Genomic DNA, 58,855 nt, shown 5'->3' with positions numbered 1-58,855 from the left:
AAGGGAGGTTTAAGTAAATTTTCCATCAAGGCTGCATATTTAGTGTTTGTTTGGGCATCGATGTCGTTGTTCTAAAAAATGGTGACACATCAGTGCCACATTGGAAAAAACGGTTCTTTAGGAAATGTCTGTTTGTTTGGAACCGTTTTTCATGCAAAATAGTGTTCTAAGCCACACCTTGGAAATTAGGAAGGTGTGGCTTGGAGCAACGCCAAATTTGGCGTTTCCTGGAGTTGCAACTCATTGTTGCCAACAAGGACATGACGGAGCATCAGGAAATGTTTCTTAGAGCATTGGTACCAAATAGAAAACGTTGTTGTTGCTCCAAGAAACATCTTACCTGGCTGTAACGTTTCCAAACAAAAAAAGATGTCGTTTTCTAAAAAAATGGTGCTTCCAACCCACACATCAGCAGCAAATGATGTTGTATCTACAGCATTGATGTCAAACATATACTTATTTGAATGTTCTTTCAATCTTTTGAAAGAAAAATATGAAGATTAACAATTAGGTTGTATCACATTTGTCGTAGGCTATAAACCAGTATATACAATCCATCATTGAGCCTTATATATGGTGCGAACACAATTGTCTGAATCTGGTTGTGACTAATCACAAGTGAATATACTAATATTTATACACATAGACCCACATCAGATCCCATGCACACATGGGACCCACATCATTAAGGATAGCAATTTTTTCTGTTTTCCTGATATCCATGGGGATCCGCCCCGAATGGAGTGGGGATGGGGATGATTTTCCCCCAAGGATGGGGAAATTTTCATTCCTATTAGTGGGGATGGGGAGAGCACTCCTCGCCCTGCCGGGACCTCGATCCCTGCCCCATGGGATCCCCACTAATATATATATATATATATATATATATATATATATATATATACATACATCTATATATTAAATTTTTTAAAAATATGGTTAAATATGTTTAAGTAATAAGATTGTAAACTTTAATTATTTCATTTTTATTTTTTTAAATAAAATAAAAAAATAAAAATAAAATGATTAACATTATAAAAAACTACGGAGAATGGGGATTTCCACAAGGATGAAAATCCCCGTGGGAACGGGAATAGGGATTTTCACAGGGACGGGGTGTTCACTTGTGTACGGGGAGCCCGCCCCGCCCCTTGCCATTCCTGCACATCACATTTCAGACATGTGTACAGAATACTTGGGTGTTCACTTGTGATTGGTCACCTAACCAGGTTCCCACACTCCGTGTTCACAACAGACTACGTGCACAACAAGATACCAACCTCGCTGTTAACTCATGAATAAAATATGGGTTAGCTTAATTAAATAAGAGCCTATAGCATAGATAACGAGGGATTCGACTATGCTGTCGAAAACATATGATATTGGAAAAACTTCAACCAATCAACCATAGAAGTCAATCATGTGGGCTTTTACCAAAGTTTACGAGGATTGTAATGTCAAAGTCTTTCTGATATCATGTCTTTCCCACAGCATATATTTTACCTCCTTGTCTTATTATCATCCCCAGCTTATACTTTGTTAACTTTTTCTTTGAATAATTCCCATCATGTTATTTTTTTCCAGATAGAAGACGATTTGAAAAAGCAGAGGAAGCACTTTCTCACATATTTCGATCTTCCCATCCATCTTTTAAAGGTATGAACTCCTATATATTGTTTATTTCAAAACTCAGGACTCAGGAGGACTTGGAAAAGACTAGTATGTAAGTTGTAACCATCAAACCTATTTCCTGTAGGCATTTTCAATTACATGTTTTGGCGAGTGGGGTGACAAGAGTCAGGTAGGCAATAGAACAGAGAACTCCATGCACCTAACTATATCATGTTGATCACAACTAGACTTGATTTATGACTATTTTCAAGTTTATACCGACTTGTTGCTTTTCAGATAGCTACAATTGGTTTGGCTGCAGATGAAAACCCTTTGGGTGTGGTCCTTGGTGGAATCATGTATGCTTTGACCATCTCTTACTCTATGTGTTTATGTACTGATTGATGTATCGCCATGGTAGCATGCATGTCTGTGCATGTGTTTTTATTTTGTATGCATATCAATTATATTCCACCCTATTCAGTATTCATGGATCAATCATTCTTTGTATTGACCGACTTTCAAGGATTCACTCACTTTTTTTTTTTTGACTGATTATGTTGGTCCTAGGGCCTAGGCATCCCGACCACTGCATTGCAAGTTAGGCTGTAGAGCTAGACAGTTATTTAGAACCTGTCTAATGCAAGAACTCAAAATTGTACCCATCTATTGATGCAGGTTGAATTCTCAGGTGGAGTTCTTTTTTGTAGTGTTTTGTATCCAATCTTTCTCATCAACAGTTGAATTATATGATATCTGATGCTTGCTAATTGTGCGTGCTTGCACTATACTTCTTTTATTCACAATTCATCATCATCATAATAAATAAATAATTTTTGTTGTTCTTACTTCTTACTCTTGTTGTTGCAGACACTGTTGAAGCTAGAGCATTGTTAAGTGAGGTGGGAATTAATATTGTTGTCTTCAGTATTATGATCACTAAAGCTGAAGAGCCGATAACAGTAACTTCATCAGGAAAAAGGAAATATTTCAAAGTTTTCTTGAAACTCTTGCATACTTTTTCAACTCTAGTCTAGTGGGCATCATGTGAAAGATGCAGAGCAATTTAAGAGAGTATTTGGCATTACTTATTTTAAAGAACCTATCTCCTTTTTTGCAGTTAAAGGAAATAAGGAATGCCAAAGGCAGCAGAAAATGCCATTACCCAATGTATCTGGATTCTGGCATCTTGGGAAGGATGGATCTTTGCCCAAAGTGGAGGCTGTCCTCGTATTCCTATATTCTCTTGCTTTTTCTCATGGTCGTGGGTGATTTGTTGCCTTTTATGTTGAAAAATTAGGAGTTTTTTTGGATGGATAATATATCTGATATCTGTTGCCGTGGGATGTCTCACTGTCAACATGAGTAAGTAACGTCCCAAAGCTTTGAATCCGCCAAGGAGGAGCCAGGGAAGGGTCCAACAGGAACGTCGAAACCTTCGGTGCATCACCTTCGATAATGAATCTATCAATCTCAGATCAATTGCTTAGACTGACCCGTAAAGCACCCACACACCCACCATCGCTGACGACAATACCAATCCCAAGCAGTTGAGACCCAGTACCGTGTCCACATTTACCTTAAAACCATCCCTCCTCAGAAAGTCAGAATGCTGAACGGTTGAAGATGGAACACCCACGATTCTCTAATTTTCAAGACAAGGATTCATTCATTACTTACATCTTTAATCCATTCAGTTTATCAAATCTCAAAAGCAAGTCCAAAGTCCAAACTAACACTATACAAACAAAGTGTCCTCAATGTCGTATTGTCCACCTCCCTTGCCTTAGCACCTGATGATATGACATCAGGGTTCATATAACATGGATGTTTTCAGGTTATGTACACACAAGCAGATTTATAATACTTAAAAGAAGATGGAGGTAAGCAGCAGCAGAGACATAATTCTCCACAATGAGAACAGTCCTTCAAGTCTTCAACACCCCCCACTTGCAGGTTCTATTGAACTTAGGAGACCATTGCCCCTCAGCTGCATGCAATGTTCTTCAGCATCTACTTGAGCACAGATAATCACCACTGCCAGGCCATTATAGTGTGCCTCTTGCATGATATTGACCGCGTTGTCAAGGGTCATTGCAGGAATAACCTTCATGAGAACTTGAACAACATATTCTCGCTTGTTGTAGTTGTCATTATGCAATATTACACGATAAGGAGGAGCTGTTTTCCTTGATTTCCTGAAAATCAGGTTTCAATAGTCAGTTGTTAGATCCTTTGTTTTTTCTTATGCTCTGTTCTTCACTACAACAATTCTGCATCAAAGATGGAACAAATGCAACAATAACATTTAATATCCACGAATCTGCGGAGATGTCTTAGGAGAATGGTACCCATTAGGGCATCAGATCTTTCAACAAGGATAGGATACCTAATATCAACATGAGATGGATATTTGATACTATATGTATCTTAAAGAAGGGATTCTTGAGGTAAAAATCATTGCTATATACCACTATGTTTTTACCAGTACTAGAATAATATAGAGTGTTTCACATCAGAAATATGTAGATAAATGTACATAGTGCTTCATAAATCCTACTCCTATCAACCAAACCCAACAGAACTGCATATAATACTATCAGCAGTCTAATCAAGGTGGCTAGGCAAAGCATCGGCTATTTTGGTGAGTTCGGCAGATTTCTGTGTTTCCTATTTGTTTATGTATCTGATGCTATCATCATAATGGCTCCATTTGTTTCATAGTAGCAAGGGTGGAGATTTTCTAGTCTGAAATATTTCTGTTACCTCCCTACTCTTTTACATCATAAACTTTGTTTCCCACCCCTTTTACATGGAAGCAAATGCACATAGATTTCTTCATTTGCCCAGTTCTCATATCCTGATCTTTGTTTAATTATTATTGCTCTGAAAATCCAAGTTAGTGTTCCCTGATCTAGTGTCCAATGTAAAGTTGGGTTTTCAGTGAATTTAAACAAATAGAATGCCCTAACTGGAACTGATAGCATACAGGTCAATCTATAATGCATAATCATTATTTATGATTGAAATGTATCTCGCCAAGATTCGGAACATAAGATATTTTAATATTGTATAGTTAAACAAACAAAAAAATCAAGGTGGTTGACCTAAAGATTCATATCTATACCTCAAGTCAAACTCAGATTCACGGCCAGGTGTAGCCTTCTCTATAGTTGGTCTCTCCAACAAACCACCACCTTTGCCCTGACACATAGCTGACATTGACATGACAATGCCTCGATTTGTACATGGTCCCTTATAGAGGGAGTGTTTATCCCCTAAATCATGCATAACAGGTACCAGTGAGAAACAGTTATGAATATATTCATTGAAGGTCATCTACGGAGGGGAAGCCAATTGATGCCATAAAACTACAAATAAGCATCAGGTTTTCATGTAGTAGAAAACGTATTTTGTAAATTTCCCCCTTATATTTTTTTTATCAATAATTTCCCCCTTATATTTCCACACCAAAGAAAAAGAAAAAATGAAAAAAAAAAACAACATTGCGGAAGATGTTAAAGCATGGTTACGATTTTCCTGTCTTTTTTCCTTTTACCTTTTCTGATAAGGAACATTTGAAGATTTCTTTAAAAAACATAGAACAGCATTGGCAAATGAATATATGCAGTAGCATTGATATGGGCATATCAAAGGAAACATTCAGGGTCTATATATTTCCACTATCACCCACCATTTTTTGCAATTTTCCATGGCCTTCAGGAGAAAAAGCCCAAGGAATAGCATACACTATATCCCCCCCCCCTAATTTTGATTGTTAACTTGGATAAAATTTTAACACTGACTTGCAAATTCATCTGCAGAAAATTGAACCTGCATAAGATATATTCATCCCTTTAAATATACTCAGAGATATTTCCTTCTAGGATAATCTAGTTAAGTCAGATCTGTTTAACATTGCATACATTAAAGACTAAGGATCATTACCCAATGCTAGTCCCAGCTATACAGACTCTTTGGAGGGGTGGATTAGTACAGACCTTAAACTCTAGCTCTTTCTTTCTTTTTTTTTTTTTTGGCATGAAGAGGCTAGGACTTGAAAACACATACATTTTATCCTTCTGATTATGTTTTAAGACTTAAAGGCAAGGAAGTGGATTGGTGGAGAACTTGAGCCTAGTGGATTATACTATCTTGATGGTGGCCTGGAGAGTACAACCTTGCAGTTATCATCTTTATTTTCACTTTTTCAGCTACATTGACACCTTAGGTATCTGGTATAAAGCATATGAATATGGTTTCCATCTCTTCGGTCACAGGCCTCCCTTGATTGTAAAGAATGCCAGTTTAGTTAATATCATAAAGTCTCTTTTCCCTCTAGAGTTATGAACTGTGTATCATGTCTATTTCTGTTGGTATATTCAAATGTCTGGGATCCATGTCCTACTCCCATAGAAAGCTTGTTATCTCCATGCAAAAGATGTATCACTATAGAAATACACAAGATCAAGGATGTTTTCAGTTTAATGTGCAAGAGGTGCCATTGAACACTTAAATATCAGCAAGCATTCCTATTCAATTGAGCTAAAACCATCAATCCAACAAAGTAAGCAAATTGCATGGAAAGCACATAGACGAACAACAGACATCTGTTGCATAGTTTTTTTTTCTTTTTCTGAAATGTAAAGAACTATTATTAAATATATGAGACAATAAAGGCCATAAAAGCCATGAACAAACTACACAGAGAACATATGGATATTTATGTAAAACTCCACCTTACTCATGTACAAAATGAGACTGAAGTCAAAAGTTCTCTAATCTTGTTTGTTATTCAACAATACAAATTGACATCACTGTGAAGTAAACACTATTTCTAAGTAGCACATATTCTCTAATATAGTTTCTACTTGATAATCCAAAATCTTATCCAAAAAGAAAGTAAACAACCATTTTTGTCAAAATAAAATTTTTGTATCACTTAATCAAATGCTAAATGAATATCTAATCACAAAGAAAGAGTTAATACACAATTATATAAACAAATTTTAGCATTTTTTACAAAGGGGATAATTACTGTCAATTTCAGTTTCTTTCTGAAAACACATGTTTCATTTTCTTTTAGATGTAAAATTTTTTTTCTAAAGGGGGAAAGGTGTTGTGCTAATATATTTTCACTGCTAAATAAGATATGTTTTTGTTCTTTGTGCTAAATCTTCTTCTTGGTAAGAGAAGATAGCCTGACAAATGGTATGTTAGATGTATTAATATATACATAATAGTATAATACAAGATTCAGCAATTCTTAATAAAGCTTTCTAACAGGACAAGGATCTAGAAAATATTTCAAATTTACATATAAACAAAATAAAAATATTCAGTACATACGGTAATCAAATAATCATGTCTTAACAAAAGTTGCATAACCAAATCCAGGAATTATTATCAGTAATGCTATTTTTGACCTTAGAATGAATGGTGTTTTCAATTGTTACAAGCAAATAGGATGTATACGAGGTGCTCCAGCCAACAAGAGTGAAAATAAAAATCATAACCACCAATAAGAAATCTCTGCACAATATTTTGCATTGTCAGTCAAAAACAGTGTTCTAAAAGGTGTGCATAGAACCTTTCTAATAACATAATGTTCTAACCAGTTGAGCTAATAAGCTTTTTGAAATATTTTATTTTTCCAGAACTTAGATTTGCAAATTATTATATAATAAATTTGTATAACTTCTTTTATTTCCTTTTCAAAAGTGGTGCCTAACTTCAATCAGGCATGTACCTTGCCTTGTGCCTCATACCTCAGGACTTCTCGCTTTTAAAATAGTGATAAACAATTAACCAAACAAATTCAAACAGTTCCAAATCTATGCAAGTATGTTGTCTTCACATGAAACTGCAAAATCTTTTACTGACAGAATGAAATACCGATATCAACCTGTCTGTGCCCCCCCCCCCCAACCCAAAAATGAAAGTTTAAAAAAAATCATTTTATCCATTTTATTCTCAACTTCTCCCTGATATCACTAATTTTATCACATTCATTTTCCTTGATATTTTCCAAAGAACACTTTTTTTTAACATTTCTGTGCTCAAATTTCACTCCGAGAATCCCACAAGCATAGTATGCATTTCCTTTTTTTTTTTTGATAAGTATAAACTGAGTTTTTATGTTAAAATCCATTTAATTTTCCAACAGATTTTCAAGATCAGACTCAGGTTACTGGATTTAGTCCAACTGTCCTCATTTCACAACCAGATACCTATGTTTTGGAATAAAGTATTGTAAGCCATTTCATAATGATACATCAACCGCAAATAAGAATTTTACAGCAAATAAACTCCATAGGGGCCATTGCTTGGTTAGGTTCGTATTCAGTCCACTTCTCCCAAGACCCCAGATAGCTGGGACCAATAGTCTTTAATGGATTTTACATCAAGTAAACTCGAGAGAAAATTTTTCCCTCTGGAGTTAAGATCATAATACAACTGCATTTAGAACTCATGGAAATTACAAATTGCATGACGAAAGTTAACAAATATCAATATTGTTATCTAATTTTAGATTATTACACCAAACCAAGCCTAATGATGCTACCAAAAATTAATTCAGGCTCTTATTATCCTTGATTTCCAGTCCGTTCAGCGTCCCCCTCCAGAAATCACTCTCTTCAGTTTGTCAAATAGTCGCTATTAACAATAAAAGCCGCTACAATTTGAAGCTTATATCTTATACGAAAACAATCGAGTTAGATGCACTTTGGCTTGCAAAAATATAAAATCACAGAAGTTCTATAAATAAGTGTCAACTACACTCAATACAAACAGTAAATTCAATAAACCTATTTTTTTTTATCAAAACCAGCTTGACAAAATTTAAGGATTAAATGACGTATAAAAAAATTAAAAAACTAACTAGAGGTCTGAATACAGAATGGGGGAAAAAATAGGTAATGGCAGGACGTACAGATGCTCAAGAGAAAAAGATGGCATTGAATTGCGAAACAAATTGAAGATAAGATCAAAGTAATGACTCAATCAACATTCCTAAACATCGAAATTTTCTCTCAGTATAAATGAACCAGAAATAAATGAAATTTCTAATTGAACAAGTGAAGGAAGGAAGAAGAATAGATGGGGGGAGCTAGAAACCTGGTTTAGTAGAGCTAAAGACGTGATTAGGAGAAAGAGCGATTCTCCCAGAAATGGCGGTCTCCATGGCCACTCTCTGTCTCTCTCACCCAACCTTCGGTGTCTGATCTCTGAACCAACAATCCTCTTCTCCGATGAAACGAAAAATATCAACCAGAACTGGTGTTTGTTTGCTTCTGAACACCAAGAGGTGGTGGCGAGTGGCAAGTGGCTGCATCGCTTCCCTCATTCCCTCGAGTCCTGGTCCCTGTTCGTTTTTTTGCCCAGCGGAACTGGAGAATACTGGGCCAATCACAATACACCACGTAATTCCAAGATGTGGGAGCCACGCTTCTAGATGACATGTGGTGTACTATGATTGGTCCAGAATTACGAGTAGAAACTTTTCTTTTGACTTCATGAAACTACAGGAGCTTCAGATTCTGGACCGTTCAATTGGTATTGTTAGAATCGAATCTGAACGCTGATATAGTAAACTTACCGGTACATGCTTGGATTTGGGCCACAATTTTGCTGGTAGCATTGAATGGACCGGGCCCGTAGCTTGCTTTACGCTTTGGTTATATTTGGGCTTCACTGTCCAGTCCAATGGGTCCAAGAAATCACTTTGAAGCTTTTTTTTGGTAGAAATGATAATTCATTCAAAACAGGAAAGCAGCCAACAGAAAAGCAGATATAAAACAACAAGGAACCTGAACAACAACAAGAGCAAAAACAAACAAGAACAGAACAAAAAGGAAAAAAAAAAAAACAAAGAAAAAAAACAAATTCAAGCATTAAACCTCCCTACTAAGAGAGTCACAACAGAGCACATCTGACTCAGGTAGTTAGATTGTGGGCCACCTCATTTGCAGTACGAGGCACCCAACCAAATGAGAAGGAAATCACTTTGTAGCTGAGTCCCCATAAAATTTCTTCAGGCTTAGTTTGGAATGAGTACAAATACAAATATATAGAGTGCAAAACCTTGTATTTTGTATTATTTTATATATATTTGTATTTGTACTCCTTCCATACTGAGCTTCTCATTCATTCAGATCGTGTTTGGGAGTGTTTCTTCAACAGACACAGTCAAAAGCTGTCTAAAAAATCGTTTTGTCAAAAAGGTTCGACTATGATACTAGAAAGACATATAATATCCCAAAAAGTTGTGATCTATCAACGGGTATTATAAATGTATTAATCAATCAGATGGAATTTATCAAAATTCTTTCGATATCATGTCTTTTTGCATCATAAATTTTCCTATTAAAAAAGCTCAAAATGGTCTTGTTGTATAAAAACATTTGAAAAAAAAAAACAGAAGAAACTTATTTAATTTTTTATGTTCATAAGAAACTATATATACTAAGGTTCAAAATATTGATACGCCCAATATGAATCGATACTTTTTTTGCTTTTTTTTATTTTTTTCTAAAACCGGTTAAGGGGGCAGTTTAGGGCTCCTCCACCGCCTGAACCGATCAAACCCCCAATACACCCACTATAGGGGCGTATTTGAGGGGTCCCGGAATGATACGTATCGGCCGATACATGTCGATACTTTGAACCTTGATCTATACTATTATAAATGTACGAATGAGGGTGTGGAATGTTTCTTGACTAAAATGCCCACATTTGTTATTTAGTCCAACTCTAATTATGAAGGTTGAAAATGTAATTTCAATTAGTATTTTTTACCTTATTTAATCATCTCCCATCAACTCTTGTATTTAAGGTATTGACTCTCATTCTCTCTTATTAAATTCCATATTTATTTAAGTTAATTTTTCACTAATAAATGCTACTAATTAGATATATGTCCATTACTTTTATAACCCATACATTTTAAAACTTACTCAAAACAAAACCATTATTTATCCAAGTATTAACTAAGCAATTCAACTATCTAAATCAAATTGGCCAACCCATGAAGTCATGATTAGATAATAAAATTTTGGGTAAATTTCTTAAACTACCCTTATGGTTTAGTTAATTGACTAAGTGTATCCTTACTGTTTGAAAATTGACTAGCACTACCCTTATTGTTTCTGACAATTGACTAACTCTACCCTTGTTGTTAGCATCCGTTAATGCTCCGTCACAATCTATGCACATGTGATCGCATGTGACCAATACAACTTTTTTAAAATCTAATATTACCCTTGTACCCTAAGCTCCCCACTCTCTCTCCTAAGACCTCTCCCTCCACCTTTGTCTCTCTTTCCATTCTCAAACCTCCCCCTCTGCCTCTCATCTCTCTCCCCTTCTCTCTTCTTCTATTTCTCTCTTTATCTCATTGTATGCTTGCATACTAATCAACTCAGATTAATACTCCAACTAGTAAACAACTGGCATCTCTTCTGCAAGCCTAAACTCAATGACTAGAAATGGGCTGAGGTAGTCATTCGCTTTGAGCTCAGCGTTGATGGCAATTGCTTGCCCGCACATTGACCGCTGGTTCACGACGAGTCTTCCCCTTCTCATCATAGAAGTTCTACCATAAATCATAAACAGAGCAAATTTTCGCTACCTGTTTCTTCGTTGACAAACTCAACATTTGAAAAAGCTTATAGTATGACAAATAGACAAAAAAATAGAAGAAATTTCAAAAGAAAACAATCAAACAGAGTAACCAAAGATCCACTCTTTTTTAATTTCTTACCTCAAAAACCTCGATTGCTATGGAGTATGGAGATGAGGGAGAGGGAGAAGAAGATTAAGGAGTATGTTCGAATCTGTGCGCGCATCTCTTTGTGGCTCTGGACGAAAAAGGCAGAGATCATGCCACCAATGGTTATGGCATAAACGGGTTGGACTGCACCGAAGATAATCGCAGAGAGGCTTCCCATGACACTATTCTTCCATTCAAGAGAATTCAACAGCAGAAGCTGAGTGAAAGATGGAGGAGGATAAGACACAGGTAACGGATTCTTGACAAGAAACGGTGACAAAAATGAAGCGGGGCTCTTGTTTATACTCAACCGGCCAGCACTACTTCTTGCAACCGATGAAGACATACGGCGTAATTTGGATGTTTGTTCAATATCATCACAGCTAAACTGCCTCTGTAATTTTTCTAGCCTTGCGTAATGACCATTTGTTTTGTTAATGAGCTCATTGTGAGATCCAATTTCAATAATGGAACCTCCATTGACCATTGCGATTTGGTCTGCGTTCTTCACCGTCGAGAGCTTGTGTGCAACCACTTGGTTATTAAATTATTGGTTATTTTTCAGAGAGTAGAAAAGATTAGACGTTGATTTAATATACCGTTCAAACTTAATTAGACAATTGAAATCATCAAATCATATTGACTTTTAATCTCTCTCTCTCTCTCCCTTAGTTGGATTTGGGTGAGCCGGTGTAGTGTTTTTCTGAGAAACCCAGATCTGAGATAACCCCGATGAGAGCCATCGAAGAGATCGACGGTAGCGGAGATCCGAGAGAGAAAAAAAAGGATTGTCTTGTATCTAAAACCAGATATGAGATAACCTCGATGAGAGCCACCAGAGATGTTAACGATAGTAGAGACCTTAAAAGCGGTAGCAGAACCTGAAAAAACAACTTTATGATCTCAAACCTAGAGTAGAAATGGTAGCAGAAGTGAAGATGAGTAGAGAGAGATTGCAAAAGTGGAGAGGAGGAAAATAAGGAAGAGAAGAGAAGGGATAAATGGACAAGGACGAATCAGGTTGCTCATGCCTAAGTAGTGATGGGAAATTCTAGTTTAATCTGAGCACAAGCATGGAGTTGAGGCGGATCCTCTCTGTCCAGCCACGAGCGCAGCGGCGACCTCTGGCTAATCTCACGAAATACCACACCCCCTAGCCTTCCAAATATCAACTCTAAAAAAACCCGTAATGATTGGTTTTTTCGTAAGAAAGAGGACCGAGCTTGGGAATCGCTCTCTCCATCTGTAAGTGAGAGTTGAAGATGGGGAGGACACGAGTTGAGGAATTGCCATTCTCTCTCTTAGTATTTGTTTTTTTTTTTCACACTTTGTGGATCAGACTATGAATTTCAGAGAGTAAGTGTTTCTCTCCCCTTTCTCTGTTTTATTTTAAAAATTTTAAGAAGAAGAAATGGTAAAATAGTCTTTTTCGCCTTTCTGTTAACGGTAAGGGAAGAGTTAGTCAATTGTTAGAAACAGTAAGGGTAGTGTTAGTCAAATTTCAGACAGTAAGGGTACACTTAGTCAATTAGCTAAACCATAAGGATAGTTTAAGAAATTTATCCTAAAATTTTTAAACATAAATGAATACAGAAAATTACAAAAATGTAGAAAAGTAGACAACATTTATGATATTTTTTATTAATCAAATTAAAAAAAATAAGTGTAACAAACAATAATTATTTTTATTGACGATGAAAATGAAATATATAGTCTAAAGCTAACAAAAAAAATGAAATTATTTTCCTATTTGGTAGGGATCAATAGTTCAACTTTTTAGTCAAATCTATCAACCTCGAATGTCATAATTAAATAATAAATATTAATAAAATATAAAAAGTACATAAACTTTACAAAAAAATTTGGGCACATGTATAATATCATATATTTAACATATTAAACAAAAATAAGTGTAAATAATAGTACTATTTTTACACAAATTGAAATAAAAAAATATATAGAAAAAATTGAACACATATATAACTCCACATTTATACTACTATTAAAAATATGAATAAAATTGCGGAACTTTCTTTTGACTAAAATATTCATGCTTTGAATTTAATCCCTATTTAATTGTAAGGTTTAAAATGTAGTTTGAACTACAATTTTCACCTCATTCAATTTCCCTTCTTTAAATCTTATATTTTTTTTTATAAATAAAGAAAAAGTATACAGTAAAAAGATAAAATATTACAAAAAGAAGAGTCCACACAGGCTTGCCAATGATATCCAAAACTTTGTAGCCCAATATGAGGTACTTACATAATCAAATCTAAATTTTGAAGTATGCGTCAAATTAATAGTGAAAAAAAATCATGAATTTTATAAAAAATTTTGAATATATTATTCTATCATTATTATCATATAGAATTACGACATGCACGCTTACTAGTTTTGAATAAAAAAGTCAATGCCCAGCCAAACATTAAAAAAAATGTTTTCCCAAAAAACAAAGCATTTTAAAAAGTGACTTTTTTTAAAACCTGTTTATGCAAAGGTGCGCACCCAAACATAACCTCAGTCTTTGATCATGGGTACTTTATAAATTTGGGCTTGAATACACCTAGCATTTTTTTTTCGGAAAAAGTCTAACATACAAAATTGAATTCAACGAGCTGAACAAATATCAGACGAGCCAAGCTCCTAGCTAGTCCTGATCTCATTACCTTTGGCTCGTCGATATTGATCAGCTTGAATCCATGTCCTACGGTAACAGAATAACCACGTCACCATTGACATCCATGCAACCAAGTTTCATTCCTTCTGTTTGGATGGAGAAGATTTATATTAAAATGCTTAAAAATGCTGAATTTAGTGCAAAAGTATCATGGGTAAAAGCCATTTGATCATCCTTTTTTTTCGGTGTGGGACCTACCTTATATAGAACCCATCCAATAGTAATCCTCTAAAGTAGCAAATGAGGGCCCAAAAACCATAACATGGGCCTTGTGGTGGAGGCCCATGATAATAGTATTTTGAGACAAGGCCCATATGTTGAACACCTATCAAAAACTGACAGGTGGACAGATGTCTACATCTGTAATGGAACACCTATTAAAGACTGAAATCACTGAATGGTATAGGGAAAAAAGTGCAGCAGATTAATAATGTGAATTTGAAGAATTTTAGTAATATCGGGTTCAGATTAGGGGTTTCGACCATTAAAATTTTGATAAATTCGAAATCTGATCCGACCCAAATTGCATCCCTGATACAAGTTGAATGTTATCAGTTCTGATATCATGCCTTTCCGATCTAGACTAATTAAAGAATTAAGGGTAAATTACAAAGATCGGTTTGTGACAAAGACCCCTTATATTTTATTTTTCGACAAAGATCCCCCTATATTATAACTGTGAGATAAAACCTTCTTCCGTTAGTTTTCTGTTAAAATTCGCCGTTGTAATATTTTTTAATCTTTATATTATCATAATAATAATTATTTGGAAGAAAAACACTGTTCATCTTCTCCGACCTTTACGATAGAACAGCAGCGACACGGTGATCCCTTCTGCCTCGGATTTTGGTAACGGCGGTAACTCCCCTCGTGTTAATTTACAAGTTCCTCTGCTGGTCGCTACTGTGTGTTGATTGATAGATTATCGATGTCTCTCCTCACCAAGAGAAACAGCAACACCTATGGGAAATTCGAATTTTCCCTTCTTGCCTTTTCACTCTTTTTTGCTCTAAGAACATCCCATGACGCAGCTGCAGCAACAAGGGACACAATAATAAAAGAGGGTGAGGTGAAGGGAATCAGGACTGGGATCACTTGGAGTCTGCAGGTGGAATTTTCAGACTGGGATTTTTCAGCCCGGGCGCTTCAAGGAACCGCTACCTGGGTATTTCCTACAACAAAGCTCGAGATGCGACCGTTGTCTGGGTTGCCAATCGAAATACCCCAATTGCCGATTCCTCCGGTCTTCTTACGATCGACGGCGACGGAAAATTGAAAATCACACACAGTGGAGGCAGTGCTATTATGTTATATTCCAAACAGACCGCCGGTAACGTGACAATTACTTTATTGAACTCGGGAAATTTTGTTCTGAGGGAGGTCGATTCTAATGGAACTGCAACACGGGTATTGTGGCAGAGCTTCGATTATCCCACGGACACGCTTCTGCCCGGGATGAAACTAGGCTTCAACTCGAAGACTAGACATAACTAGACTCTAACTTCTTGGCTGACCAATGAAGACCTCAGGTCGGGGGATTTCTCTGTGGGCGGGGACCCAATGGGTACTAACAAGTTGTTGGCCTGGCGTCGACGGGATGTTTACTGGAAAAGCGGAGTGTGGGATGGCCGAAGCTACAAGAGCGTCCCTGAGTTGACATCCGACAATGTCACATACAATTTCAGCTACGTCTGAAGTGAGGACGAGAGATACTTCCCTTACTCCCTAAAGCAAAATTCTTCTCCTTCGTCGTTTTGGGTGCTGGATTCTGAAGGAAACATCAGGCAATATAAATTCTACAACTGGAACGACGACAAGTATGATAGTTTCAACATTCTGTGTCCAACCCATCTGCCCTACAACTACTCCAGAGAAAACAAGAAAGGGTGTGTGGAGCAGAAGGTACCAGAGTGCAGGAGAGGAGAGTTATTCTATTCCAAACAGGGGTATATGGATGGACTTGGATCTTTCTATATGTCCTTGGATACGAGCTTGAGGCTCAGAGACTGTGCAGACATGTGCTGGAGCAATTGTTCTTGTATAGCTTACAAAACTTATTTTGCCGAAGAGACGAGATGCCAGCTTCGGAACAGAGGTTTTCCTTTTCGGGAATCATCATCTTGGGGTCCTATTCCTATCTATATTCTGGGTCCGTTTCTTGATCAACAATTGACAGCCAACAGTAAGCACCAAGTAACTCTATGAATCATCCATTATTTCAATTTTCAACAATTTGGTTGTAGAAAGTAATTGATTTCCAATGCAGAAAAAGAATCAAAAGATAGACGATGGTTGTTGTACACCGTTGCCATAGTAGCCAGCGTACAGATGCCTCTGTTGGGTTTGGGCATCTTTTGTTGCTTGAAGAGGAGAAGTCTCAGATCAAGAGGTAACCTCTTACAGTCGATCTAAAAGTTTAAAAGAAGAAAGTCTGTGTTTAGTCAAAAGACGAGCAAGATCATATTTTTCTCTGTATTCAGCAGAACAAAAATGAAACAAACCAAGAGAAATTATTACTTGAAGTTGAAGATGGGAAGGAATCATGAATTAAAGCTATTCAGTCTATCCAGCATTGTAGTCGCCATAGAGGCACAGACAACTTTTCATCAGAAAATAAGCTTGGTCAGGGCGGATTTGGACCTGTTTACAAGGTAAGCTCCTGTAGTCCTCAAACTCAGTCCGGCCTCCTGCAGTTCTGGTCACGTTACCGAAATTTGAGGTAGAAGGGATTACCGTGTCGCTGCTGCTCGTGTATCCTAAGGTCGGAAAGATGAACAGTATTTTTTTTCAAATAATTATTATAAAGATAGTATGAGATTAAAAAATATTACAATGACGAATTTTAACAGAAAGCTAAGGGAAGAGGATCTTTGTCTATAATTATAGTATAGAGGGGTCTTTATTATAAAACAAAATACAGAAGGAGTCTTTTATCACAGACCCCATCCCCAAACAGAGGGATCAACCAATTTGATCCGAATTTTGAAATAAAACAAGGAAAGTAGGAAAATAACGAACTAATGCCCATCCCCAAACAGGTCAAAGTTTCTATAGACAATAAACTAGGAAATATCTCCTGATTATGTGGCAAGTAACTCCTGATTATAGCGTGTTTGATATCTCCCTAATTTGATTGATAATATCAAGTTGCTTTCCTTGTAAACAAAGTCGCCTTTGAATTATTGAATTATATTATATTAATCAAAGGTCAGTTCCTTTTCCGTGCTGGCTTTTGATTGCATATAAAGTAATTGCTGAAAAGAGTAAGGTAACAAAAGAAAGGAAAGAATTGAATCCATTAGAAAGGTTGCCCATGATTACAACGTTAACATCCACACCGAGTGGGACCCACTTCGAAGATTTATAAATATTATAAAATCAAAGAAAAATCAATGTGATGTGACTGAATCAGCTATTCTTGCTGGTGTCTTGTGAGAGTTCGGCTTGTACCCACGCCATTTGCTTTTTGTAACCTTGCATTGTAAATACCTTTTGCTTTTGACAATCTTGTATTAGAAATATCTTCCTATAAAATAAAACATATTAATATAGAAATATTATTTCTCAATACAAGACAATAAAAATTGCCCGAATGGGTTTTACTCTACCGAAGCAGAGCTCGCTTTATGGGTTGATGAGCTGCTACTAATAGTGCTAAATGATGAGATTTAAGATAAAGATGGCAATTTTTCCTATATTGGGGATTTTCAGGATGGGGATAATAAGTTCAAAGACGGGGACAGGGACTTTTACAGGGAACAGGGATGGAGATGGAGTGATCCCCGTCCAGTTGCCATTACTAATTTAGGACATGTAGTGGTCATATTTTATAATTAATTTGTAGCACATTTAAATGTTTAAGACAAAATGTATGATGCATGAATCATATCCTGAAGCAAAAATCACAATTGATATTTTCAACAATGTTAGTGTGCATTGCGAACATTTCCCCGTATCTGTCACTTATCAATGCACGGTTGGGATGTATTGCGGGGAAAGGATGCAAATTCCGTTAAGATATCAATAAATACTTTGTAAAACATTAAATAATGATGGCTTGTTTTGACAACAAAAATTATAAGTAAAAAATTGAATGTGTAAGGTCCATTAAGTTGTATCATATGTGTTGTATCATTCGAGTGTGTGATTCATACGATTCGAAAATATAACCGTTTTGGCCATCGGTTTTTGGGTCGATGGCTCGATCGTCTGATTCGAATGGATAGCCCTTTCTGTTAGCAAAAAATTACGAAACCGTTCTAGCCACCGGTTTTTTGGGTCAACGGTTCGATCGTTCGGTTCGAACGAACAACCCGTTTTGACAACAAAAATTACAAGCAAAAAATTGAGTGTGTGGGGTCCATTAAGTAGTATCATATGTGTTATGTCATTCGAGCGTGTGACTCATGTGACCCAAAAATAGAACCATTCTGGCCACCGGTTTTCGAGTCAAAAGTTCGACCATCTGGTTCGAACGGACGACCCATTTTGACAACAAAAATTAAAAAAAAAAAACAAAAAAAAAACCATTGAACAAGTCAACAGGTTGACGGTTCGATTGATTGGGTCAATTGGTCGCTGATCAATTCAACAATTTTTTGCCAGGGACCGAGATTGGGGTAAAATAGAACTGGTTGTCTGGATGGTTCTCAATTAAAAAACAAAAAAAAAAATGGATGGCCCATTTTGACAACAAAAATTATAGGCAAAAAATTGAGTGTGTGAGGTACATTAAGTAGTATCATACGTGTTATGCCATTCGAACGTGTGATTCATACGACACGAAAACGGAACTGTTCTGGCCACTGGTTTTCGGGTCGACGGTTCAACCTCCCGATTCAAATGGACGACCCGTTCTGACAACAAAAATAAAAAAAGACCAAAAGTCGTTGAATGGGTCAACAGGTTGACAGTTTGACCACTCAGGTCAATGGGTCGTTAACCGATTCAACGGTTTTTGGCCAAGGACCAGGATTGGGAAAAAACAAAACCAATTGCCTGGATGGTTCCCAATTAAAAAATAAAAATGGCAAAAAACCATTGAACGGGTCGACGGGTCAATGGTTTGACCGCTCAAGTCAATGGGTTATTGACCGATTCAATGGTTTTTGGCCAAGGACCGAGATTGGAGTAAAACGGAACTGGTTACTTGGATGGTTCTCGAGCCAAAGTATTCGTATGTCCAGGTCAACAACGGTTCAAAAACCATGGTTTTTATGCTTTTGGATTTTCACTATTCAAAGGTTTCCTCTACTATGGGCTTTATTTGAGGTGTGCGGTATGTTCCTTTTTTTCTTCATTTTCTGATTTTTTTTCGTGTATTTGGTCTTCTTCTTCAAGATCCTCCAAAATGGTATAAGATTTACTATCATTTTATTTCTTCCCTTTTGTTTTTTCTTTGGGTTTTCTTATGCAATTTTTTTTTTAATTTTCTTACAAGACGATTTGTTTTGTCTCTTTCTTTGTTTGTGTATGTTTAATTCCATCTTAAAGCGGAACTTTGGACTTGATTTTTTGATTTTTTCCTTGGTTTTTCTAGTTTGGTGAATTATCGCCAATTTTTTAATGTATTTAAGGTCATTTTGGAGTTTGGATTTATCTTTCAAGGTTTTGGTATTCCTTGCAATGTCCACATTTTCCATGACTATGTCTATAAAGTTATTTTGTCTAATTATTGACATCCAGAAAAAATGACCTGAAAACGGAACCGTTATAGCCATTGGTTTCCAAGTAGATGGTTTGACCATCCGATTCGAACGGATGGCCCCTTTTGACAACAAAAAATAAAAACAATTAAAAATAAAAATGGCAAAAAAACATTGAATGGGTCAACTGTTCAACTACTCGGGTCAACAGGTCGTTGATTGATTCAACAATTTTTGGCCAGGGACCAGGTTTGGGGTAAAATGGAATTGGTTGCCTGAACGGTTCCCGGGCCGAACGGTTCTACCGTTCGGGTCAACTGGGAATTCTTGATGTGAAACAAATGACAAGTATAAAGTAGAGCTCAGAACTATCATATTCTTTTATATGAGGTGTTTTGCTGAAAAAAAAATATATTTAAAAAACGAGCATATGATGATCTCTTTTAAATTTTTATATGGACTTCAAGATTTAAGTACTTATAATTATAAATTTCTTATTAAAAAACCATTTTTTTACAAAATTATATTTTTTAATGTACAATTCCCCTTTAAATAAGTAATTAAGTACTACCCCTTTAAATCATGCGATACCATGATTCCAAACCGTATTGCTCATTTGCATCTATGGAAAAATAAATAAAAAAGAGAAAAATGATTGTTTTCATGTGATTTGCTTTAATAATAAACTTGAAATTTCAAATGCTAAAATCATCATCATCATCCCATTTATACGAGGTCAATTACATGAATTCTGTTTCGCCATTCCATTCTATCCAATAACATGTAAAATTTGAAACACCAAACTGAATGAAATAATTATGTTTCACACATTTTTCAAATCCATCAACCTAACAAGTGCCCAACGGCCAATCCACTTTTTAGTAGGTGGTTGTGTCACCTACAAAACTGGATCGGATCGGACGACTGAATCGAAAAACTGAAAGTCGGCCATCTGTTTCACTCCAAACCATTTTTTAGTCAAAAACTATTGATTTGGTCAGTAAATTGCTGACCTGGAGGATTGAATTATTAGAACTGTCAACCTGAGCAGCAGTTTTTGATTATTTTTTAATTTTAAAGGTCATTCATTCAATTTGAATGGTCAAACCATTTAACTCAGGAACGGACCTAAACAATTTATTGTCCAATTCGATTTTAAAAACCTTGAAGTTAATAATATATATTTTTTATTTATTTATAACTCCACTCACTTTGTTTTCAAAGTACATGTCTAGAGTTCGACACGAAATTATGTGAAAAAAAGCACCTTTTCAAATGGTTATTTTAGAGGTGGAGGGGGGGGGGGGGGTCACCTAATGACCCATGAATGGATCAAGTGAGGAGTTCACTGTTGTTAAAACATTGTATATCTTTGGAATTGGTGCTTTTTTTTTTAGAAAATGGGCATTAGTATATATGCCATTTTCTGATTTTTCTTTTCAACAGTTGCTGCCATATAGTCATTTTTCAATGCCAACAAATCAGCATAAAAACGAGAAATCGTAAAAAAAAAAAAAACTTTCTTACACCACACATTTTCCAATTTCCAAGGTGTGACATGACACTTTCATGCTTGACAACCTAATACGGGGCCACGAATCTGAACTATTTTTTTTTTTTCATTTGAGGTATTTGGTTCAACACCATTATACCTATATTATAAATTTAGGCTATGGTTTTTATTTGATTTTTTAATAGATAGATTTTATATTTGGTTCCACACAATTTATTATTTTGTTTGAGATTCAATACTTATGCTTATATCATATAAGCATATATAGTTAATAAATTTATATTAGTTATCTATTTATTAATTTTATAATTATATTTTATTTAAATAAATATTTTTTCATAGTTTCATTAAAATTCCCTTTTAGTACTTTGATCATTATTGTTTATTAATGATAAATATTTTATGAATCAATATTTATCATTAATAATTATTATTTGGGCAATTTTCTTAAAGTATCCTTAAGGTTTAGGAAATTAACTCTACCCTTACCGTTTGTATCATGATTTTCAAACCATTGTTGACTTGGATGGTTGGATCATTCGGTTCAGGAACTGTCCAGTCTACCAGTTTTTACCCCAAACCCAATCCCTAGCAAAAAACTATTGAGTCGGTCAACAACCTATTAAGCTAGGTAGTTGAACTGTCGAGTTGTTCAATGGTTATAGTTATTTTTTTATTTTAATTTCTATCAACCCAAAAACCGGTGGTCATAATGGTTCCGATTTTAGGTCATTTTTTAAAACATTGATTTATAAAGTACCTCTAAATTTTCTGACAATTGTCTAAAACCTCCTCTGTTATTAGTTTTTCATTATAACCCTTCACATGTAACATCATGTGACTGGTATATTTTTTGAAATTTCAAAAATACCCTTTTATGGTTAAAAAGAGCTCTATTATAGACAGAGATAGAGACAAATAGAATGTGAGAAAGTGTGTGTGAGCAACGAAGAGCATAGCAAAGCTCATATGTTGACGTATATGATGTGTGAGATACAAGCAAAGCTCAATAATAATATCTGATTGAGCTCTTTTTTGTTTCCAGGTGAATGTTAAAAGAAATGTACGACGACGGTAGCTCGTTCTCCAATTAGAATCACTGGTTATAGACACCGTCCACTCACAATGATAAGAGGTCTTTAATCTTGGTGGTCCATTCTTAATTTTTTATAAACTTTAAAATTTAGGAAGAATGATGGATACCCCCAGTGTTAGAATTTGTAAGTTTGATGTATGATTGGGGTAGGTACCAGCTTGGAATTAATGCTAATTCACAAACGGGCATAGATGCATAGAATGTGAATATCGGTCCATTTAAATGTTTATAGCCCTGCAGTGGAAATCAGAAATCTGCTTTGGGCAAATTGTAAAATTTATCCGTTGGCCACTTTTACAAGCAAATATAATCCATTTAATTTAATCATTTTTCTAAATGAATTATTGAACACACAAGAGGTCTTTAATTTCGGTGAAGATTAAACTAAACTCCGTTTGACTTTCATTTCATCACACTTTTTTCTCCCTCGAATTTTCTTAGGATTTATGCTGTTAATTTATTTTGGGTTAAGGTTTTGGAGTTAGTTAGCAATGCAATACAGGACTGCAACACAATCCTTCTTCATAGTCTTCAATCACCTCCAAGACGTCTTTAATAATCAACCAGCTTTATTATTGATTAAGGGTAGAGTTCGCCGGCCCTCCAAGATGTCTTTAATCAATTAGTTGGGTTCAGATTCATTCGAACAGAACAAAACTTAACTTCACAGTCTTTGATCACCTCCAAGATGTCTTTAATCAACCATCTTTAGACGTCATCAATCCTTTAATCCACTGAGCATTTTAGGGTTCCGCTGAAGAAAATAGAAGAAATGGATAGACGTCTTTTGATTAATTAAGCAGAGGTTTGTGTAAAAGCATCATGAGGTGTTGTTCATCACTGTGCGTTCAGTGACCATTTCATTTGCACAGGTTAAAATGTTTTAAAATCGGTTCGTCCTATCACGTAATCACCGATTCATAGTTGAACCCAACTTTCGCCTTTCTGATCTTGTTGGAAATCTTTAGAGCTGGAGCCCATTTCATTGAGGTTACTGGTTTTATAGTTGTCAGTCCGATCCTACATTGTTGATGTTGCCGCTAGAGTCGCCGCTTTCCCTATTCTGCTAAGAACATCTACGTCTCCTCCGCCCAGAAAATGTGGCAAAGAGCAATGTCGTTAAAATCCCTCTGAAACCTGTTCCAGTGGATCAAAATAATTTGCTATTGCGTTTGAATTTCCGGATTTGGTCTTGAGAGCTTGTTCCCACTCATTGCTCCGCCATCGATGCTTAGAATGCAGACCTTACCTCTTTGGTTCTTGGTCACCCTACACCGGTTGTTGAAGATATAGTTTTATCAAGGTTTTCGAACCACTATTGACCTAGAAGGTGAAAATGTTCGGCTTGGTAATCATCCAAGCAACCAGTTTAACCAGTTTCATTTTACTCCAAATCTGATTTTTATCCAAAACCATTGAAAAAGTTAATAATTCATTGATCCGGCCGGTTGACCCATTAATCATTTTATTTGTTGTAAATTTATTATTTTTTAAGTCCATTTATAATTTTTTTATGTTTTTTATTTATTTAATCATTTTTAAAATTTGTCAACACATTTATTAATTTTATATTCATTACCAACAAATAAAATGACAACCCTGTGCATGATTAATTTGTTACTCATCATTAGTTAATTTATTTGTGAATTAGTTTGATCATGTTTGTTTAGTTTTATTAATTAAACTAATTAATTTTCAACTTCTTAAACATTAATTTTCTTGTTGTTTTACCATCTCATTTACTACTTAAATCATTATGGCATATATATACAACTGCAATTAAAAAATAGAATGAATTAGCGAAACAAGATTCATGTATCCCAGCACATATAATTGGGATATGACATGAACGATGATTATGAAAACAGTGAAGTATTAGGGCGGTGCTTGAAACCATTACGATTTTCGTGCTGACTATACGTTCTCTCGCTTGTTTAAAAGCAAGTAGACTTTCATTTGAGAATTAACTACTTTCACTTTTTATAGAAGTCGGCCAGATCTCAGGGCTTTTTAGTGGTTGTTAACTTGTTACTGGTGGTGGTTTTAGTTAGTTAGTTTTCTTTTCTGGTTTTTGCTTTCCTCTGTGTTAGACTGTTAGCCGTGGCATATAGGATATAGGTACGTCTCCCTACCTTTCGTCTGAGTACTTTTGTCCTCAAACAAACACAACACAAATCCACCACCACTGAAAGTATACATATTAATATTAGCATAGAAAGTGACAAACGAAGAAGGCAGAGCCGCAAGGGGGGGCGGGAGGGGGTTGTTTTCGCCACGTCCGGTGGGTATTGCCTACTCGCTTTTGCCTGTTGGGTATTCGACGAAATTTTCTAATGTGAGTGAGGAAGAGGATAACGCAGAACGGTCCCACAACCACTGATGTTTTGATTTTGACTATTTTTATTTATTTTTTACTTTAATGATATTTTTGTCATTCCGTGATTTAATTATCGCCGCTGGCACTGGATGATGAACATCTCTTCTGATTTTTTGAAGGTGTGAGTACAGTGTATAAAATAATCAGAGGGGAACCGCGGTACCAGGAGAAGGAGGGAAGAGGGAGAAAGAGAAAGGAGAAAACGACCGACATCGCGCGCTTGGTCAGCCACTGTTGACACGTGGAATTCCGGTCCCGCTCAAACCGACTTCATCCTTAAGGGAGGTATCGCCATTCCCTCCCTCTTTTCTCGGGGAAATCTTCTGATCTTCCTCTGTTTCCGTCTGTCTTCGCGCTTCCCTTCTTCGAATGTGAGATTTTTTTTTCAATTGGGGTGTTTTGTTATCCAAGCTGACGATGCAGCGACTTGTTGATCACGGCCTCGCAGTCACCAAAGAGTGAGTGTAACGAAATCTCTTTTTCTTCTTCTTTTTGAACTAATTGATTTATTTCTCAACTAATTATTATGATTCTTTGGGTCCTGACTGATTTTAAAGCTGTTCTCTTGCTGATCAAATCTGAGACATAATGATACCCATGATTACGTGTGATACTTCTTCAGTTCTTTTTCCGGTTCTAGATGTTTTTTATTTGAAAATTGGTAGATTGTTAATTAAATGGGCATTTTCTCCCTTTTTGGGTTTTAATTTGTTCAGAATATCTTTTGTTTCTCAATTTGGAAGCAAAAAAAATTAATATCAGATGGTTTGGGTAGATTCAATATGGAACCTACCGGGCAAATCCAAAGACGGGAATGACTTTATCCAATTAATTACCCACAGGAGGTTATTTCTTTAGCTAGTGTTTTGAATGAGTTGCAGTAAATGGTTTGGAGTCCAAATTTTTGAAGAGGTTTTAACGACTGAGAAGAAAACATTCTTGGCCTATAGAATTTCCGAAGTTTTTCTTACTGGATAGATGATGATGCGGTGATTTGCGAATGAAACCAGGAAGGAGATTCTTAACGTACAATTTTTATTCTTATTCATCTGAAAGTTTCTGGGTTCTGACCAAGTTGGTTACCTAAGCAGAAGAAGAAATCATGCCAAATTTTGTTTCTTCTATTGGAAAAAAAATCAATCGGTTAGCCATTTACACTGACGTTCTGAGTTCTACCTGCAATATTTCTCTTCCTAAAAGATTTTGACATTTTTTGTGCCATCTCAACAAGCCTATTGCAATTCCGTCAATGGATGGTTCACAGATGGCTTCAGCATCCAGATGCTAATAATCCTTTTGGAAACTTGTCCGCTACTCTGTTTGGCTGTCGCTTCAAGCATTTGGAAAGAAAGAATTTGTTGAAGCTTTAAAGATTAACCTACTTCCACAAAGTTGGGATCATAACATTTTTATGTCACTGATCTTTTACTGGCAAGAAATTAAAAGGGACATAACCATGCTAGCTTACTCTCCAAATCAGGATCATAGGTTCATGTTATTATCTCTTGATCTTAAGTTCTTGCAGTGTATCTCCATGTGCACATGTTGATGTGAATATGTGATTCCTTATCCAGTAGTTTGTCCTTCGGGAGGATTTGTAGTTGTACAAGGTCCTATTGAATTTATTCAGTTTATTAATATATTGTGTTGTCACTTGGCAATAGGATTATTGAATCAAGTTAGCCTTGACTAATCCAATCAGATAAAGTAATAATCGTTATTACTTATAAAGCAAATAAGGAAGCCACACCACACATATAACAAGCAGGTCAAAACCAACAAGACTACCTTGAAACACTTAAAGCCTTTTCTCACCTTTGAGAAATCTCAATATTGAAATAATATCTAAGTATTCCACCACAGTTGACCATTTAGCATTGTCCAATTGGTCAGTGTTCTCAGCAAAGTGGTTTTTTGGGAGTCCAACTTTCAGACAATTTTGGATTGGTTATTGTGTGCCAATGTAAGAAACTTTCTTTAGGTCAAGACTTGTAGTTTAGATTTTAGAAGACTGGGATGTCAGTTTGATAATTACACTCCATAATTTAGACATGGTAACCTTAATTATATCATGTAACTAAGTTGTCAATACTCAATAGTGGTTTCCCTGCATGCAGCATACCTAATAGAATGGGCTTTGTGGTGCTTTGTTCGTTATGGGGGATGCGTTTCTCTGCTTTCATCCTCAGTTTCGTCATGTTTTGCTAGTGCAATGCAATATTTCTTTTTTATTGTACTATATTCTGTATTATCTGATAAACATGATGTGGCATTTAAGTGATTGCTTATTTTTGCATATGTAGGTCAGTCAAGACATTTACATATGAATCTTTGAACAATATAGTGCGGCTGATAAATGGAATTTCAGCACTTCTGCTGGTAATATTGCCAGGAAAAGCCACTATTCTTGAAGGTATCCATGGCTGGGAACTCAGACCAACTTTTCGTGGACCTCGACTTCCCCGTTGGATGGAAAAGTAAGTTCTGAAGGCTAGAGTGAAGTCTTTTATCTGGGAATTTTTGCATAATTATGCTCCTTGAAATATCATTTATATGCACATTTTATTTGGAAAATTTTCCTTTTTCACATGATTTTCTTCCAGGTTGATTCCATGAGATTTATGTGCTAGGCACATGTTGTGCTTTTGGATCTCATTCCCACTCTACCTTTTGCCTTAAGACACTTGAAATTTCCACAGATTAAACCTTATTCATTGATATGACGTTTTTTTTTTAAACTATTTCAATCAATGATTTAAGTTATTGTTGTTATATTTTTAGATCTTATAGTGATATTTCTAATTAAGGAATGCCTTACTATCAAATTAATTTGCAATACCTATTTCTTAAATGCCTATTTTTTAATATTCTTTTGAATTTAATTTTTAATTGATGCTTTACAATTTTAAGCATATATGATCTGACTTTTAGCTACCCTTTATCACATTCCACTATTCATCATAGATATCATTTCTTCATCAATGGCATAGTCATATCTATCATGTATTCTTAAATGTTTAATTTCTCTGATTGATCTTAGGATGGATCTTAGTTTTATTTGCATTTAATGAAATAAAACGGTGAAAGATGTCTACCTTTTAGGACATGAAAATACGTTCAACTAGAAATTCATCTGAACTCAAAGTACTTGCATCTAATTAATGGATACATATATGATATATACGTAGGTTTTAGAAGTTGTATTCTCAAGGATCATTCTCTGCAAACATTCATAATCTCACTGATCACAAGAAAAGAAAAAAAAATCATGGAGAAGAAAGCAAAAGCAAAATAAACCATGAAAGGTTTTGAAACATTTAAAAATTGATATTGGAATAATGGTCTTGAAATGGTTTCATAGGTTAATGAATAATTTGATTGGAATTTCTTGCTTACATCAGATATGTACCTTTCCCTTTATTTCTTTCCAGTTGTGATGCATGTATGGAGCACTGCAATTGGTATTTGTTGGCTGTTTGTATGTACTCCATATTTTACTTTGTTTTATGATTTTAATATAAATGGTTATTCTTTCTTATGGGGATTTCTTGAGATTAATTGATTTTTGTAGAAAATTGTTATTAGAGTCTTGCCTTGTTTTTGACCTGATGATGACACCATTTATGTAGATTGCTTGGAAACGAAATTGTCGTGGACTCTTTGAACCAATCTTTTAGCAGCTCAACTTCCAGGACATGGATAATTAATTCAATTGTGTGGATGTCTATTTACCCTCATTATCTACCATGCTGGAAACAACTTGATCAAACTAGCAACATGAAAAGTTCACAATTAGAAACTTGTGGCATAAATTCTTTTACCATCCTGTTTATTGATAATCAAAATCCTTAAATTGGAAAACTGGATTGTTGGAATTAATAATGGAATCATCATAAAATTATGATGGTAATTTTATTTAGTCATGATGTGCTTTATGCAATCACATATTGTTATTGCCCCTTGTGGGTTTTGGATGTATACTTTCTCCACTGATCTTAATGTTTTTTTGTCCTACAAAAGCTATGTAGAGAGACCCTGTCTTATGGTCTCATCACAATATTGTGGAAGTAATTTTATTTGGTTGTCTTGTGCTTCATGCAATTACATATTCTTCTTGTCCTATTTGAATTTGTACTATCTCAACTGATCTTAACAATTCTTCTCCCTACTAAAGCCATGCCAGGTGTTCCAGTAGGATCTTATGGTTGTAGTACATCTTTTTTACCTGATTTTTCTTTGCATATTTGAGGTAGTTTGAACTAATATGGACCGTATACTTTTCAATAAGAACAATTATAGTGTAGGATCTTTTACCTTTGCTTTCTGATAGGAGGACAAGACAGTAATATTTACTCATTTATTTACCTTTGCTTTCTGATGATAGTGGTGTCTCTTCCTTCAACCAATTCATTCATGAACTTTCCATGGATTCTGGTGCTTCATCAACCATGGATTACTCATCTGGAGAAGAAGATAGTGATGATAACATGCATTCCATATCTCCCTTATCCCAGGCTTCACGTGCATCCCGAACAACTAGTTTCTCCAAGTATGATAGACGTCAAGCACGCTGGATCAAGCGCTTATTTTCATGGATCTTTTGGCCTGTAACGTTTCTTCTTGGGTTGCCTTTTCATCTTTATCGTTTATTTCGGACAACCTCTAGCTCCACTCGAGGCCACCACCCATCACATTTACACACTACCAAGAAATCAAACCTCCTTAAGGACCAGATTTTTCAGCGAACCACAGACAGGCGGCGTGGGGTTGTTGAGGTCTGCAGGGATTTCTCTTTTGGAAATTATTACCTTTATATTCCTTTCAGTTGTGCTTCTGGTTTCATTCTTTTTATTGCATAAGGTCATTTGTCTTAACATTGTATTTTTGTATTCCTTTCTTATATCTGATGTTACTGTCACCAGGACCTTCAACTAGCAATTGAGATCTCCATAGAAGCCATCTTTGACATTTTCCACAAGGCAGCACATTGTCTACTTTCCCCATCAGAAGCCTTCAGAATATTATTTAATTGGTTTTCTACCAGGGATAGTAGCAGTGAACATGTAATTTCTGGTGGTTTAGATGCATCTGTTCCCACAGCTACCCTTGGAGAAAATGATCCTACACCTACCGAAAGGCATGTCACTCTCCATCAGTCTCTAAATACAGATGCACGGACATGCCAAGATGTCATAACTGAGCTTGGGTAAGGCCTATCTAGTTTTTGTACACAAATAATTAAACAATGAGATCTAATTTAACTTCAATAGAAGTTATCTGCAATTAGCTTGGATCTCATATTGCAAAAAAAAAAAAAAGGGCTGGAGTGATGTACAAAGTCACTTTCATCCTTCATATGTTTTCTTTATGGGTGTTACAATATTTTTCTGCTACATTGCCAAATTTTTTAATTTGAGCTGCTTTATCAGATACCCATATGAAGCTATTCGCTTGGTTACTTCTGATGGCTACGTCCTTCATTTGGAAAGGATTCCAAGGTAACAAATGAGTCCTTTTGCTTTGTTTTTTTTTTTTTTGTTTTTTGATTGGTCAAATGAATCCTTTTTCTTTTTTAGATGGTCTGAGTTATTCCAGTATCAGATTTGTGCTGCTACATGGATTCCTGACAGTTATAATGCCATGTTGTTGCAGGCGCGATTCTCGGAAAGTAGTATATCTACAACATGGGATATTGGATTCGTCCATGGGGTGTGTTCCCTTGTCTGTTACTTTTTCGTCTAGGGAAACAGGATATTGAGTAGGAATTTCTAAGATTTGTGACATGTTATCATTTGGTTGATGCTGCTTACAGTGTCATTTTGTTATCCAAGGGGGTTGATATTTATTGGGTTCAATTCTTCCTGCATGTGAGGATTGAAAAAGACAGCACTGCGCCATAAGTACATTTTCTGGTAGCTCAAGGCTAAGGAAGTATTAACCAAAAGTTGTTAACCTTTTCTAGATCTTATTTAATTTAGTGGTAGGGATTGGATGTGCATTCCCTGATCCTGATAGGAAATGTATAATGGGCTGTGAGTCTTGTTACTTGTGAAGATACTTAAAAGTCTAGATATACCTAAATGTGAAAAAAAACTACCAGAAATGTTCAAAAGCATATATAAAAACATACCATTTTATTGATCAAAAGAAAACTGTCATTGTACATAGTTACAGCTGTTGATGTCAAAGTAAGCAAATTGCCTAGTAGTGACAGATGATGATAGTTGCTACTGACCTAATTTCTGGGATGAGTTTTGTGCAAAGTCAAAGCTCATTATACTAAGAAGATTCATGACAAGAATTTGGAACATTAGTCTTCCTTAGAGATGCCACATATATCTATTTATTTATTTTTGGTAGAAAAGATAAAAATTTCACTTAGAAAGCTAAAAAGACTACACACAAACTGACAAGGGACTCAAATACAACACCAAGAACTAACAACACTATTACCAACATCACTACTAGACTGACTACTGACACTCAGATTCAACAGGACTGCTACATCAGAAACTAAAGAGTTCATCAACCGTGGGGGGGATTACATTCAAACCATTACAAACAAAATTAATGTCTTCAACTACATATAAAACTTCCTTCGTGTGATCTCTGGTCACAAACTGACAAGGGACTCAAATACAACACCAAGAACTAACAACACTATTACCAACATCACTACTAGACTGACTACTGACACTCAGATTCAACAGGACTGCTACATCAGAAACTAAAGAGTTCATCAACCGTGGGGGGGATTACATTCAAACCATTACAAACAAAATTAATGTCTTCAACTACATATAAAACTTCCTTTGTGTGATCTCTGGTCACCTTCCTTGTATCATTCTCTTTTTCTTTTAATAAATTTTATTACCAAATAATCCAAACATTTCCTAGATAGCCCACTAATTAAATGCAATCTGATTCTAAGAGGGATGCATGATGTTGACAGAATCAATCTTTTTGCTGGTCATGTTTCCTAAAGTTACTTGCAACTACATGAAGGTGCACTTGTCTTTACACATTACTAGAATTTTTTTTTTGGAAAATTCATTAAACAAGAAAAACAAAGATAGATAACCAGATATAATCTCAGGTGATAAGTATCACCAAGACCTGCAAATAATATCCCTCACTCCACTTCTCTTCCAAGATACCAACACCACACAGCAAAGACAGCCAAAAAGGCCTTCCTACCATCTACCTAATCCCCCAGAAAACAAGCGTACGCACCAAATCCAAGAAGCAAAAATCAACCTGGGTATCCCTAGCACATCCAAATCAGCACTCCAGAAAAGCAAAACATTCCCCCTCAATCTTCTTATAAAAACATTAGGATCTTTTCATTCATAAAATGAATAACATACACAAGTCAGGTTGTATGTGTAATTTCTGAAATTAATGTCAGCATCTAATATCTACCTGTGAACAGGTTATCTGGATGACTGGCTTTTCCAAGTATTATCTATTTTGCTTTAATAATCTTCTGAATCCATCTTTTGGGTTTCTCATTAATCTCTCATGGTTTTCTCTTCGACTTGTCTTTTCTGAACTTGATGGAAAAAGGTAACAAGATGAGAAAAAATGTTGGGTTAGACTAAATAATTGTGCATTTTTATTGAGAATCGTTTGATGTTCTCTCCCTTCCAGCCCTGGATCTTGTTCTAATTTCTCTTTATAATTTGTTGATCCTCTCTTGTGTTATTTCATCATGTATTTTTTATTTTATTTCATCAACTCTAGTGCATGGAAGATCCCTGTACCCCTTGTCTTTTCTAATTGATCAATTGTTAATTCCATTACCCTTCATTGGCTTTGTTTTCTCTACTTATCATATTTCAATCCCACTTTTTTCAACAAGGAAAACCGTACCCCATATTCCTGCACTGTTCCTTTCTATTCCGAAGCAAATTGATTCAGAGCCATGTAACCTCCAAATGAACATGCCTGTTAATGCTGGGCTCTGTAATGAAGTTTCAAACACTGGCTTAACAAACCTGAATCCTGAAATAACTTCAAAATTTATTTGAATCTTATGAGTTTCTTGAATAATTTAATTCATGTAAATGTGCAGCATAAAAAGCATGTGGATAGAATAATCTTGTGTACATAAAATTATATCAATTCCATAAAGAAATAAAAGAACTGTTTAATGAATTAACTTAGTGTAGCATAAAAAGCATGTTGATAGAATAATCTTGTGTACATAAAACTATATCAATTCCATAAATAAATAAAATAACTATTTAATGAATTAACTTATATCTTAATAAATGTCGAGGGATGTATCTATATCTAACAATTGAATATGGCACTGGGCTGTCATGTCCAATTTCAAAAAATGCAGTATCCTTGTTACATAGTAATTTGGTATTTTAACGTATCGGCTATTTAATCAAGCATGTTAAAGGAAGACACTAGATGAATGTACTCATGATAGGGAACTTCAACAAAATGCACCTCAATAATGTTGAAGTTAGCAAGAAAGAGTCCCCAACAAGGATGGAGTTGTATTTGCAGAATTTACTTACAGATAAAACTTTGAAAATTATTCTAGGAAAAAGCTTTGTTTAGAATTCTTATTATTTACTTTTTCACCAGTAGTGCTTTTGGTCTTACTCCTGTTGTTAACTTGACTCTGTTACTTACGTCTCATATATATATTTTTTTCAGCTGGGTGTCCAATGGAGTTGTTGGCTCTCCTGCATTTGCAGCATTTGATCAGGGTATGTATAGCTCGTAGTTTTCATAATATTGCTGATATGTCAGCAGGCTTACCATTTAATTTTTCCCTCTTTTGCAGGTTATGATGTCTTCCTCGGGAACTTTCGCGGTTTGGTTTCCAGGGAACATGTTGACAAGAATATTTCCTCTCGATGGTAAGTGTTCATATTAGAATCTGTTGGTCAGTAGGCATGTTTTAGCAACTATAAGAGTGCCCTAAGTGGTCAAAGACGAGCACTAAAGTTAAAATATTATAATGGAACAGGAGGAGAATTGTTGCTTATGTCAGGAGTTATTTATGTGGACGGAATTGTGGTTTATTCTTTCTATTACATTATTTCCATTAAGTACTATTTGAATATGTTGCTTATCCTGCAGTTATTGGAGATACTCGGTCAATGAGCATGGGACGCAGGATATACCTGCAATGATAGAGAAGATCCATGAAATTAAAACCTCCGAACTGAAGAGTAGCCAATCCAGTCTTGAAGAAGAAACCAGTAAGGATCAGCCTTACAAACTTTGTGCGATCTGCCATAGTTTGGGAGGGGCAGCTATATTGATGTATGCAATAACACGCCGGATTGAAGAGAAACCCCATAGGCTATCAAGGTTGATTCTGTTATCACCTGCGGGCTTCCATGGTGACTCCAACATAGTATTTACAATATTAGAAAACCTATTTCTCAGGTTGGCTCCAATATTGGCACCCCTTGTGCCAGGAATATACATACCAACCAAATTCTTCCGGATGTTACTGAACAAGTTGGCCAGGGACTTCCACAACTACCCAGCCCTGGGAGGTCTGGTTCAGACTCTCATGAGTTATGTCGTGGGTGGTGACAGCTCAAATTGGGTGGGGGTGTTAGGGTTGCCTCACTACAACGTGTATGACATGCCTGGAGTGTCCTTTTATGTTGCTCTTCACTTAGCACAGATGAAGCATGCAGGGAAGTTCATAATGTATGATTATGGGAGCCCAGCTGCCAACATGAGAGTATATGGATCCCCTGAGCCCTTGGATCTAGGTGAGTACTATGGGCTCATTGATGTGCCTGTTGATCTTGTTGCTGGGAGAAAGGATAAGGTGATAGAATCATCCATGGTTAAGAAACATTATAAATTGATGAACAATTCAGGCGTGGAGGTCTCATTCAAGGAGTTTGAATATGCCCATTTGGATTTCACATTCTCTCACCGGGAAGAACTCTTGGCCTATGTCATGTCACAACTGATGCTTGTTGCGCCCGCACCCAAACAGCAGAGCACTCAGAAACAGAAAGCCACGAAATTGAAGAAAAAAGATGTGAATGGACCACCCAATGAAAGATAATGTCTAGAAAACGCTTGTCAACATGGAAAGTGCAGAAGCTGAGGAGGATTAAGCCCCCCTGGCGTATCTACTGTTTGGTGCATAAAAAAAAAAATGGTATGTTTGTTTTAAGTTTATACTCAACCGGTGTATACAAATTTACCCCAGTGTGGTCGATAGTTACTTGGGTTTATGTCTCTTTATCCATTTCCCTCATCCTTGCAGAGAGGTACAACAGTTAGAAGAATGTACCTGTTAAGGTCACCAACCATAACCAGGTCATACTTGTAATAGAGAGTTGTACACGCACTGATGAAAATAGTTTGTATATTCTCACAGGAAAGAAACTGAAAGGTCATAAGAGTATATAGTTGTATCACTGCGTGGTGAAAACCGAACATTCATTTAGGTTATTATCTTTTGTTTTTTGGTGAGTCATTTAGGCTATATTTTTGGTACTTTTGTTTAGTTTCTATCAAAACAAACACAGCCTTAAGAGGTTATATAATGCATTAATGCAAGAATGTAATTTGATGTACATTTGGTACAAGTACAACTGTTCCATTTATAGCTATACGACTATACGAGATAGTGCTTTTAATAATGACTATTAACCTTCACAATCACCTCAATTTACCAGGCACTTTATTGATTGGGTAAACCTGCACGCTCAGAACTTTTAGATTGGTCCTGGATTAGAGGAGGGTTGCCGATGGATCGAATCAAATCGGACTCGGATGTTGGTAGATCCAAATTTAACTCGTTTATATTTGAATTCGAATGGGATCTTATTCATCGTATTTGTAGATGTTGGAATTAATTTTTTTTAAATATGTTGTAATTAAATTCGGGTTGCAATAGGATATTAAATAGTATAAATAAATTGTATTAAAACTGAGCAAAATTATTATATATTATTAATAAGATAATTAAAAATGACTTTCATATTATATTTTTTGAATAAAATGAATTGAAAGTTGTATGAAATTTAAACCTATATAGTAATTCAGTAAAACTACAACATTCAAACCAATTCTACCGGTTGATACAAATCAAGGTTTAAAGGGTGTATCGGCCTGTATCAAAGCTCGCTCTCCCTCTTTTATTTTTCTTTGAAACTGGTTCAAAGGGGTTGGTCTAAAGCTGGTCTACCCCCTGAACCAGGTCACACCCTGATATGACCCTTGTAGGGGTGTATCATTATGATACTTTAATAGGGGACGTATCATGTCGAAATTTTGAACCTTTGATACAATATACATTTTGTATATATGAACATATATTTAAATGGAATCAAACACATTATATGGGATCAGATAAGGGGAGATCCAGATTTGATCCAATAATAAGCCAGATTGAATTCGAGTTTGAATAATCAGATATCATTTGCAGCGTTAGGGTTGTTCTGATTGATTAAAGTTCTGGTTGATTAAGAGATACATGCACTTTAGAAAAACATAGATACACTGGAAATACACTTCGAAAATGTTGAAAATGGTAGGAAAATTATATATACCTGTATGTTTTAAAACAATAATATAAATCTCACAAATATTTTAAGATACTGATTTTGGTTATTAATTAAACAATTTTCCTTAATAATTGTTTCTGGTTAATATGGCAGATATAAGAAAATATTCATAAAGATGGCTTGAAAGCCATAAAATTTAAAATTCACTAGGGTTAAAGTATTCATATTTGCATCCATTCTTTTTAATATTGCGACCTAAATTTAAAATTTAAACTTGAATTTAGGTGGGACTTGATGAATTAATAGCCCGTTCATGAATCTTGTGTAGTTATACCTAAGGTTCAAAATATCGATACAGTCTGATACGCTGGTAGGCTGTATTGGCCTGTACCGGTATTACTTTTTATTTTTTCGAAACTGATTCAGAGGGGCCAGTTTAAGGCCGGTCTACCCTCTGAACCACTTGCTGACCCAAAGCACCCCAACATCTAGGCCAGGCCAGGGCTGGGCCAAGATGTGCAATTCATAGTTTGATAGTAAGCCTTGCATGACAACATGAGCCCAACCATCCCCAACAAATTGACCACCAACTCCAAGCAAGCATAGAAAAAAAACTGTTACAAACATAACCATCCAGTGTATCGTATTGTATCGGGGTTAATAGAAATGACTTTTTTGTAAGGCTTTTCAAGAAACACATGTTTTAAATGTTAAATGTTATTAAAATTGACCTATTAAAATCTCAAAGAAAAAAAGTCCGAAAGCATTGAAACACCCAATATGCATGACAAACATATAAACCATCCTTCCGAAACGTGTGAAAAAACTGTTACAAACGCAACGAACAGAGTATGTGACTACTAACTACATTTAAATCAATAATATTAGGGGTGGATTCGAGTCGAGCTGAACCGAATAGTACGAGGCTTAAGATCGGCTCGTCAAAGTAGTACAAGGTTCGAGTTCGAGTTCGAGCTCGGCTCGAGTCAAAAACTCGTAAGTTCAAACTCAGTTCAGCTCGAATTCGACTTGAGAAAAAAATGTTTTATAAAAATAAAAAAATTATATAAAAAAATATTTTTATTTAATTTTTAAAAAATTAAAAATTATATTTAGTTATTATTATATATAAAAATAAAGTATTATATATATAGATGACTGCAATGCAATATATCAAGCTTCCTTCACGTTGCAATGCACTTCTGTCTGTTGTTTTGCTGCTCTTGCTAGAATGTTCCATGGTTCATGTTGAGAGTGATCGAGCTCAGTGAATCACTTTCTGTCTGTGGAGGGTTCGGAGGCGATGACGTACGTGCATCCAAGGATGCTTGGAAGTTGGAACCTTAATTTACGTGGATGTTTTGTGCACAAAATTGTCATCCTTTGCCCAACCTTACCAATTTAGTACTGAAACTTTCAAAATGTATCAATTCAGTACATGTGTTAACCGTCAAGTAGAATTTGAAAATACATAAATGCCCTTTGAGTGTCATCTAACTCTCTTTATTAACCATTCAAACGTTGATAAAAAATGAATAGCTCCAAATCCTTGCCTCTTCTATTCAAGAAAACTAGAGTCACGTCTCAATGGACCTTATAGTGATTTCGACTTTTTTGAATAGAAGAGGCAAGAATTTGGGGCTATTCATTTTTTATCAACGTTTGGATGGTTGATAAAGAAAATTAGATGACACTTGAAGAATATTTGTGTCTTTTCAAGTGCCACTTAACAGTTGATTAACGGGCTGGTACTGAATTGGCACATTATGAAAATTCGGGGACTGAATTGTCACGTTTTAAAGTTCAAGGACTACAGTGGCACTAGGCCCAAAATACAGGGTACTAATTGAGAAATTTCCCTATTTATTATTTAGAGTGATTCTTTCTATTCTCAAATAAAATTTTTCATTTTTGGATACATGTTTATCCACTCCATAAAAAAAGTAAAATTAATTAATTCTATTATCAAAAAATGTTAACTTCAAATATGTGGCCACCTATGAAAAAAATCCACTTCAAAAAGATATGAGATCATATTAATTTTTTAATTTAATTTATTGATTAAAATAGAAGACAAGTTATAAAGACTTTCTATAGTGTGGATAGCATTATTTATTTATTTTTAAATTAAACAAGAAACTCAGACATCTCAAATAAAGTGCTTTAATTGTTTATAAATAAAACCTGATCCGATCTTTTAAATCAAATAAAAATCTTTATATAACAAAAAAAATCAAATATAAGACCTAACATAAATCTATATTTATATCTATATATTATTTATAAAATAGTGAATGCCCATTTCTGGAAATTTTATTAGACGTTTTCTATTTCTCTTATCTAAACATATGATGGACATAAAGAAGGCATATCTGTTCTTTGCTCTCATTTTAGAATCTGTCCACTTATAACTGTTCAAAAACTATGCATAAAATATAAATAATTTTGTCTCAAAGATGCAAATGCACGTGCATGTTTTAGGGGTGTCCACGGTTCGGTTAACCGAACCATGGCCCCTTTTTGTAAACCGAACTGGTGGTATCGGTTTTTTCATTTCACCAAACCGGTAATCGGTCAGTTTCGATTTTTGACCGGTTTGGTTCTTCAAATTTTTATATTTATAATATATATTATATAAATGTATGTATAATGTTATATTATAAATAATAAATGATATATAGTATATTATAAATATTTTAAAAATATATAATATATTTATAAATAGATCATTATAAATATAATATAAGTATATATTTATATATAATGAATACATATTTATATAAAATACATAGAAAATATGTGATAGGGGGAATGCATCCTGACTGTGAATTGATGCCAAATTCACGGGCAGGATGTGGTTTATAGGAGGGAGAGGGCTAGTAGTAGGGGGGCTGGAATTCAGAATTCTGCGTCGTGTGTATCTGTACTTCTCCGTATATTAAAAATATATATAAAATATACATATAAATATATATACCAATCGGTTCGATTAACCGTCAGTTTTTTTTATAGATTAACCGAAAACCGAACTAGTCCTTCGGTTTTTCAAAAATTCTGAACCGAAACTAAACCGACCGGTTCGATTAATCGCATTTTGCGGTTTGATTTTCTCGGTTCGACTCGATTTTTCGGTTTTTCATGGACACTAACATGTTTACTAGTTAATAATAAAAATCTTAATACGGGTCCGTGACGCTTGACCCAAACTACATGGGCTGGACCCGAGCCCAAGACCAGTTGTCAAGGATCCATAGTCAAGTCTCTCTCAGTCATAACAGTCTCCCTACCCTACAGAGATAATTGTAGTGTAGTTGTATTGTCTGTGCGTGCACGGTCGTTATTATAGCAACCTAGGGAGGACGGAGGGAAGGAAAGAGGAAGTGGAAGGCTGAAAGCGACAATGGTGGTTCCACGGAAAGGGGGAAGTATCAGGATTATCATGGGAACCATTCTTGGAGGCATCCTTGGTTTCTTCGTCATGCACCGCGTCGAAACCAGCTACAAGGTTCCATCGTCGAAACCTTCGGTTTTACCGTTATTTCATTATTACTTTTTCTAAATTATTGGCGTTTTAATTATGATCCGTCCTTTCCTTTATAAAGGTGGATCTGGATTTTTCTTAGATTGTGCGAAACTTCTGCGATCAGATATTCTCGATTTTTCTTTCTGATGGATGGGTTGTGATTAAGTTTCTCTAAAATACAGGAGAAGATGAAAGAAAGATTGCGCGAGTATGAAAACGAACGGAAAAGGAGAGAGAAGTTGGAACATCTTGAAGATCCCTCATAGTCTTGAAGAATCTTCGGCATTTTTTTTCTTCGTTTCTTTTTTTTTTTGTATTTTTATTTTTAGGGTAGAATAAGACAGAGTTTTATTGATTTTGGTTTGGAAACGACGATGTTGCCTTTCGGGGACCCTTCCAAGTTGAAAACTAAGAAGGTAAGCATCTTGGTTTAAATTGTAATTAATTGGGAACAGGGCTTAGCTTAAATTTTTATTTGATAATGTGTTTTTTGGTGTTGCATTTATTGGGTCTTGTCAGTTTGAGTGTTCAATTCAGTTTTGACCTTTCTGGTTGTGGTAATCTGGTAAATGAGCAATAACGTTTGCACCTCTCAGCCATTGGCTTCCTCTTGGGTTTTGCCATTAGATGGAAGTTCTTAGACACAAAGCGAAGTTTAACTGTTTAAGTGGTACTCAAATGGTTGCGGCCATAGTGTCCTAGTTTGCATTCTCATTGCAAAATTTGATTTGGTAGAGTTGAGTAAGAAAAACCCTTGCCTTCCCCACTTTAATTTGTTCATTTATGATTTACGAGAATTTTAGTTTATTTAGATGCATAGGATAATTTTTACAAGACTCCTGTTGTATCCGTTTAGGAAAGTTACAATTCACTTAGGTGAAAGGATAATTTTCCAAGATTCAGTTTTTTATTTTTTTATTTTTTTATGGTCAACAGAAAAAAAGTTGCATTCAGAAAAAACTTACTATCCAACTAATAGATAGCAAGAACAGATCCAGGCAGCTAACAGCTGACAATACATGTCTTTTTTTTTATTCCTAAAAGCAGATAACAAATTCATTCAAGTCCTGGATTTCCCAAAAGCAGACTTTGCCTTGTCACCCCAGTTTTTGATAGACTATCAGCTTGAGCATTGGCAGAGCAATAAAGAAAAGAAGAGAGAGAGAGAGGCAACGATGTTTTGCACCATCAATTATCTACATAGAGAAATAAATTTATACTGGTGTAAATGACCATAACTCCTAAAATAGGTTCCATTTTTATACGGGATTTTTATACGGGGTCGGCTACATGAATCCTGTTTTGCCATTCTGTTATCTTCAGTGCCATATTTATTGTTAAATTTTGAGCCCTTAAATCGTTTCTTACTACTACAATCCATACCCTTTTTGATCTTCCCCTACCTCATCCAGCCCCTTCAAAGACATGAGTCAAATTATTTAGAGGCTAATCCAAATACACAACTTAAATTAATCCTACATCAGGTGCATTTTCTTTTCCCTTTTTTTCCTCATCTTTTCTAACAAATGTGTCCACCTACATTGCAAAAATTGAAGCAATTCCAGCAATGTAACTCTGTATTTCATGATCAAGTCTCAAAAAAAGGGTATGGCTTGGAGAAGGGGTCACACTGTAATTCTTATAGCTCCACAAACCGGGGTGTTATGATTGACTGAAAGGTCTTCTTCTTGCCTTCATACCATGAACAATACCAGCAGGATAGGCTATTGTGGAGAACTATTTCAGTCAAAACAAGTATCTTTAAACTGAGAGTTGTGGTCAGCAGACATGTGTTTTTCGGGAAGCATCTAACTTATGTTCAATCTTTATTTCTTTCTTATGTTTTTTAAAAAAGAAAGTGTAGTATATTATATTTTCAGGCAAAGAAGCATACTTGTGTGTACACATACTCCTAAACAATAAGATGCTACACATAAGATCACCAATCCCCAATAGATTCCTTTTTTTCCATGCAAAATGCTATCTTTCTTTTCATTTTTCCTTTTTGTATTTTTGTTTTGAATTTCCTTCATTCTATACTCCTGGTTAATTTGAGGGCACTTCATTTTCTGAAATTTGGCATTTTTGACACCCTATTCTACTCGTGTTTCAGTTACATGCCAACAGTTTTATCCAGGCAAATCATACCATCTAACATGGATCTTTTTTTCAAGTGTTATTTGTACACATTTATATATTTTTTCATGTCTTATTTCTCTTATTAAAGTATATCTTCTTCTTGCTTGCTTGCTTACAACAACTAAACTACCTTCTATAAGAATGCTTCTTCAGGGAAAGAAAGATGCATGTTAAGTGTGTGGCCTGTATATAAGGGTACAATAGGAAAAGCTTTATTTTTCAAAAAAAAAAATGCAAGTGCCTTCTATAAGAATGCCTCTACAGGGGCTGATCAGCTCTAAACGACATGGCTGTTTCCCTTCTCCAGAATGGTCCAAATGATAACAAATGGAAATATGCACATGCACCAAAAAATTTGCCTTTCTTGCTAATACCTTTAACTTTCCAAGCAAAGAAAGAGTCCATAATTGAGTTGGGGTCTGTACGAAGCACTGGATTTGAAATAAACCAAGAAAATGAGAAGGACAATAATAGAAACAATTCATTTGCCAAACTTATAAAAAAAAATTCATTTGCCAATTCTTACTTCTGGAAGAACACACATGCGGTAGAGTGAATTCTGAAAGCATACCATAAAAGCAAGTACATTAGATGGGAGTATGGGACAGGATGGTCACTAATCTCTTTGCTAGCTAAAGTTTCATTCTTTGAGGCTTAAAGCTTTCTATAGAAATACCTAACTAAGAAGATTTCAGTTGGATCATATGTGCTTGATTTTATTTCAAATGTGCTTCTAATAAAGTCATGGAATGGTATTTAACTATAAAGAGTTGACATTGCCTCAGATTTGTTGATTTATCGTTGTGTATCTGATACCTATGTATGGGCCTCTATGAATTAGAAATAGCTTTCTTAGAGCATGCATGCAATAGTTAAACCAGATTTAGTTTTAATTAAGTGGGGAAAAAGGGGATTGTCCATTATGCAGTACTTCTTTTGTTCTTTGGATCTTTTTGTGGTGAGGTTATTAGGGAAGATGAGTTTAATGATTACTGGCTTTATCAATAAAATTGAGTTTGACAGGTTGTGTTCGAAGATATTTTCATTGCACATGATTCTGGTACATTGGAGCAGCTGAAGGAGTTAAGTTCCAGGCGTAAAGCAATTGAGGAATCCATTAATGAAAGCAGCTTCATTACAGAGGCTGTTGCAAGGGAAATGGCTGGAGGTTTGACCTCTCACTATGAACAGGTACCCTTGATTTTTGTTTAAGACCAATAACTTTGTTCACTAATGACAGGTTATGTTTGCTCTCTGTATACTTACTTCATTGATTATCTTGTAATCTTCCCCTCCTTAATACAGTTGATACATTTTCCTTTTAAACAAAAGTTGTACTTAATTTTTCTGAATGTCATAGGAACTGCAAAAGCTGCAAAGGTACTTGCCACTGTTGGAAAATTTGGTGTTTCATGTGGAATCAGTTAACAACAATCAGCAGATGGTTCAGTGGACTCAAGACCTTAAGATAAGATGGAGCAGTGTTCTTTGTGCTTCTTCTATCTTCAATCTTATGGGTCCAAAATTTTTTCAAATTGATAACTTACGCTTTGAGCTTGGCATGGTTCTTTTTCTTTATGGTGCAATTCTGCGGGAAAGAGCTTCAGAAATTCTAACAGCAGGTAGCGTAGCACTGATTCTACCACATTCTACATCATCATCATGTTGTTTCTGCTGCTGCTATTGTTGTTGTTTTGGTGTTGCTAGCTTGTCATAAGATGAGACAAGCCTCGGGCTGCACAACTCTGATATCAAATGTCCCAACTTAATCTCTGATACCCCTTTGATGCACCCTGAACCATGCCTTCACCTAAGTCATGCAGCACTTTACTCATCCCCATGGGTAGAATTGGCCTTTCCTTACTTAAGATCATCCTTTTCTTGGGTGCCAGAGAACACATTTTTGCACAAATACACCCACCCACCAAGCACACTTTTGCACACCAGTCCCTCACACCAATGCACACCACAGCAAGGTTGGTGTTTGGTAAGCAAATGCATTATTGCACAGTAACAATATAATATGTACAATGGCTCTTTGGGTGCTTACTGTTGTACTTGAGCTCTTGTGGGTGCTTGGTTCAAAACTTCAAATGAGGGGAGATCATGCCTATTTATAGGCACTCCACCACCTTACAAGAATATTCTAGAAATGGTTCTATCTCTAATGGAACTTTATAGACCTTTTCTAGAGGCATCTATGTTCCAGTCTTCTAGACACTTATAGACCCTTTCAAGAGCAAGTCTAGACCCCTCTATCTAGACTTCTCTAGCACATGGAAGTGTCACAATACTCTCTGGAAAGCTGTAGCCTTGTCTAGAAAGCTCTTGAAATCTCCATTAAACCTCTAGCCAATTCTTCCTCTGGTTAAGTACCCAGGCAGGGTGTGGCATGTTAGTTCTGCTATTGCTGCTGTTGTCATTATCATGGTTATTGTTATCTGTTGTTATTATTTGAAAGTGTTTTTGGATGATAATCATGCTTTGTACTATGCACCAATGCAGATCTAGTACAATCTGCCACTCTTTACAGAAAAGCAGCTGGAGTTTATGACCATTTGGCTAATAAGGTACTTCCATCATTACAGCCTGCCTTGGCTCAGGAAAGGATACCAGAGGCTACTTTATCTATTTGCTCCATTATGAGTCTAATTTGCTTAGCTGAGGCTCAGGTTAGCATTTTTATTGTTATATCTTTGTAGCCTTTCCGGATTGCCACCATGATATTTGCTCATTCCATATTAAAAACTCCATTATTAACTGATATCTTTTTTCAACATTGTAGTTTTTTTCTATCATGTTTATTTCTTAGTTTATTATTACTAGAGGATTAATGTTTGTTCTACTGGTTTTTTGGCTTTGGTTTCTATTATGATTATGCTTAGGCTGTAACTATAAGAAAAGCAGAAGAAAAGGGAACTGCTAGAAGTCTTTTAGCAAAGCTACACCATGGCATTTCACAGTCACTTGATGAAGCCGCTAGTATTCTATATTCTACAACGGGGGACTGCAAAGATATTTCAGTGAGGTTTCTGGTATGTCATGCCTTTTATATGGTCAGTAATTAAAAATTTGTTCCTTGGTGAATAGTAAAGACTGGTATAACTCTCAGCGCTTTCTATTATGTTTTTTTATATCTTTTTTGTTATAGATTCTGTATTACAGGGTGAAAGTTATCAATGGTTTCCCAAATCCTTTTCCTTGATCCCATTTCTTCCTGGAGTTCAGTGACTGCTGATTTTTTACATTTACTTTTTCTATTAAAAGAAAAAAATCCAATTCCTTCCATTACTTGACACGAGGAAATAATGGTGATAACAATGATGACTACGATTAGTCTTTCGGGCCATTAATGTTTCACATTTTTCCAGTTGTATTTCTTCATCCTCAAATCTTAAAGTCAGAACCATGTTTTTTCTTTCTTTCTTTTTTTTTTTTTTTTTTTTTTTTGAGAAAAGAGTAAGTGTGATGTATTGTATTACCGTAGAAAAAAGGGTAATTCCCCATGGAGTGAACGACCGTACTTCTTTGTAAGGTTCTCAAAAAGTTGCATAAGTGTGACAATTACAAAAATAACATGTCAAGAGCAATGCCATGTGTTCTTTTTGTCTTTTTGTTGTTATCATATTTTACTTTGTGTTCTCATGTCCTTTGACCAAGAGAACCTTCTTTTGCCTCTGTAGTTTGGCATTCTAATAATTAATATATTAGGATTGTTCCTCGTATGGATATTACCTAATAAAACCTACTAAGAAGTTTTCCGTCCTTGTCCAACTTTTTCTTTTGATAATCAACAAAGAGAGGAAACATAAGAATTAAGGAAGAGCTATGAAAGACAAATACATATCTGGCAGGTTTATTAAAATGAAGGATAAGAACGACAGGAGAAAGGGCTGTGTCAATGGATCAAGTGACCCAAATACAAAGAGAGCCCCATAAGATGATAAAACTACCCAGGAAGGGCAGCCTCCAAGTACAACTCAGCCTGGTTTGCTCCCTCCTTTGCAAGAAGTTTGCAAAAATATTTATTGACACCACCCATTAGGAGAAATACTATAATATATTTGGCCACCCTGAAAGTGTGGTGGGACATCCACAGACCTTTTTCCCATCCCACATCCACCCAGAGCTTCAAAGCCTCCTCCAACTTCCTAGCCAAAGAGACTTATGGAGAGGCTTATGTACAGCTCTTGAATAAGAAACAGCAGCTTGCCTTGAATGGAGTCTCCATCCTTATTTGGACCTGAGTCCATCAAAACTTCTCTATTTCGATTCATGAACCTATCCCTAAACTTTCTGGATTCCTAATGCCAGAACCTTTCATTCTCAGGTAATTATATTTTATAAGGGTACAGAAGAATATTATAGCCATGATTTGACAAGTGTCGGACATGACATTACATTGTGATTTCCTGAAAACTGTTCCCACTCGTTTACTGTCTGGTAGGTGGTATTTGTCATCCTCAAATAGTCTGCTCCCAGTGTCAATTGCATTGATCTTTAATTTATGCCTCATTCTTCATGTATCTTCATTTCTATTTTTTTGGGTACATATCTTCTATTCATTTGGTTCCCATCTTTTAATCAGAGTTCTAGTTAACTAGGTAGTTTTTGGATTCTGGTGAAAAATAACAATAATTTGCATTGGGAATTTGCTGTACAGTTTCTTTCAATAAAACCATGGGTTAGATGTCCAGTTTTAATCATGCAAATGGTTTTAGCAATGCTTTCCTCATCATAATGATCATGTGTTAGGGGATTTTTTATATGTGGCGCATTCTTACAGTGAGCTAGGTATCAAGTGAAAAGAACTCATTGAAAAGAAAGAAATTATAGTAACCAAGGCTACGTTTAGATCCCAGAAAAGTATTTTGTTAGGTAAAATATTTGTAAAGGGAAATAATTATTTACAAAATATTATTTTTTAAATGTTTGATTGCAAGTTACAAAAAAAACTTGGAAAATTAGGTCATGGATTGAACTACTGGATTTTAGGATTATGTGGAGGAGAGAGAAACTTTCTTGAAATAAAAATTCTATTGGATGAGAGTGATTTAGGGAGACGGCTGTACAGTAAAACTTCTAAAAGTAAAGTCAACAATCTTATCTAAAATATCAGATCAAATGACTTATGATCTGAAAAGGGGCTAGTCATCCTACCTCATTCTCACTCGAGTTTTGGATAATATTTTGCTTTCCTTGGTATTTTACTGGCAATCACACACTAGAAAGTAAGTTATTTTCTTAAATAACTGTTTTGCAACATATTTTATAACCAACCAAACACAGCCTGAATCTTTTATCTTTTCCTCTCTCATTCTTCGCTTTAGTTGTTGGAGGATATCTTCCGATGTTAAATTCAATTGAGTTTACACCTAATTGATGTTTGACTTTTGTGCAGGACTTTATATCATCTTGCAGAGCCTTACACACATTAAGAAGCCAGAAGTACCTTGCAGAAGATTTGAAAACTGCAGGTCAAGTTGGGGTTGCAATTGGAGTTCTTCGCCGTGCTTTGGAAAATTCAAAGGAAAAAATGCCAAGGGAAAAGTCATGGCACTTGGTCTTCAGGCAGGAGATGGATGTTGTTAGTGAGATGCTCAGAAGGCTTGAGCATGAGAATGATTTTGTATGGCATGAGAAAGTCCACAGTGGGGATGAGTTGCCTTCAGTCCAAGGAATGAGAATAGTGAGTCCAATACCTTATTGTAGCCAGAGGTGGGAAAGAGAGCTTGTTTTCAAGATTTGAGAAAACGAACGACTACAATATAGTGTCTCTTAATTTTCACTTAGGGAAAGGAAAGCTGATCTTTGTGCTGAACTTTCATAAATTGGTTTCACTAGGGAAGATGAGAGATGTGACATGGAGGATTTCCTTGTTCTCACAACAAACTGAGAAGGCGTTATTTATTTATATTGGTAGAGTTTGTTGATCATCATTTCAGGGTAAACAGGAATTGCTTCCTTCCCGTGCACACCTTTAGAAAATTCGAATCACACAATATCTGAATTCCAATTTGGTTAGAAAATTTGATATTTGATATTTGATATTCGACGAATATTAAAAATCAATGGTCGAATTCGATTAAGTATTTGAGTATTTGATTCGATTCAAATTTAACCAAGTAAGGTTATATTTGGTATCATTGTCACTTTTACTTAGAATAATTTACATCGGCCAATACAATATATATATTCTATCACAAATGCTTTGGTGCCATTGCTTACATCAAATTTGGTGTTTCTATTATAAATGACAACATCCAAATAAATGTCTACATTTTTTTAACGGAAGTGGTTATCTAATGTGATGTGATAAGATCATTGTTCAAAAATATGCATTAATCAATCTAAAACTTTGTCAGTAGAATTGGCAATGGTATCAAACACAACCTAATTAGTTTAGGTAATTAATGAATTTATAAAGTAAATATTTTATTTATATAAAGTATATAAATATATATATATATATATATTTATATAATTTAAATATTATATATAAATGATATAAAATGTTTAAATATTTTATTTTTATATATAAAAATTAAATAACTAGTCAAATTTGGATATTTATCTAATTGAATAAGGTAATATTTGATATTGATTTGATTAGTTAAATGGTATGAATAAGATACCCAAATTTGATCAACTATGATATTTGAATTATCCGAATTCGATTCGATTAATCTCGAATTTGAAATAGAATTTTCAATACTGTTGACACCCCTAACTAACGACAACATTGCATCCGACTTTCCAAATTAGCATTAATCTGGGCCCAATCCATCCACATTTGGTTTTTGTTTAATCAAAGGGTGCATAATGCGAATTCGTAGGCTGCACATGCACATCCCAACCGTATATTGTTAAATCTCCTAAGAGATCAGATCGGTGCCTCATAGAGGGCGTCCCACAAGTGTCCCACAGCACCTCCACTCGGGAACATCTGAAACCGGATTCAATCAATGCAAGGTCCGTTCCAACAACCTGTATAGCCTTGCATTGGGAATATCTCCACATGAAATAAAACACAGAAATACAGAGATGTTTCCAATGCAAGACTGTAAAAGCTATTCGAATGGTATTTGAACAAGTCTTGCACTGACTGAAGCCGATATCGGAACATTTGCCATGATAAGCATGTGAGATGTTTCCAATGCAAAGTGAAATGTGCATGTGCGGCGTTTGTAGGGTCTCATCTCCTAATGACAAAGTATGTGCTTGGTTTTGTTTATGTTTATTGAATAAACATTTGTACTTTATTTGCTGGTAAAACCCAGAAATATAATAATTGCAACCGTTTATGACAAATAGGTGCCACTAGGCACCACTTCAGCGTAACAGTGAATAAACGGTTGGCCGTTTATGAAAGCTTCAAAAAATAACTTTTACAAATGGCTGGTGATGGAGCGCAATCCGGCCGGTCATATCTGTCAACAATCTTGCCTCTGGCTGGAGCAAAAGGTACCTGAAACGGGGAAGAAAGCGAGTAATATCCGGGGAGGAACCCAGTGAGAGTGCTCCGAAGCTCAAGTTAGTATTTTCTCAAAGGCAAGATAAAAACTAGATGGCGCAAAGTTATCACCTACCTCCTTCTTGGGGGAAAGAGAGCCTTTTATAACCACTTCGTGCACTCACTCCCAAGCTCCTGTCAGGTCAGGTATCATTACCTCTGCACTTCTGCTAGTTCGGGTGTCATCACTTCTGCTGGGGCAGACAACCGCCACTGCTCTCTTTGTCGGAGCCGTCTCTGTGACTGGAGGTGGCGGTGGCAGGTGGCCGTTGAAGTGCAGCTGTCAAGCGTCAGATCCTAAGTCAGTTAGGTGCGCCGCCTCAGGATACAGACTCCTTTGGTGTCAGGTCAGGTACGGTTGTTCAGTTCGGCGGCCTGGAGACGAAGTGCTGGAGTGGTGTGCGAGGTGAAGTCTTGAGTTCGGATAGAGGTGTGGCCCGAACTGCCCTGGGGTGGGCCAGTTCGGGTTGTTGCCCTTTGCGCTCCTCGTAAGGCTTGGGGTCAAAGGGAGAGTTCGGGCTCCTTTTGGGGAGCTCGGACCGCTGGTTCCTCCTCTCGGAGCTCGCACCTTGAGCGTACTGCCGTGTCGAGCTGTTGCTTCTGCCACATGTTGAGTGGTCAAGAGGTCAGGCCAAATCTTCCTTCATCAATTGCCCCCCACTCCTCACGCTAAGGGGCTTGCCCTGGCGCGGGGAGTTCGCGAGGTGGTGGGTGGATTTGACCCGTACTTTGAACTGGTTGACTGATAGCGCAAAGTGCGCGTTCGTCAGGAGATTTCCGGTTTCTCGAGCGCCAAAAAGTCAGGAAACGCGCCAATCCGTCTTTAAATGCTGGGAGATGTGACAACGTGCATTATTTCAAAATTTAAAAAACGCGCCGCTGGGAGACGTGACAGCGGGCGTTATTTCAAATTTGAAAAATGCGTCGCTGCTGCCTTTAATGCGGGGAGACGTGCGCCGGCGCTGCTTCAGTTTCAAAAGACGTGCGGCCAGTCACGTCTCGGTCTTAGGAGGCGTGCGGTCAGCTTGATCGTGGGCCATTGGATTTGCCTCGATCAGAACTGTCGGTTTTCGGTCACTGTGGGTATAAATAGTGGGGGACCCCTCGTCGCTTTTCATTGCCATTCTCCTGCGTTTGATTCTTGAGCTCGCATCCAAGTTTTTAGCTCGCGTCAACCTTCTGTAGTCCGTTTGCCTCTTCCGGGTGAGTCAGTACTTTCTTCCTGGTATTCTTTTCCTCCCAATGTCTAGCTCGGACAGCTTAGACAGTTCTTCGAGGGGGTCAGATGCAGGTTCTACGAACCGAGCTGCATCCCCCGACAGCCTTAGTGAGCCCGAGGTAGAGCTCGAGGAGGAGCTCGGGGAAGAGTTCGAACCCGTAGGCCGAGTCGCCTCGGGTAGTTTGGTGTCCTCCTCCCGTCGATGTCAGACGTTAGACAAGTTTGGGCCCTCAACCATGACGCCTGAGGGGCTTTACTCCCTTGTCACCCAGTTCAACCTGCCTAGGGAGTACACTTACTTTATACTCCCTCATCGTCGAAGTTATGAACCACTTCGGCGTTAACGTTGGTCAGCTCCACCCGAATTCTATTCGTAATTTGGTTGGGACTATCTCCCTCTTTTGCGAATAGATTTTGCGTTTAGACCTGGAGATCTTTTCTTCCATTCTAATGCTTAAGAAGCAAGCGGGTCCCCTTCCCGGGCGTAGGCGGGCATACTACCTGTCTCCTCGTCCGGGGTTCAAGCTTTTACACGATCTTCCCAACAAGGTCCCGGCGTGGAAACGGGACTACTTCGGGGTGCGAAGTGCAATGGGGTGGCCGTTCCAAACTGGGTGGGGGATGACTGCCCCCGATCCCGGTGTTACGCTAAATAGGGAGACGACGAAGGGCCTCCGGGAATGGGCCCGGCTTGGGCTAAAATGCCACCATTATCTGACGGAGGCCAAGCTCATCCAGGCCGGCCTGAGTTCGGGTAGGTTCCTTGCTCAGAGGCTTGCCTTTTGTTTTGCTTTCCGTTCTTTTGTTTTCCTGATGCCGAGCTCTTTTTGTAGGTGTGATGGACGCAGAAAAGACTCGTGGTGGGAACCTGTTTCATGCCATGAAGAGAAGGAAGCGAGTTGCCAAACGGACTCGTGCCGAACTGCCCCAAGATGCGGAGCCCGAGGTACCAGGCTACCCGCCAGTGGATCCGCCCAGGGAGCCCGAGATGGCCCCTCTAGTACAAGAAGCGGCAGGGGCCCGTTACACCGAGGCTGCTCATACGGGGCTCCTCCTTACACTGAGACTGCTTATACGCAAGCTGGGCCTTCAGGCTCGGGAGGCCAAGGCAAGTTCAGGAGCATGCTGTTGCCGAACCACGCTCTTCAAAAAAGTAGGGAGGCCATTTACCCCGAGGAGGTCGTAGCTTGGACCGAGCTTCCTTTGAACCATGTAGTCGGGCGTGCTGCCTCTTATGCCATGGTGGTAAGTCAGCGACTTCTTGTCGGGCTCCTTGTCATTACCTTTCTCGCTGCTGCTCATTCTCGTTTTTTTTTCTAGGTGAACTCCTCCATCCATGCCTTAGCGGCCCAAGTGGAAAGGAGCTCGAGGTGGGCATGAGCTGCCGAAGAGGTTTCCCGCGCTGCCGAAGCGGCTTCTCGTGCTGCACAGGCCAGGCTGGCGAGGTCTCAGAGAGACACCGAGGCCATGGGAGTGGTGGTGAAGCATATGGCGGACCTGAGGCTGGACTTGCAACATCAGGTCGAATACCTTCAAGAGGATATTAGGGAGAGGACTGAGATCTTTTCTCAGGGCATCGAGGATGCCAAGAAGAAGGCTATTGAAGACTATATCGCCTCGCCGCGCTTTGACGACCTGATGGTGGGCTCGTACAGAATGGGTTTTAAACTGAGCCGGTGGATGATCAGGAATACGTACCCTGAGCTCGATATCAGTGCCATAACTACTTCGCGCATTACTTAGGAGATGGCCAACGCGGCTGATGGTGAACCGGATTCTGAGGATGAGGCAGGACCCTCGGGTATCGTCGACGTGCCTTCCGAGGGTGAGGACTGAGATTGTCGGACTGCTGGAATGTAAATAGTATATATATATATATATTTTTTTTTTTTGGAATGTAAATAGAGTATTTTGTAATGAAACGTTCTTTTGACTAAGTTGTTGTCACCCTCTTTTTTCCGAACTGACAATATTGCCGAACTGACCATATGCCTCTGATGATGAGATGCCGAGGTCCTTGTTAGCTCGTGTTATCATTTTGCCTTTGCGTGTCAGCTTTGCCTGTCAGCTTGGTGTTATCATTTTGCCTTTGTGTGCCCATGCTGAAGAGGTGACTAAGTCTTATGGTGTCGGGGTCCTTGTTAGTTCGTCATTCTAACCCTCAGGCTCTGATAGCGACTCCTAGTCCACTTCGCTTGGTAATTTATAGGTAGTATCGTCTTAAGTTAACGACGTTTCATGCTCGGGGTACTTGTTTGCCCTCTAATGTTTCGAGCTCGTATGCTCCCCAGGTCGCCGACGTGGAAGTTTCGCTTTTTTACTCTAGCATTGTAGTACCGAGCTACTCTTTGCTGGTAAGCTGCGGTTCGGATGTACGTGAGGTCTCTTACCTCGTCCAATAGGTCGAGGTTGGTACGTAGCTCATCTCCGTTTGTCTGATCGTCGTATGCTTCTAGTCGCAGTGTAGGTATTTCGATCTCCCCCAGGATTACCGCTTCAGTGTCGTAGGTGAGGTTAAAGGGGGTCTCTCCCGTGGTGGTTTTTTCCGTAGTTCGGTGAGCCCATAGAACACTTGGTAGTTCGTCCGCCCACAACCCTTTAGCTCGGTCTAGTCGCACTTTCAGTCCGCGGAGGATAGCTCTGTTCATCATTTCTGTTTGACCGTTTGCCTGCGGGTGCACGACCGATGTGAAGTTCTGCCGAATCCCCATATCTTGGCATCATTCCTGAAACTTGATGTCCTCGAACTACTTGCCATTGTCGGGGATCTATACCCGAGGTAACCCGAAGCGACATACTATGTTCTTCCAAAAGAAGTTCTGTACATTTCGAGCTGTAACTGTTGCGAAAGGTTCAACTTTTACCCTTTTTGTGAAGTAATCTACCGCCACCACTAGAAACTTCCTCCCACCTGTTGCTGGCGGGAATGGCCCTAGGAGGTCGATGCCCCATTGCGCAAAGGGCCATGGACTGGTGAGATACTTGAGGTTGGTGGCAGGCTGATGGTGGATATTGGCATGCTTCTGACACTTGTTGCATTTTCTGACAAACTCGATGGCCTCTGCCTTCATCGTTGGCCAGTAGTACCCTTGTCGAAGTGCCTTTTGGGCGAGGGCCCTGCCCCCCAAGTGTCCGCCGCACAGACCTTCATGAGTGTCACGGAGTACGAGCTCGGCTTCAGTAGGTCGCAAGCAACGCAAGTAGGGGAGCGTGTAGGACCTTCGGTACAGCCGTTCGTCTATTATGACATATTTGGCTGTCTGACGCTGCACCCTTTTGGCTGCATTGCGGTCCACAGGGAGGGTCCCATCTAGCAAGAAGCTCGCGAGTGGGTCGATCCAGTTCGGCTCTGCTTCAAGGATGGGAGCGACCTCCTCTGCCCCACTGAGAATGCTAGGCCGAGGTAAGTCCTCTATGTACACGGTTCTCATGGCGTTGTGACTGATGCTGGCTAACCGGGACAGGGCGTCGGCCTCAGTGTTCTTTGACCTCGGGATTTGCTTGATGAAGTGTGACTGGAAGTTGAGCAGAGCCTCCTTTACCATTGCCAAATAGGCGATCATAGTTAGCTCGCGTGCTTCGTATTCGCCCGTAACCTAGTTGACCACAAGCTGGGAATCGCTGTAGATAACTATGTGTTTCGCTCTTACCTTTTGCGCTAGGGCCAGCCTAGCTATCAATGCCTCGTACTCCGCCTCATTTTTGGATGCCGCTAACTCAAAGCGTTGTGCGTATTCCAATTTTGTGCCACCCGGGCCGCACAGGACTATTCCAGCCCCGCTGCCCTGTTGGTTCGAGGAGCCATCTACGTGAAGAATCTAGGGCTCCTCATCCTAGTTCACGTTTGGCTTAACTAGGAGAGATGCCACCCTGGCTACTACTTCACGGGGTTCGGACTCTATTGGCCTGGGAGCTCTGGGCTCACCCGAACTGGGGATCTCAAGCTCAACCGGCCTAGGGACTTCGAGGCTGAACGTGCACTCGACGATGAAATCTACCAAGGCTTGGGCCTTAGTAGCAGTTCGTGGCTTATACTGGAGGTCGTACTCGCTGAGCTCGATGGCCCACTTCGTCAGCCGACCGAAAACCTCGGGCTTGAGTAAGACTTGCCTTAGAGGTTTGTCAGTCAAGACGATGACAGTGTGAGCCTGGAAATATGGGCGGAGTTTCCGAGCTGCAATTGTCAATGCGTATTTCAGCTTTTCTATCTGTGGGTATCTCGTCTCTGCTTCCTGCAAAATTTTACTAACATAATAGATGGGTCGTTGGACCCGATCTACTTCTTTTATTAGTACCGAACTGACCACCTCGTCGCTTGCCGAGAGGTACAATTCCAAGACCTCGCCCTCCTCGGGCCTGGTTAAGACCGACACACTAGCGAGGTAGTTCTTTAGCTCGTCGAACGCGAGCTGGCAGTCTCGGGTCCATTCGAACCCTTTGCCTTTAATTGCTTTAAAGAAAGGCAGGCAGCGGTCTGCCGACTTGGACATGAAGCGGCTCAGAGCGGCTATGCGGCCATTTAGCCTCTGAACCTCTTTTACCTTTCGGGGTGGTCTCATATCTTGGATGGCCTTTATCTTGTCCGGGTTGGCCTCAATACCGCGCTGGTTGACGATGTACCCTAGGAACTTACCCGAGGTGACTCCGAAGACACACTTGTTTGGGTTTAGTTTCATGCTAAATTGATGCAGAATTTGGAAGACAGAATGTAAGTCTTGTATTAATTCATGCGAAAGCTGTGTCTTGACGACCATGTCGTCTACATAACATTCTATCTTCGTGCCAATTAAGGGCTGAAACAGCTTATTCACGAGTCTTTGGAAGGTCGCCCCGGCATTCTTCAGTCCGAAGGACCTTGTAGCAGTACAGGCCGAACTTGGTTATGAAGGTGATTTTTTCTTCGTCGGACTGGTCCATCCTGATTTGGTTGTAGCCCGAGTAGGCGTCCAAGAAGCTTAGCAACTCATGTCCCGAGGTCGCGTCCACTAGGCGGTCAATTCTGGGGAGGGGGAAGCAATATTTCGGGCAAGCTCGGTTCAGGTCGATGTAGTCGACGCACATGCACCACTTGCCGTTTGCCTTTTTTACCAGAACTGGGTTGGCTACCCAGCTCGGGTAATGAACTTCCCTTATGAAGTCTGCTGCGAGGAGCTTTTCGACCTCCTTATCAACCGCCCTCCAGCGTTCTGGGGCTAAGTTGCGTTTCTTCTGTCTATGGGTCTGACTACAGGGTCAGTATTAAGTTTGTGAGTTATAAGGCTGGGGTCAATACCGGGCATATCGGCCGCGGACCATGCAAAAATATCTAAATTTCGAAGTAAGAAACTCACCAGTTCGGTTCATAGAGGTTCCTGGACGGAAGCACCGATCTGTAGTGTCCGAGCCGGGTCCGCAGCTGAAGTTGGGATTGCAACCGCTTCTTCTGTGGGCGAAGCTCGTTCTTCGCCTTGCTCCGTAGGCCGCTCCAGTTCGAGGTCGTTGGCCACCTTGGTTTTTCCCTTCAGGGCGGCAACATAGCACTTGCGGGACTCAAGCTGGTCGCCCCACGCTACCCCCACACCGAAGTCTGTAGGAAACTTCATTGCCAAGTAGTAGGTGGAGACCACTGCCCGTAGGACATGAGTGATTGGCCGCTCTATTATGGCATTGTATGGGGAGGGGGTCACGACCACTAGGAAATCGTGGTTGAGTCTGACCGCACAGGGCCATGTGCCGACTTTCACATGTACTGTTATTTTCCCGAGGGGCCTGACTTCCTCTCGGTTGAAGCCCACCAGAGGAGTGTTTGCGGGCTTCAACTCGCTTCTCTGCAACTGAAGCTGGTCAAACGCCGACTTGAAGAGAGTGTCCGCCGAGCTGCCTGAATCAACAAGTACGCGCCTGACTTCGAAGTCGTTGATCCTTAGTTTTATGACAAGTGCATCATCGTGGGGGTAGTGGACCTCTCACGCATCGTCTTCCGTGAAGAAAATCGGTTTCTCCGTCTTCGGCCTCTTCGGAGGGTTTTGTTCTTCTCGGGCAACTTCGCGAACTGACACCCGGGCCGCTGCCGAAGTACAACCCGCTACCACCGAACCTCCCACTATCACGTGGATGGTTCCCCGAACTGGCCTCTCTTCTGGAGGCTGTCTTTGCGACGGTTCGGCCGGCCTGCTGTTGGACTCGGGGGCATCCTTACCGTGCTCCCCTTGCCGACCTGTCTTATTATTATTATTATTATTATTATTATTATTATTATTATTATTATTATTATTATTATTATTATTATTATTATTATTATGCTGTACAAAATTTCTCAAGTACCCGCGACGGATGAGTCCCTCTATCTCGTCCCGGAGATTATTACAATGTTCGGTACTATGACCGTGGTCTCTATGGAAACTGCAGTACAAGTTTTTGTTCCTCTTGTTTGGGTTCCCTTTTAGGCGAGGTGGCCATTTTACGTACGGGGATCTTTGATCGTCATCAAGATCTCAGCCCGCTTCGCGTTTAAGGATGTGTAGTTCGTCCGAGCTGCTAAGGAAGTTTGGAACGGCTGGCTCGGCTTCGTCTCCCAGGCTGGATCTTTCCTTCTTCTGTCATCTGGGTTGGAGGGCTCGCCTTCCCTCTTCCTTTTCTCGATCCCGCTTTCAGTCATTTGGTTGATCTCCTCCTCTGTTCTCATGAATTTATCCGTGAGCTTGAGGAATTCAGCTACGGTCGCGGGCTGGCTAACTACCATGTGCCACTTGAACTCCTTGTGTGTCACTCCTTTCTTAGCTACCGCGAGCTGCACCGCGGGGTCCAGTCGTGGTATCTGCAAGCACGCATCATTGAACCGCTTGATGTAGCCCCGGATGGACTCTCCTTCCCTCTGGACTACTCCGAAGATACTCTCCTTGGTTATGGGGACCGCTTGCTGGTAACGAAGTGCGCGGTGAAGACCTGCACGAACTGGGTCCAGCTTCTTACTGATCCAGGGGCCAGGTTCCTGTACCAGGTGCGGGCCACCCCTCTGAAGGTGGTAGTGAAGGCCACGCACATTCATGATTCACTAGCCATTGCCAGGTGCATTTGGGACTGGAAGACATCGACGTGGTCGTTGGGGTCGAAGGACCCATCATACTTGTCTAAAGGGGGGAGTTTGAAATCTCTGGGCATGGGGACTGCAAGAAGTTCTGATGAGAGGGGGGAAGGGACTGAGAGAATAGGGGCAACTTTTACCTCGTCCGAGCTTGTCTCTTCTTTACCTCGGAGCTCGGGCAGGACACGGGTGGTAGTTTGGCGACTTCGCCGGCGTCTTCGTTGCTGAGTGGGCCTGGTACTGGCGCTGCTGGCCTCTGTGTTGCCGAGCTTGATGGTTTCGGACTGTTGGTAGTCCACCGCTAGGACGCTGAATCGGTTCTCTGTGGGCGGGAGCTCAGACTTGGAGTGCTGAGGTGCTGACTTGGCGGATGAGGTTCCCTACCCGCCGGCGAGCTGCGAGGCGGGGGTGATTTTTCTTTCCCCCCCGGCCCGGGGATGAGGCCTGGCCTTTGGGGGGGTTCTGAAGTTGGGAGGCTTCTCCTCGGTGATGGTGTCCGCCCTGAGGGGAGGGCTTAACCGGCTTTGGAGCGGGGTGCCGAGGTGGAAGTTGTGGTTGGTTAAGAGGCAGTTGGGGGAACTGCTGCTGATAGTGATACTGAGAGATGTGGTGCAATACTTGGTGCTGCTGGAGCTGATGCTGCTGGAACTGCTGCATTTGGGCTTGCATTGCCCGCATGCACTGCATCAAGTCATCAAACTGGTTTTGGCTAGTCGCCAGGGGGACAACAGTTGGTTCGTTTAAGGTTGTCTTGACAGGGAGAGGAAGGGGGACGTTCATGGCGGGAAGGTTCACGGGCGCCACTGTTCGTGGAGCATTCAGGCTGGGGATCCCATCCACCGGAAGGGGGATGGTGAACTGTCCGATGCACACCATGGGGACTTGAAGTTGTTCCCCGGTGGCGTTCATCTCCGTGCTACGTCCAACATTGCTGGAAGAAGCCATGAGTGTTGGGGTTTCTTGGAAAAAAGGGGTTATGAGAGTTTTAGAGGGAGGCTTTTAGAAGCGTTTTCCCACAGACGACGCTAATTGATGGAGCGCAGTCCGGCCGGTCCTAGCTGTCAACGATCTTGCCTTTGGCTGGAGCAAAAGGTGCCTAAAACGGGGAAGAAAGCGAGTAATCTCTGAGGAGGAACCCGGTGAGAGTGCTCTGAAGCTCAAGTTAATATTTTCTCAAAGGCAAGATAAAAAACCAGA

The 58,855-nt window shown here is 38.2% G+C and overlaps 3 protein-coding genes and 1 long non-coding RNA gene across 7 annotated transcripts; 3 read left to right on the top strand and 1 right to left on the bottom strand.

The window, feature by feature from the left end:
- Positions 1 to 3,252: 3,252 nt before the first annotated feature.
- LOC104601472 (ATP-dependent Clp protease adapter protein CLPS1, chloroplastic-like) lies at positions 3,253 to 9,301 on the bottom strand. Its single transcript, XM_010264819.3, has 3 exons — positions 8,731 to 9,301; positions 4,739 to 4,889; positions 3,253 to 3,809 (listed from the first exon to the last, which is right to left on the bottom strand). The coding sequence occupies exons 1-3, from the start codon at positions 8,795 to 8,797 to the stop codon at positions 3,548 to 3,550; spliced, it is 480 nt and encodes a 159-aa protein (XP_010263121.1). The 5' UTR covers positions 8,798 to 9,301; the 3' UTR covers positions 3,253 to 3,547.
- A 5,556-nt stretch (positions 9,302 to 14,857) lies between these two features.
- LOC148801017 (uncharacterized) lies at positions 14,858 to 16,685 on the top strand. Of its 2 annotated transcripts, none has more exons than XR_016083567.1 (3): positions 14,858 to 16,245; positions 16,330 to 16,452; positions 16,547 to 16,685. It is a non-coding gene; the product is annotated as an uncharacterized LOC148801017 (long non-coding RNA). The 2 variants fall into 2 exon arrangements; XR_016083568.1 differs by having other exon boundaries at positions 16,544 to 16,682.
- Positions 16,686 to 24,287: 7,602 nt separating this feature from the next.
- Positions 24,288 to 35,280, top strand: LOC104601460 (uncharacterized). Of its 2 annotated transcripts, XM_010264798.3 has the most exons (10): positions 24,288 to 24,652; positions 24,814 to 25,152; positions 26,998 to 27,171; positions 29,079 to 29,469; positions 29,617 to 29,900; positions 30,124 to 30,192; positions 30,347 to 30,403; positions 33,368 to 33,420; positions 33,498 to 33,573; positions 33,797 to 35,280. In XM_010264798.3, the coding sequence occupies exons 2-10, from the start codon at positions 25,112 to 25,114 to the stop codon at positions 34,749 to 34,751; spliced, it is 2,100 nt and encodes a 699-aa protein (XP_010263100.1). In that variant the 5' UTR covers positions 24,288 to 24,652; positions 24,814 to 25,111; the 3' UTR covers positions 34,752 to 35,280. The 2 variants fall into 2 exon arrangements, with proteins under 2 accessions (XP_010263100.1, XP_010263109.1); XM_010264807.3 differs by lacking the exon at positions 24,288 to 24,652 and having other exon boundaries at positions 24,754 to 25,152.
- Positions 35,281 to 39,492: 4,212 nt separating this feature from the next.
- On the top strand, positions 39,493 to 47,802 carry LOC104601452 (Endosomal targeting BRO1-like domain-containing protein). 2 transcript variants are annotated; one of them, XM_010264785.3, is made up of 7 exons: positions 39,493 to 39,706; positions 39,907 to 40,140; positions 42,887 to 43,054; positions 43,224 to 43,485; positions 44,369 to 44,535; positions 44,749 to 44,898; positions 47,265 to 47,802. In XM_010264785.3, the coding sequence occupies exons 2-7, from the start codon at positions 40,099 to 40,101 to the stop codon at positions 47,610 to 47,612; spliced, it is 1,137 nt and encodes a 378-aa protein (XP_010263087.1). In that variant the 5' UTR covers positions 39,493 to 39,706; positions 39,907 to 40,098; the 3' UTR covers positions 47,613 to 47,802. The 2 variants fall into 2 exon arrangements, with proteins under 2 accessions (XP_010263087.1, XP_019054176.1); XM_019198631.2 differs by lacking the exon at positions 39,493 to 39,706 and having other exon boundaries at positions 39,848 to 40,140.
- The last annotated feature ends 11,053 nt before the right edge of the window (positions 47,803 to 58,855 follow it).

This window comes from Nelumbo nucifera, chromosome 3, assembly GCF_055504915.1.
Source record: "Nelumbo nucifera cultivar China Antique chromosome 3, China Antique-T2T, whole genome shotgun sequence".
Lineage (NCBI taxonomy): Eukaryota > Viridiplantae > Streptophyta > Magnoliopsida > Proteales > Nelumbonaceae > Nelumbo > Nelumbo nucifera.
The sequence above is the reverse complement of the archived record's forward strand: the minus strand, read 5'-3'. Positions and strand labels throughout refer to the sequence as shown.

Coding starts and splice junctions, on each gene's coding strand:
- LOC104601472 (XM_010264819.3), bottom strand. CDS start 8,797: ATGGAGACCGCCATTTCTGGGAGAATCGCTCTTTCTCCTAATCACGTC. Junction 4,890..8,730: donor CTTTAGCTCTACTAAACCAG/GTTTCTAGCTCC, acceptor TGCATGATTTAG/GGGATAAACACTCCCTCTAT. Junction 3,810..4,738: donor GAATCTGAGTTTGACTTGAG/GTATAGATATGA, acceptor CCTGATTTTCAG/GAAATCAAGGAAAACAGCTC.
- LOC104601460 (XM_010264798.3), top strand. CDS start 25,112: ATGCAGCGACTTGTTGATCACGGCCTCGCAGTCACCAAAGA. Junction 29,470..29,616: donor GGCGGCGTGGGGTTGTTGAG/GTCTGCAGGGAT, acceptor TACTGTCACCAG/GACCTTCAACTAGCAATTGA. Junction 33,574..33,796: donor AAGAATATTTCCTCTCGATG/GTAAGTGTTCAT, acceptor CTTATCCTGCAG/TTATTGGAGATACTCGGTCA.
- LOC104601452 (XM_010264785.3), top strand. CDS start 40,099: ATGTTGCCTTTCGGGGACCCTTCCAAGTTGAAAACTAAGAAG. Junction 44,536..44,748: donor TTTGCTTAGCTGAGGCTCAG/GTTAGCATTTTT, acceptor GATTATGCTTAG/GCTGTAACTATAAGAAAAGC. Junction 44,899..47,264: donor ATATTTCAGTGAGGTTTCTG/GTATGTCATGCC, acceptor ACTTTTGTGCAG/GACTTTATATCATCTTGCAG.